This window comes from Teleopsis dalmanni, chromosome 1, assembly GCF_002237135.1.
Source record: "Teleopsis dalmanni isolate 2A chromosome 1, ASM223713v2, whole genome shotgun sequence".
Taxonomy (NCBI): Eukaryota; Metazoa; Arthropoda; class Insecta; order Diptera; family Diopsidae; genus Teleopsis; species Teleopsis dalmanni.
The window spans coordinates 206,919,563-206,991,651 of record NC_051846.1 but is presented as its reverse complement, the minus strand read 5'-3'; the positions used below and the strand labels follow the sequence as shown (position 1 = coordinate 206,991,651).

The 72,089-nt window shown below is 29.7% G+C and overlaps 2 protein-coding genes across 2 annotated transcripts; one reads left to right on the top strand and one right to left on the bottom strand.

Annotated features, from left to right (window-relative positions):
* Window positions 1–11,791: 11,791 nt before the first annotated feature.
* LOC119671555 lies at window positions 11,792–67,515 on the top strand. The gene is made up of 2 exons (XM_038082249.1): window positions 11,792–13,664; window positions 66,696–67,515. The coding sequence occupies exons 1-2, from the start codon at window positions 13,523–13,525 to the stop codon at window positions 67,502–67,504; spliced, it is 951 nt and encodes a 316-aa protein (XP_037938177.1). The 5' UTR covers window positions 11,792–13,522; the 3' UTR covers window positions 67,505–67,515.
* LOC119671556 lies at window positions 54,725–60,332 on the bottom strand. The gene is made up of 2 exons (XM_038082250.1): window positions 60,215–60,332; window positions 54,725–55,299 (listed from the first exon to the last, which is right to left on the bottom strand). The coding sequence occupies exons 1-2, from the start codon at window positions 60,232–60,234 to the stop codon at window positions 54,969–54,971; spliced, it is 351 nt and encodes a 116-aa protein (XP_037938178.1). The 5' UTR covers window positions 60,235–60,332; the 3' UTR covers window positions 54,725–54,968.
* Window positions 67,516–72,089: the final 4,574 nt, after the last annotated feature.

The window sequence follows — 72,089 nt, the reverse complement described above, 5'->3', positions numbered from 1 at the left end:
CTGAAATAATCAGGAAGGCTGCGAGCTTGCTAGAACTTATACCTAGTTTAAAAAGGAATAAAACGATAAGCTTATAGAGCTTCACCTCTATTATTTCTGTAGTAATAACGGTGTAGTATGTTATTGCATTGATATTTTAATGGTGACATGTTCTCTAACAAGTGGATTGTACAAGAGATGCCAGGATTTGAAATAGATAGAGTCTATTAATCGCTTTTTATGTCTTTGTTCGGACCTGTAGACGAAGCGACTTCAATGTCTTGTAAATCTTTTCTTTACTAGCTTCACAAAGATAACTAGTGTGAAGTATTCGGAATCCTCATCTGTACCAGAAAGACCGCGTAGTTTAACAAGGATAATATATGAAGATAACAGCGATTAATATAACCGGCCTCTCTCAGGCAGCTTGAACATATATATGTCTCCGCGTAAAAGTACTTACAGTTATATGATCACACTCCCTTTCAACTAAACCTAGCTTCCACAGATTATTGAAACCGAGAATAATTTTGATAACTTAATTTTTTTTTTTTTGTACTGTAGGTGGAATGCATCAAAAGCTACAGTGTGTGACTTGAACCCACTAAAACCACCTCATAGGAATGAATGGAGAAGATTTTCACAGCAATTTGGAAACGACATTCCAGTAATTGGAGGATAGAAATGAGAGTACACAGACTTAATACCTAACTAACTAACTAGGTGAACTAGGTTCATCTGAGTCAGAAAGCAGGGGCATGAATTAAGTAGGATGGGAGATATTGAAGGGGATAACTTATTTGAGATATTTTTTTCTAATTTGATGTAGTTCTGTCTATCTCGAATCTTATATATCTAGAACTCTAAACAAATCTTATTAATACTAAGTTAATATAACCAAATATGTAATTCCATACACAGACACTTATTTTACGATCTCAAACGCGCCGTCAAAGTTACATATTTACAAGTAATTAAAATTAATTAAATTAAATTTAAAATATATTTTCATATTATTTTCGCATAAATTTAACATTCATTTGATCTTTTTTTTCTAAATTAATATTTTGATGTTAACTGCAAATAATTCATTTAAAATGTAAATTATTAATTTGAACAAATTTAAAGCGTATTTTATGAGTGTAATTCAGAATGGCACCCTGTGTCGCCACGGCAATCGAATGAAATAAATATATTTATTGCACTAATTTACCAAAGCAATTAACAGACCATGTAAAATATTTAAAAAAAATCGTTAAATTAAACATTTCTTTAAATGCAACATAATGTAACGCAAAAACCGACGCGAAATCGAGTGCAGTATAACTGTGCCACACAGAGAAACGCGTGTTGCGTGCCTAAAATCTCATCTCGTTAATTTTGTGTCTTTCATGTTTTACGTTGTAAACGCGGCGCTGTAACCTAAAATGTAACAAATAATACAACTGTCACATCTTCCTGCTTCGCACTCGTTTTCAGACGCAGACCCAGCCACGAGATGGAGTTGCATATGCTGCGACTGCTGTTGCATCTCATTGCATCTCTCATTGCGTACGGAAAAGTTGCAAACAAACGCTTACATTTGTCAGACAAAACAGAAACTATAGTTGCAACAACCCACATGGAGACAAATGGCTAGCGGCTGACTTAGTCAAAAGGAGTCTGAGGAGTCTGAGAAAGGCTTACGGAAAAACATCAGACTAAGTCGGAGTAATTCGAAAATGAAAAGAAAAGAAAATCGGAATACGGAAGTTTTTTGGCTTACAAACTCAAAAATATTTCATAAAAAGTTTTCGTATATATATTAGTTTAGTATTTCGATCTCATTTTAAGCTGCCAGACAGGAGAAATATTCACTAAAATCGACGTTCCCATTGCATTTCCTTATACTTAAATAACAAATATTATGAATGCAAATATTTTAACTTATATAAGTATTTCATATATATTAAATAGTATATTGAAGGTATTGAATGAAGTCTCCAAATCAAAATTTAATCAGTACTATCTAACTATGTTAATGCTGATAGAACCATGAACACTTCCTGACGAAAACTACTATAGTCCTTTACGATGCCCCAAGTTACCATCAAGTCCAGTTTCGTCATCTCTGTCAGTCCAGTAATAAAGACGGTAATAAAGCGATTCTTAGCACACCGACTCGCTTAGTCAGTATCCATGGAGACATGCATAGAAAGTGGCAACTCCTGCACAACTACTGCATGGCATATGCGGCCTTTGAAGCATCAGCGCAAAAACACAGTTAGTTAGTTAGTATGGCACAAGTACCAATAATCTACTCCAACAGGCTTTTCCTTTCAAATCTATCTAATCTAGACCTTAAGAGTCTACAACTCATTTGTTACCCTGATGCTGAATTCTTTCAAGCTATTAAACAGTTCACACATTAGGACTTGTATCTAGAGATTCGGCTTGCATTTGCGAATTTTACAGGCGCAGCTGTTCGTCTTCTATACTATGCGTCTTCCTTTTATATTGCTATGTCCAGGAACCCAGCAAAGTTTGACCTTATGATGCTCGATATGTGCCAATATGAGTCTGATTGCATATTGGCTCACATCAACCCCTGTCATCACACAAAATATTCACGGGTAATAATGAGGCGTATATATTCCATAGACCACGTACATAGAATGTAGGTTGTAAAAGGTTGTAATGCAGACATAATAATCTGTTAGTGAAGTGAGTTTACTCCTGAGCCATTACTACTTGTTGACAGATGTTAACCAGTGATTGAAATATCTTCGTTGTCAGTGTAGACAACCTTGGTCGTTTTGGTTAGCAGTGCTTAAAATCATACTAACTCGCAAAGCCAAACAAAAGTTGGTTCCTGGTAGCGAGCCTCTTATATATCTTTTGCTTACAGAAGTTTTTCCGTAATACCGTACAATGATTTCTATTTACTATGATTTCATAGATTTGAAACTATGAAATCAATTTCACTTTCGCGTCTAATAGATCGCTTCCATGTTTAATTTGCTGAAAGCTTCATCCTTCTTTTTTAACTACTAACCAGTCAAATAAATAAATGATTTGGAAGAATTAGATTAGAATGTTCGGAACCGTAGGATACCTCCATGGCAATCGGTGGAAAAACTTGTTATGGGAGACCTAAAGTAGGTACCCATTCTAGTACCAGTGATGGTAAAGTATGTTAATTCTTTGCAAATCATGCTCTGAGAATGCTAAAATGCTAAGAGTGAAGATTGTTGCTTTGATAATATAATTGAAGATTTACAAAATTATGACTCTTCAAAAAGATTTCCTGACTATCTTTGCTGTTGTTTATGTTTTTCTCGGAGTAACCACTTTATTCTGGTATCCAAAGCGTTAATTTTCACATTTTAACATTTGAAAATATTTCAAATAATAATTATAGCGCAACGTTTCAGGTCTGCATGATTGATCATTCAACTATTTTGTTTTTATATTTATTTCAAGTACTTTTTTATAAAAGACTTTATTATTTATTATTATTACGAGCAGTTATTTTATACTTCTTTTTGCCTTGAAACGCAACTTTTCCTCCTTGACAATTTGGCCATTTTCCACGCCTCAGTCGCTACGATTTGCTAGCGTAAACTAACTCACTTGGTCAATATCACATCGGATGCGGTCAGTGCGTTGCATTTTGTATCTTTCAGTCTATTATCTTACCATCTTGTACTAACGTCTGCAAGATAGGCCACACAAATCTGTTAATTGCTGTGTGTAAGTGTCTGCAATGGTGTTAATTTCGATCCGCAATTGACTGTTGATCTATGCCTCAGTCATGAATATCTAAACGATCGGTATATTACGGTTAAGAGTACTTCGATGCACCCTGCCCGTTTGCATATCTGATATCTTGTCTGTGATTTGAGACTTCAGCTTTATGTGGCTTTAATTGCAATTGTTGGCTGCTAGTTGATTAAGCTTACTCTGGTTGTGTAATTTGACATTGTTTATTTGTGGTGGCTAAAATTTTCCTCTTGTCGCTGCAGAGCCAGGTTTCGTCTTGATTTACTCCAATGTTTGCAGTTACTCGCATTGCATAAGTGCGAAAACCGATCATGTAGCTTGGGAAGCTGTGTTTATTGTTGGTGCTGATTGAAATGCAGCTACTGAGCAGCTCGGCTCAGCGGTTATGGACAGGCCATCGATACTGTTTTGACAAATAGACTAGAAATTACAACTTTAACTAGATCGTGTATTTTATAGTGTAGCATATCGATTTATCGACAGTGTTTACTTGTCTGTAGACACATTTGTAACACGATCGTTAATTGTCAAATATTGTAGCAGTTTATTTTCTTTATTATTTTGCTTTGCACTAAACTACAAGCAATTTTCATTCAATTATTTTGCTTGAGTTATTGTAAAATTGCTCACTTATTGCTCACTGATTTGACAATTACTATAAAAAAAAATATCAGATGACATGATATCGAATAGAGATGAAATTCATTTTTTCCGCAATTAATTTTAATAATTTCTCTTTGAAAAGACAATGCATTTGTATACTTTAATTACTGCACATGTTTCGAAGCGAGATTAGACTTACAAACAAAATTTTTATAAACATTTTCTAAGATATTTCTTTAAGAAAGCATTTAGACCTTAAAATCCAGTGTTTCGTAGTAAATAGTAGTGAAAGTTTGTTATAGTTCACTACGGTTTTATTTATGATATTTTGTTTTTCCTTCCATTGAATTTTTGAAAACTTTTACTTTCCCAATCTAATTAAAAAAGGGTTGGGTTTCTGTACACATCCTCACATCCCTCAGGGAAACAAAACTGATGTTGCTGATAGGTTACATTATATGGTAGGTCCATATAAATAAGATAAATCTAAGAAGACAGAAGTAGATGAGAGTGATAATTATTATTTCTGTGATTCTTTAGCTTTGATCTTGACTATTAGTATAATACTTAAACGGGAACTACACTCCCCGTTTGTTATTAGAAAATCCTCAACGAAGATCATTTGGATCATTTGGAAATCATTTGGATTTGAGTTGAATATCTTCTACTTGGTTATAATTAGTTTATTGCAGAGAGGATAAGTAATAAACATTTGTACCTTCATTAGATAGGCTGATTATCTTCCATTTGGTTAGGGTCAGTCTGTAGTACAGAGAATTGATCATGATCGCAGACTTCCGTTTTAAAGGGAGCGGATAATATTGTTTAAATCTATCTTGACTTCTTTTAAGTAAAAATCATCATCTTATAAGTCTAGCTTTACTCCTTTTAATTAAAAATCATACAATTCGATTGTGATTTTTTTATTGCAAATACAATTGTTTCGATTATAAATACCCATCACAGTGGTGATTTTGGAATTTTTTCGGCCAATTTTTATTTGAAATTATTTAGACAGCAAATACCCTGCCAAATTTAGAGCTCAGAGTCAGGGTGCATTAGTCATTTGACCCAAAGCAGTACTTTACTTGTGTATTCTGCTCTATTATCTTTTAAAATATTATGTATAATGCAGTAACGAATACAGTAACTTAATAATTTCATCTCGCTCGGATAATAGATGTTGAATAGAACTCGATGGGCGTGCCGTGTGTAACCTTTACCAAATGAGAGTGTCGACCACAGTGCCGTTTTATATTCTATATATTCTCATTTAAACAATTTTTCGTGAGATCCTAAATTTCTACTTATTGAAAATTATTATAAATCTAAAAGCTTGAGCAATTCAGTGAAGAATTGATTGTTTTGTTTAATGTTTAGTTCCACAAAGACTATAAATTTTTCTCTATCTCAGTATTTCAGTGTCATATAAAATATTATTATTTTTAAGACAATAACTAATAAATAAAATGCCAATATGATTTGCAGTTGATTTGTCATAAATCAAGTTTATTGCAACAAAACGGCGAATGTTCGTTCCAATAATTAAAGTAAATGTCATGTAGTCTTTATTGCGGTATTAATTATTTCATGTAAAAAAGGGTCAAATATATAAAGTTATATACAAGTATATTCATAACTCCATATATGAGCTAAATTGAGGCAAACTTGCTATGAGAATCCAATGATCATTAATAAACACATAAAAACTACATGACAAGCGTATTAATATTATGTAAGAAACATTTGAACAACACACAAAAACAAAAACAAAAAAAACAAAAAACAATAATAAAAATAAAGATAAAAACAAAAACAAAAACAAAAAAGACTTTAAAATAAGTTATAAAAAAATAATGTATCTACTCATTTACAAAATCACAGTATTACGATTACATTATCACTGCACTACAATCATAATTACCCACTGAGCCACTTGAGCCAAAAAAGTGTACCGAAAAACAAAAAACAAAAAAAAAAGAAGAAAAAATACCAGAAAACTAACAGCAGTGACTGTGTAGAAATCTCAGGCTCCGCACGGAGTGTCCGCACGGAGGCAGAGATCTAATCTGGAAACAATTAATGAGTACGTGAAAAAATAAATACTTCGAGTTGCGGACACATATGCCGGGTTAATGTGGCACAATTGGGCATAGTCGTATGTTCATGCGATATTTATTACATACCCAAACACAGCTGGCATGAAAGTGGGGGCAGGCGTTAACGGACGTTCCACTGACATCGATTGTAATGAGGATGGAAGATATACATACTATTTAATCTTCTTCATTGTGCAAATACTAAAATAACTTTGATGTGTCTTCATACAAATTTAATCTTCATTCCTCGATGAAAATGGCAATGAATTTTATATCATCGCGGGGATATATGGAGTTATTAATAAAAACTTTTTTAATTATAAATATGAAAAAAAAAGAGAAATAAATTAAAAAACATTTTTACTAATTTAAAAAACATTTTTAATAATTTCTTTCCCATTATTTCCTTAATTTGGTGCCATTAATCTATTGGGTGCCAGTATCTATTGTTCGCTAAATTAACTTGTGACAAATCCAATTTTGAATTTCCGATTTATGTTCGATTCAAAGGTTTTCTGTGTTAACCTAATCGATAATCGATAATCGATAATTTATATAAGTCAAAAAGCAATAAATTTTGCATAATTTTAAATAAATATTTCTTATGGACTTACATGAGATACAATCTGTCATTTTCATATTTCGAACCGCATTTGCATTATTTAAATTGAACTTTTGTTTGCGATTTGTTGTTAATGATTTAGTTTCTTTTGTTGCAATTAATTAAACATTTCTGCTCACATTCGATAAATTTTTCATTTCTGAAGTTTATAGTTTGCGAATTTAGGTTAATTCGCTGAAGAAGATTAATTATAAAGATTTTATGCTCTTTACGTAATTATATTATCTTGTCCGTCGTTTGTTTTTTTTTTTGTTTTTTTTTGGATGCCAAACATTTCTTTCCCAAAAGTCTTTTAACATTTGATTTTGTACGTCGTTTCAAATCCAAATATTTGAACTTTTGAAAGTTGTTTTTAATTCAGAGGCGTAACCTGGTAATTAATCAATTTGTTACCGAGTTCGAGATACAAATTTTATGTTTTATGTTCGAAAAGTGTTTGTCAACATTTTTTGCTTAATGTCTCCATTTTTGTTAAAACCAAAATTATTGATTTATTGTATTTATTGCTCAAGCGAAGATGTCTTAATGTTAATAATTAATAACAATTAAAAGTTTTTTACTTAATATTTACTAAGTACTGGTTAAATATTAGACATAAGTTATAGTATAAAATGAAAAAAAAATGTTTAACCTACATGTCATAGTGATGAGTTTTGCAAAAAGGTGCAAATTTGATAATATATCAAATTTCATATCACATTATGATAAGTTCTACACATCAAAGTACAAATATTTTATTCAGGAACTACTGTGATATCGGGTACAATAGACCCGACGGTCGCAGTGCCACATCCCCTAACAATAATACTATGATATCTATGTGTACTTGTTATCTTTTCATAACAATAAATGTCCAATAATGATGTCTAAATAGATAGATGATGTCCTCGATGTCCTAGTTATGTACAATATCACAACCTTAAGATACACAGCCACATAATTTTTAGAACTAAAAATCTTCATTAATTAATTAAAATAATATTAAAACTAAGTTTTGTTGTTATAGTTCACTACTTTTTGAAAACCTCTTTATGAAATATACTAGTTTCTATGAAATCAAATAGTTACTTTCATTAATTAATGCATTATCTTCATTTAATAAACTATTATCCATTATTTATCTCTATGAAATTTACAAATCTCCATTATGGTAATCTCCATTATGGATTATATTAAATATGTACTCAATATTTCAATTAAGCAAAAATATTATTACTGTTCTTCATTAAAACATATTTTATAATTTTAAATAACAAATAGGTTTCTTTTAAAATAATAATATATAGGCTTACTTCCTAAATCCAAAGGGAAATCAAGAAAAAAATTTGGACGTTCTTTAACAAAAAAGTGTTAGAACTTACTTAACCCTGTGGTTCAATGTTGTATCATTCGGATGTTTTTTATATTTTCGTTTATTTTTAATAAAATAGTTTTTCATATATTTTTATTTTGACAGGTTTCTTCTTTTAAATAATATAACTTTAATATTTTTTATTAAACTCTATATTTCGACTCTCCTTGAGACTCATCATCTGGATTCCGATCTATAATAAATGGGTCGAAAAATAAATTTAAAAAAAATTTTATATTATTAATAAATTTGTTACCGAGTTTGAGTTACAAAATTTATGTCTTATGTTCAGAAAGCACTGGCATAACTCTACAAATGCCTCAAAGAAGATTTTTCCTTTTGTTTAGTCTTTAAAGCTTAACAGAACTTCAAATGCTCTATATGATTGTTGTAATTTTAAATGTGAAGGCCTCCTGTTCTTGTTCAGATAACAGCGATGACATTTTATTGACGCTACCATTTCTACTGCCATTTTACAGTGGAATAAATATTAAAGGATATAAGAACCGATAGATATATGATTTTTGTTCCAGTTAGCGAAAGATTACGCAGGTTTGGTTTCTTCTTCTCTCCATCCGCAACTTCGACTTCGACAGTACTCCTACTATTCTAGTTATTTACAAAGATTATTTTGTACGTCTGGACTTTTATTATTTATCGGTTTAAGCAGTGGTTAATATATTGGTAGTAGTTGGTATGTAATTATGTTGGAGAAAGGTGGATTTATATGTGATTCTTTACACAAACATTTAATTTGTAAAAAACTGTATATATATATTGATTAAGGTTGATTATGAAAAGGTTGTTTTCATTATTTATTTCGATCATACTTTTAAATATATGTTAGAGCACCATATATTCCCTGTAGCTACGGTAATGCTTATACATTTAAATAATTTTAATTAAACATATTTATACTACAGTCTTATACTTACATTCCATCCTACCTGTCTTGAAGAGTCTCACTACAAACTTAAATCAAAACCATAACAAAGTTATAATAAAATGTGGCTTCTTTAAGAATAATTATCTATCTTCACAGACTCGTATGAATTTCATTTATATTAGCAATTGTTATTAATATTTATTTTTTATTACTTAATCGTTGTACACTCACAGCTCCCATCGGAAACCTCGGTAATAGTTGCATAATAAATTTGCATTTAAAATGTTAGATGATAGCTTTGTGGTCTTCTTCCATTCTTTGAAATATTCATTGCTTATTGAAAAATTATTATTGTTACTATTTTTATTATTATTATCGCATTGACAGGTAATTGCAAGCAAAATTACGATAACAACAATTTGTGGGGATTTACGACAATTTACGAGAATTTTTCCTCTTCGATAGCTTTCCAGCTAAAAAGTTGAACGACGAGCAACGCGGAACTCGGTGGTGCTGTGGTACATCTTTGGATTGTTGTGGCTTTCATCGTTTGGTTCTGAAGTATGACCGTGAATATGATAGATTTATTTAATTAGTTCTGTCAGTTTTGTTACACAATCGAATAAATTATTTCGCTCTGTACCAGTGCGCCTTCAGTTCTCGTGCGCCTTACATAATGAGAACCCGATAAATGCATGAATTCTCCATTGTTTATGATAATAATTGTTTGACTTTTTAGTATTCGAAAGGTTAAATCCAACATAAATGGAAAAGTGATTTATTGCAATTGCAATGAGTGATGTCATGTTACAAAATGTTCACTACTAGTGTCTAGTGCTGGATCCATAAATGACAGCTGAAAGCTGTTAATTCGAGCTGTTAAAAAATATTAATTCGAGAAACAAGCAATTGATTCAAACTTTATAATAAATGAAAAAAATTGACTTTTATTATTATTGTAATAATATTAATAGTATTGTGAATATAAATATTTCGTCATAATATTTCTATATATAAAAAAGTGTATTTTCAGCTTTATAATATCAATATTAATAATTACTATAATATGTTTTTTAGGATCTTAATATGTATTGATCTTAATAACACTACCAACTGGAGGCAATACTCACGTAACATAAAGATGTCGATATAGATTACAATAACATTGATGATGAGAACACCACTAACCGAAGCTTATATCAAATATACATTATCAAATTTTGGACAAATACTGGAGCTCTGTGTAGATTAGAGTGGATACAGTTTATTTAGATTTAACTCAAATCTATTGTAAAAAATTCATTGAAGTAGTCATGAACTACTTTGATGTTAATAAAATATTACCAGCATCTCAATATGATATATTGGTATCATGGCTTCTTCATATGAGTCTCTCTTCTTCATATGAGAGACTCTAACATCCTTTCATTTTAATTATACTGTCTGCTTAATTTTAGGGCCATTTTAGGGTCACTGAACGCCATCACAAAATCATGACACAAGACTGGAAGTTTTTGTGAGAAAACTTCTTTGTATTATCTTTGGTCCTCTACGAGTTTCTGATTGACTATGACATGGAATGAGTCAAAAAGTTCCAGCTTTGCTTTGATTATCAATATCGAATGAGTCAAAAGGTTCCAGTTTGCTGACTTAATTATGTCGTGAGAATGGATGATAAGACTAGAACGTAAATAGTGTTTGAAGCAGCAGTTGGAAGAAGAAGTCTTAAAGGTAAGACATTGATCCAATAGACTGATCAAGTATAGGAAGCAATAACCGCACTTTATGTAAGAAACTGGAGAAGGTACACACGTGTCAGAGGTTTCTGGACAGTGCTAGGGCATTAGGTCTCGTACCCAAAATTGCCAGTTGTTCTTTATTATAGTGGTAAGTTTTGTACCCCAAAATAATTTAAAAGGACACTTAATTAATTTATATTGTTAGTACTTATATCCAAGAAACATAAACCATCATTCTTTTGTTTAGAACAAACAACATTTTCGAAAGAGTAGGTTGGTATTAAGAGTAAGATTACTATCAATCAGTTTCACTATCAATCCAAGATTTATTGCAAGAGTTACATAAATTTCATTAGTTAAATCATTTTCTAAACAGCAACTAAAGATATATAATAGCTGTATATAATTAGTAAGATATTATAAAATCTATATATACTTCTATGTGTATTTAAATATTTTTTATTTTTTGACCAAACAGTTTTTAACTAAAGTATTCTCACAGACTAATAGGTCAATTTCTTGTTTTTGTTAAAAATAAATATTAAAAAAACAACGAATTATTTTACAATTTTTATTTAATATATAAATATAATATCTATACATATATATTGCAGTATTTAATTTAAAAAAATTTGTTTATAATACAAAAATAAAAAAAAAAAATCATTTTAAAACTGCATATGAATCAATAAATATCTTAGTAAAATATTTCTCTTTTAATATCTCAAAGCGTCTCTTAAACTCATTTCAGTGCAACTACATTCCCTCTCTTCAGACTTATCTGGCCACGTGCTAAGCCAAACAATAAAAAAGCCGACTGTGCCGACTAAGACTTTCACAAAACATTAACTAAAGCCGTCAGACTAATAACAAACGCTGGAACTGTTTACTACGATTACCGGTTTGGCATCAGCTGATTGGACAGGTTTCTTGGCTCGCATAGTAAAACGTCGAATTCATTTTCATTCATAAAATCCAAATAAACAAACTCTCGACTTGAAGTTCATCCGCTCCAACAGAAAATGAACTCCAGACGTAAACAGAGACTCAAGCCGTTGAGAGCGACAAACTGAGCTTAAAACTTACTAACAAGCAGAAACCGAGCTCAGATCGTTTACAGCGTTCGGGCAGAGCGCTTATCTTGCATTTGGAGACGTTGAGTTGAGTTTTGCGGACGCCGTTGTCTTGCGCGTTTCGTTTTGAGATACTTTTGAAACCGAATTTTATACTAAATTTTTATACTAAAAAAAAAGTGATTTCATACGCACTTGACTTGGTTACGAGATACGAGATAGCAATACCAAGCTAATTTAGTAAAGGCTATTGACGGACATTGGCTTAACAACAGGCAACTTGTTTTCTTATGGGAACTGTGGGTCTATCATTAGAGATCTGCTAAGGTGATTACAAAGCGGAAGCGTGCGTGCAAATTTATTAGGATTTGTGTTTATCGTTCAATTGCTGGCGTTGGCTGTATCGGATGCCAAAAGAGTTCCGTGTATAAAGAGGAAAAAATAATTAAACTTACAGTGTTAAACAATTTTTAATTTTACAAAAAAATTTTATAACATAAATAAAGGAGAAAAACAATAAACCAGCGTGCTAACTGGATTTTGCAAAGCACTATAAAATAAATAAAAATAAAAAAGTTAAATTAAATTATAAAGCAACATTTACTATATCAGCAACAACTATTAAATATTAACAACAACAACAACAACAACAACAATAGCAACAACAACTGCTACTACTTTTCAAAACTATTGTATTTTTGCATTGAATATAAATTTTCTGCACTAATAATTCCAAAGGCAGCAAAAAATTATATACAAAAAGTGTTTCAGTTTCAATTTTGAATTTTGTGTTGTTTTTTTTAACATTTGCTGACCACATTACGAAATTATATGGATTGCAAGTGCTGAGTGAAGTGAAGTGAACCAGTGGCAGTGGCAACAACACTTGTTTTCCTACTTGAAACGTGATAAACAAAAATTAATATCAACTTTTTCTTGAAAATATTATAATAAAAAATTAAATAAATACATAAAGCATAAAGCATAAAACATAAAAAATTAATAATAAAAAAAGTAAACAAACACTGCCTAGAGTAACAGTGACCCCAGCTCAAACCTGAACGAGACGGTGCCCACTTCGCCACACTCGAAACTCGAATCATCAACAAACCAACGAAAGTCGAGCCAACGAAAGTGAAATTTCTTCGGTCTTCCACTAGTTTGTTGACTTCGCATGAAATTTTGGTGTTCTGCTGGTCTGCTGGTCTGCTGCTCTGCTGCCTTCGATGACTTAAGTCTTAATACCGCTTAAGATTGTCTACAGCTGCTGTCATTAAGCCAAATTGAAAGTGTATCTCTTTCCCAAAATCAAAAATTCGAAAGAAGCGTACAAAACTAGCTATTTGCAGTTATCTGAAGTGAAATTAACTTCAACTTACAAAAACTTTCTTTGGCTTTTAACCGTAAAATGTTGCATAAATTAAATTTTTCGACCAAACTTTTGGTGCTAGGCTTAGTGTGTCTACTCTTAGTAGACAACAACTTAGCTAAACCAAAACAGGATAAAAAGGATGCTGCTGCTGCTGAAGCAAAGGATGCTAAAAAGAATGGTAAGTTAGACTTTGAAAAATTTTTAAATAACATTTGTATTATTAGAAAATACGAAAAGAAAATTTTTTTTAATTAAACTGAAATTATGGATAACATCGTATATCATATTATGACACCATCATATATAGTACATGGGTATTTAATTTAGTTACTATCCCATACGTAAATATTCGTATTAACCTAAGAGACAGCTATTACTTTTATACTAAAAGATAATTTAGATACTTCAAATACTAGTTGAAAGTTTTGGTAACTCTTCTATTGGTCCTTCAAGAATAAAATTAGTTGACGGGATTATAATGTTTATCTAGTAGCTTTAGTCTTTGTAACTTCAGTCAAAAAATATATTATTTTTTTGTGAATTAAAGATTTTCATAGAAATATAGGAGTCCTTTCAACATCGTTTTATTTTCATAAAAATGCAGGGATCCCAATAAAACCCACTTGACTAATTTTTCTTTGATATGCAGAAATCCTTGCGAAATCCTTTTGCGGACGTTTCAGCGAAATTCTTTCATTTAATCAAAAAGTTTATGTTTGAAGATACAGGAATAATTGCAGAATTAATTTTCGATCGATGTACCAAATGTTGCAAAAAAATGAGACTTGGTTTTCATTTCGAATTTCAAAATCAGTCTTCTGAATATGAATTACAACAGCAAGCTTACGTAGCTTGCTCCATATACTCCACTATATGAGAAGAATTCAATCAACTAAGGGAAGATTTAGCAATATCCGTTTATTATATTTTAAGCAAAAAAAAATAGTTTTACAATATACAATGTAGGTTTCCAGTTTTTCTTAGTGCTGATAATTTTCGTACTTATCACATGACGTAATACTTTAATTGCATGATTTTACTGTAATAGAGATTATGATTTTTTAGAGATTGTATAATGTACTAAGCCTTGGTGATCTATTACTGTGTACTCACCCAACCATTCAAAATCATTTTGTGCCATATATAAAGCTAAAGATGTGCTTATAGGGAAGGTCTTGTAGCTTGCTAAGAACTTCTTAAAAATCGGTTTCTAGAATGTTTTATCTTTGTTGCTATCGCATAAGTTTTCATGAAGATTCGTGGGCCACTTAGACATACTGAATCAGCATTATGTTGCTGTCTAAGTCCCGAAGGTCAGAATTATTTCCTGCCTTTTTGAAAGGCTAAGATGCTCTTCATGATATTGGCCTGCAGCTAGCTTAGATCTTATAGAAAGTACATCCCTAGAAGATTTAACCTGTGTTCCTCGTACGCTAGCAAAGCTGAGCTGATGTGAAGCACTTTTCCATCTTACTCACAAATGTGGTAGAATTTGAATCTTCCAAATTGCTTTCATAACCGATACTCAGCTGTCAGCATTCTCATCATAACCCTGAGAACTGAGAACTTTAATTTAAAAAATATCGTTCAATTCAAGAAGAGGCCAAATTCCTTACAGTTGTCTGCATATCGTTACAAGAATTATAATATTTAAGCATCATCGTCATCCATAGCTATGTCCATGTACGACATAATCTTGTTTTACGACATTCTTCCATTATTTTCAAATTTCTTTTTTATCTTCCACTAGGTGACATTCATATCTCTCAGATCTTGTCGAACACTGTTATTTTATCTCTTTCTCGGTCTTTCTTTTCTTCTCGCTGTTCTAACTTCACTCTCGAAAATTCTGGGTGCTGCTCTTCCTTCAGACATTCGCACTTCCTATTCAGTTTCACAGTTGCTTTTTTATGTGCTTGACTGTTGTGTCACCTTCCATCAGTTGATGAAGTTCATCATTAAATCTTATGCGATATTCTGAATTTCTTTCTTGCACTGTTCCAAATATTTTTCTTATAATCCTGCTTTCAAATACCGCCCGTTTGCTTGCTTCGGCATCAATTAATCTAAAGGTTTCACTCCCATAAGTGACTACCGTGACTATAATGTTTAATGGTAATAAATAAATTTTATAATATTTACTAAGTTTTTGTTATTTATGGTATTGGAAATACATATTTTGATAATATTTTCGAATATTTATTCGACATTTGTAAATCAGTTCAACAATTTATTTACGATCGCAAACATTTGATCAGCTGTTAAATTTACTTCCTACCAGGCAGTGATTATGCAAATTAATGTGTGAATATTAAATTAACTGATTTATAAATAAATCGAAGTGAAAGATACTTGTCGATTGCAGTTTTTATTTTATTTTAATACTCGTAATTTTATATTGAAACAAGGCATAAACTGTAAACTTTGAAGCGCCAAAAGCGAACGATAAAAATTGATTGCCATTGAACCACTTCAACTCGTTTCGGCTTACTCAGACTTTTTTAAACCCTCAATAAATTGATAACAACAATAATAATGATAAAAATAATGATAATAATGAAAATAATTAACATGAAAATAAAAAGTAAACATAATTTTGAATTTATTTCGACAAATAAAAAATTGACGTGAACTGCTACATTCGCTCAAAATCCGGAGAAAGTATGGCCCTTGGCGATCGTTGATTACTGGAAACCTGAATTGAGCTTCACTTCAGTCAAATTTATTTATTATTGTTTTTTTACAAGAAATTTAATATTTCCCTTGACTTTTATATTTATGAAGTGTCAAATCACATAAATTGATTTAAATGAACCCGACAGAAATAAATTTAAAAAGATTTTTTTCTGATCGGATAATTAGCATCATTAAAGCGTCAATCAAGCGGCAAACGACTTGAAATGTGGCTAACACTTGCAGTTGAGGAATTTAGCGCTTTTATTAGCCGTTCACATCACTTTGTATCTTTTCCGAATGACTAGCCTTACAAGGGTTTAATGAGCAGTGATAGTATCATTAAGTAATTTAATTTTTTTAACAGTGAATGTATCTCACTCAGCTCACAGATAATTGAAATTTGTTGTTGCATTTCAATGCATTTAATGCAACTTCGGAAGACCTGCCTTTCAGTCTAGTTTGCATGTTGGTGGCATTTTGTCAACAGTTGAATGACGTTATCCGCCCAACTGCAGATACTTTGCTCACTTTGCATATTGCATAATTTATGAGTATTTCTACACTCTTTCTTTAGCAGCTTCATTTAGGAATAAATTACCTAACATCTTCAACAATTTCAATGGATACTTATGCTCTGTGAATTAAAAATTGTTTATATAAAACTCTTTTCTGTTGTGCTTTAAGAAAGTAAAGTCAATAAACTTTTAAATCTTGTTTGCTCATGTTAAACTACCAGCACATTTTTTGGTATGTATCTTCACGTAATCATGTTGTAGGTACTGCGCTCATCATGGTACCTCTGTGTTATTATGTCATGCGGTCTTAGGTATATCTACTTTTGTTTCAGTTAAGTTTTACACGGTTTGACTTAGTGAACTCTGCTGTTTATGGCTTGGTTACTGTGAAACTTCATTAAGTTTTATTTCTTCTATGTTAGATTTTGCAGAAAATTTTTGCCAACAATGAGAAAATTTGTTTAATATCTGAACTTACTTATTGTATTTTGAAATATGTAATTTGAAACTGAAAAGTTTTCAGTAATAGAGAGACCTAAAAATACATAAAAATCAAGTAATATGAAATAAACTTAAATAAATATTAATTTGAAAGTACAAATGAAGCTCTTAACTTCAATATTGCCATCTCAAAAATACTAAATATTAAATAGCACATAATGGTATTAAATACAGTGTACAGATAAGGAAAACACTATTAGTAGCAATTAGAAAAGCTATTCTAAGTAGTATATAGATACTTATTATTCATTGTGCTAGTTGCAGTACTCTTCTTTATTGTATTTAGTGCTTTTGTGCTCATTTCTTAAAAGGAATATATTTATGTTAATTTGTTAATTTGGCTTAGTGCACCAAAAATGCAGTAAAAAAAAAATAAAATTATTTAAAGATTTTTATATACCATAACCAATGCGTTTCATTTTTCCTTGTATGATGTGATGTCCTTACAACCCCTTGCAATGTTCCTACAATGAACACAATGTTACATCAGCTGAGGTTTGGGCTCGTATAACTATAGTCATACAAACCAATTTCTTCGATTATCTGATATAAGTACATCATAGACCTCGTCTATTTTATTGGATTGATTCTACCATTTGAAACCTGATTAAGTAATTGGTTTATTTTATAGGTTACGTAGTTTGATAACCATAGTGTAGCATTTATAGCATCATTTCAAATTGCGCATAAAAATGATAAAAGCCATAAAATATCTATAGAGACATTAAATATTAACAGTAGTTAAAGTCACAATAAATAAAAATTTATAATAGTTTTCTTTTGCATGACTGTATAAAAGTTATACAACTTAGTTAAAGCTGTATAAGTATAATTCTTATTGTCTAATATCTATTCAGAAATTTCATTCATGATACAGCATGAATTCTTATGGTCAAGAAATCAATAACAACATGCTAATATAAGACAAGACTTATGATAGCAGTTACTAAATATTTCAGATATTATGAAATTATCAATTCACACCTACAATTTAAGATTGAGAACCTTAAATATAAGGCAGCTTACTAAATATTTAATATTTTCACGTAAATTAAATTCTAGCACGCGAACAAACAAGACAACATCGCTGTTATTGTAAATTTATTATATTTTTTTTACAAGTTTTGCATTTACCTTATTGCTTCTTGTTCCTTTATGCTTTTGAACTCAACAACAGGTATGGCAATGCCCTCGCAACAATAATTGTCAAATAAATACATATAAGTGGCGTTCTTGAATATTTTTGTAGGAAACCTTTGTTAGTTAAAATCCATAAAATCATTAATAAAAAAATCATGGAATAAGCTTAATTATCAATGGATTTCTTTTTAATATACATTATACAACATTATTGAGTTTTCTCAATTTACTTAAGAAAGCGCCCCAATCAAAGCTTCTTCGAACCCTTCAAGTAATATTATTTTGATATTGTATTGTTTCAGTCAAAAATATGCTCTGGCTTCTGCATGACCCCATCGACAAAGGGCAGATATAATTATAGGTTGAAGCGTTTAACCCAAATTTAAGCAGAAATCACTTCTTCGATGGCCAAACTGTTATAATAAATAACTGAATTCAATATCAGACCCAGCGGCAATATTTGTTTGAACAAAAGTTCAAAAAGTTAATTGCAGTCAAGCGCCTTTGTGTAAAAAACTTTGTTCGCCTTTTGTTAATAACTTAAAGCAGAAAAAAGTATAAAAAAAACTGTTTAAATAATTTTTCTCAAAATTTAAGAAAAACCGTTTTACAGTAAAATTAATATAAAAACTGACAGACGACCATGCAAATTCTGCTCTTTAAAAGCATTTTTTTTTTATTAAATAAAAAAAGAAAAAACAAAAAAAGACAATAAAAAATTATAATTTCATTGTTTTTGCGCAGACAAGTGAAGCAATTGTTCTTCACTGCATTTGAACTTTTTTTTTTGCGGCTTTTTTAATTTCAACTACAAATTTGGTGGCGTAAAGGAGCTGTCAGATGTTAAATACCACAAAAAAAAAACACAAAAAAAATTAAACTAAATGAAAAACCGTAATAAATGTAATAACAAAGAAAAAAGTATACGCCTGCGCAACTTTCACACGCCCTACGGCACTCCGGCGGCGTTGGCTTTGTGCAAAAATTTTCATTAATATTTTTAACTTTTTTCTAATTTTGTTTTGTCTTCTTTCAATTGTTTTACGCCTTTGGTTTTATGTTATATTATTTTATTTGCAGATTTGTTTTTTATATCATAAGCATTGTTTTTTTTTAATATTGCTTATATTGTATAAACCAGAAAAAAATAAAAAAACAACTAAAAATTGGGGGCGTTATACATAATTACAACAAATGCGCATTACACGCAACCCAAATGTTCACTGAGCTTAATTATGCTGTGAAGCAGCAACAAAACATGATAAAAACAAAAACAACAAGTACTACTGCGCACAGTAGGCTACTATGTAACAGCCACACACAAGCACACACAAGCACACACAATTCGTTTGAAGTTCGATTGCGTTAACAGGTCGAGCATGTCTCATGCACTCAATTGGCTTCATTAAGGTGTTTATTGTCAATTGGAAATTATGTGAAAATAATGCTGAGCTGCTTGAGATGAGACTCTCAAGCTTTTCGTGAGATGTTGCAATATTTCTTTTTGTTGTTGTTTTTTTAGTTACAAATGAGTGTCATATTTGCGAATCACATCATATTTACATTATTTACATAAGTATTTGTATGAAGGTTTCATATTTTACAATTTATTGCTTTTATTTACTTATTTAGCTAATTAGTCTACTTTGGTACACTGCAACAAATAATAGTTGATTTCTTTTGTAGTGGTGTAGTTTTACGTGTGAGTAATGGAGACGTACCTATATTGCTAAAGCATTCTTTTTGTCGTGGGAATCAATAATATATACAGTTACTGTATGTTTTATTATCACTTTTATCTGATAAATAATATTTTAATGACACATACCATACTCAAGAAATAGTGGAGATTAAATTTAGTTTTTATAACAGTTCTCGCACACTTTACTGCATTTAGTTGGTTGAAATATTACTCATGCTTTGATACAGTTTCTGTTTGTTTTATGTCACTTTTACCTGATAAATAATATTTTTATATCCCATGCCACACTTGAATAATAGTGATGATTAAATTTAGTTTTTATAACAGTTTTCGCTAAGTTTTCTGCATTTAGTGCATTGAAATTTTACTCATGCTTTGATACAATTTCTGTATGTTTTATGTCACTTTTATCTGCCACATTCGAATAATAGTGAAGATTAAATTTAGTTTTTATAACACTTTTCGACAAGTTTACTGCATTTAGTGGATTGAAATTTTACTCATGCTTTGATGCTGTTGAATAGGTGATGAAATCAATACATACATAATTTATTATTTCCACTATTTTTTTATAACTTTTATTTATTATACATATATTTAAGAATTTTAATTATTCTAAATACTCAAACGAAAGAGTGAACAGTAAAAAAAAATAAAATTATTTAAAATTTGTGAATACCAACATAAATGTTAAATTACGTCCCTTAATGTTAATGTTAAAATAAATCTTAATTTAACAACCTATTTGAAAGGCATATGTCTTGCTAAAAATTACTAGCTTCGATAGGTTCACCAAGTTCTCTTTGTATTTTACTTGCTTCGTTTGTTGCTGCTCAAATTTACTAAATTTCTAAACGTTAATTTGGTTGTTCATCAATTCATCACTTTCATACTCCCTTATATTTCATATCAGGAGCTTTAAATTAATTCGTCTATTTTATACTCCCTTATGTCTATCTATAAGTATATCGCTATTAATGGCATTTTTATTTTATTTATTTAACCACATTAATTGCGGTTTATATACGCAGATAGTTGTGTGTTAGTATTGAAATCAGATTCCTATTTCTCCAAATTTAACCATCCCTCTCCACCCTAGCTCATGTTCCTCTTTCATACAGCCTATAAAAGTTTTATCGAAATCAGTATGATACTTCCCGATTGTATAATATTTATATAAATATACAAATCTATATATAAATATTTTATTCATATATTATTTTTGTTGAAAATGAAATTTCCTAAAGAAAAAGTAAAAATTAATAAAATCCCGATTGAAGATTTAAGTATTTTGTTTTCAATTAAACTTTTTACAATAAAAAAAATTACACAGTTACATATTTATTAAATACTATGTTATATTCCGTGGCAATTGGTAATGGAAATTAATGATTTAGTATTGTATATTGAAATAATTCAATTACCTCTTGATTAAAGCTTCAACTTATATAAAATTCATCACGAATTGCATAAAAAAATGAAAATCTGTGATTTCAAAAGCACCTAAAATGATTTAGAAATCATAGGGCCTCTCTCCTTCATTGCCTCATGACAAATGTGATTTGCTGTGATTTGCTGTGATGTGTTGCCAATCACTTCGAAACGTTTGATGTATGGACTGGCTGTGCGCTATTGACTTTAACGTGGTAATTGTTGCGGCTGTCAATCACATTAGCATACAAAAACAGAAAAGTTTATGCCTATTTATTTGTGTATAAATTTATTTGTTTTTAAAATATGTGCCTTTTTATCTACGCAATGATTACAAAACGCCACAGTCATGAAATATGCAAAATACCCTGTGGTGCAGCGTGTAACGCAATGGACCACTCGAAAGCGGTCAAGAAATGCACTCACGGCATGAAATTCGTTCATAATTAATCGAAAGCAGTGAAACTATTAATTAAATTTTATATTCACCAAAACAAAAAATATATTCACAAATTAATGATTTAAGTTTTGGAAATTTTTACATAACAAATATAATTCACTCCGAAAAAATTCCATAAACTTGCAACGCCTGCCACTGCCGGTAGCTGAACAGTAGCCGAAGTCGCTTTTAAAATTTCAATGAAAATTTAAAATTTTTAATTAATAATTTAATTTTAAATAAGGAAACTCAATACTACATAACCTAATTTGTGTGTGCGTATTTAATTTAATGGGGAAATTTAAAAAACTGATCTCCAGCCAACGCTTTTGTATTTAAATTTTTAGCAATATTTTGGTTTAAAAAACAGAAAGAGAAAGAAAAAATTCAATAAAATCTGAAATCACAAATCAACAAACATTTCTTTTTATTCATTTATTTTATTTATTATTATTAAGTTTTAATTAATCTGGTTTTTATAGCGGTCTCAAGACCTACGATTTTGAATTTATGCAATGCTGCACTCATTTGTCACTGATACATATTCATAAATTTTATTTCTGATTAAAATAAAAGATATCAGGAATATCAAATTACTGTTTCTGCATATATGAATTCATTAGGTGATTAGAGTTTTTATAGAAATTATTAATTTTTATTAGCTTATTAAAATTCATGTAGTTTTAATTATTCCAATCAGTAATAGCTCACTTTAAACTAAATTATTATTATTGATCTTAATCAAATGTAGTGAGTAAATAAAGTTAATTGATTTTTTTTATATATAAATATGGATAGGTTTTTAATTAGTTAATAATTAATATAAAAAAAATCACCATAAAATGGTTTCCTATACCATTTAGAATTAATATATTTCAGAATTAAAATAAATGCTCAAATATGCTAAAATTGATCTTTAAAGTTAAAAAATTATTTATCTTAACGCTCTCATAAAGACACAGATTCGGCATTTCTAAGAATCACTCTCCAATACTTACTACTTCATATAGGTAGACAATGGAATAAAGAGGGTGACATAGATATAGTTTCAATAATATTAATTTATGTTAGATCGCGATACTTATGATGTATCACTCGGTACTGATGATGACCGAGTCGAAATATAGAATAGATATAATAAAAAATATTAAACAAACATTGAATTATTTAACAAAAAGTCACCTATAGTCGGATTAAAAAAAATATAAAAACCATTATAAAATAATAGATCGATAAATAAATTCAAAATTTTATATTTTGAGTAATTTTTTCTACTACGCTACGTCTTTTTCTAATGTAGCTTACCGAGGTTTCTAACTTTAGGGACCGATATTTATATCTACATATATTCAGGACATACTGAAATCTAGAGACCAGCATATCCAGAATTGTGTTTGCCACTATTGTAGAATGCAAACAAAGAAAGATCGGTGTGAACCTCTTCAAGAAAATGATCGGGAAAGACTAGTGTTAAAAATAGAAATAGATGAGTTAAAAGAAGCGGGATATTAGCAGTACTAATCATCGGACTGCACAACTTATAGATACAACATCAAATAATGTATTGATCACAGAGATGGCGTGCCATCAGAACGTAAAGTACCTCCACACAAAGGTAAATAGGTACACATCGATATCAATTATTTTAAAGATGTTTATTATTGCGTCTACGCCTCTACCTAATACAATCTCCTTGAATGCCCAAATTTTTTATCTGTTAATGGACAAAACATAGAAAAAACGAAACAAGTAAGTTGATTATCTCAAAATCGTTCAGCTTTTTTGTTAGGCTAACTATATCCACAAATTCCGTTCTTAATTTTAATATGTCGCTATGTGATGTTTTGCACAGAATGTGATATTCAATATAGAAATGAAGTTGGGTTTAGCGGAAAATAATGAAAGTTATGAAAAACAATAACGCGTTTAGAGCCATTTTAACGGCTCTATACAGCTTCTTAACAGCACTAAAATAATTTTTTTTCTTATATTAATATAAAAAGAAATTATTGAGAAATTGCTATTGCAGACATAGTAAATATAAAATTATACTTATTTGATTGAATTTAATATATTTGCAACGCCTATAAGTTCAAAGTTTGGTGAAATAAGCCACATTAGAGAGCTTGTACATTAAGACTGAAAAGTTTTCGGAAATTCTCATTTAAAATTCGCGCGCTGTATATTTTTCGATATTTTAAGTTTATGTAGTTTGGCAGCACTGTCCTTAATTACTATGCCAAAAATGAGCGCGATCTGTCAGACAGTTCGTTTACGGCAGCTGTTGAAACCAGTTCCCCTCAGTAGTGCGTTGCGAAATGTCTTCGACGGTCGTACGACCGTCCTGAAAGGCTTTGTACCACTCATAAACTTGAGTTTTCGATAAAACTGATTCCCCATAAGCCTTTTGTAGCATTCGCAACGATTCTGCACACGAAATTTCGTTCGAAACACAAAATTTGATGCAAACTCTTTGTCCAATATTTTTTTCCATTGTTTTTTTCGCAACGCACTACTGAGGTGAACTGGTTTCAACAGCTGCCGTAAACGAACTGTCTGACAGATCGCGCTCATTTTTGGCATATTAATTGTCCTTAATTGCTGCCAAACTACATAAACTTAAAATATCGAAAAATATACAGCGCGCGAATTTTAAATGAGAATTTCCGAAAACTTTTCGGTCTTAATGTATGTCTGCCTTACAGATACTTTGAGAGATATATTTAGTAAATTTCGAATTATGTTTAAATATATAAAATTCTTTTTAAGTAGAATGTCATGAAGAATTTCTAATTCTTCAAAATTTAGTTAGTTGTTAATAATTTTACTTTAAAAAAAATTTGATTTTAAGCCTTTTCTCGTAGCAGAAGTGTTTTGAAAATATTGTTGAGTGTAGCTTGCTTCCGCCTGATAACTGTAAGGGGTAGTAGTAGTATCCAATGGGTAGCAGTTGTTTAATCTAAGTGTGAAAGTATAACCATACGAAACCTAACCTAACCTTATTGCACCAGAAATTTCTTATACATGAAGTTTTCCATCCTGCTATTGCAAATGGATCTTAAGTTTGTCACAACTGAACGTTGTTTGTCAAGTTATGGGAACGATCGTATTTATACAAATACACCTGAAAATATCGTTGTTTCATTATTAAACATCCAGCTATATGGCAATAATTTTACGTAAAAGACCTTAAAATAATTCAGTTTTGTAAAATATCCCATGAAGTACTCGTGTATTTAAATGGCGTTGCATTTCCTACCTTATGGTAAAAATTTGATCAAAATCTCAATTACAATGATTTTTTCTTTAAATAGACTTTTGGAACCACAAAGTAGATGAACCATTTTTATATTGCATTTTATGTTTCTAGTATATGTCTAGTATATATTCTATATTTTTATTATATTGAAGCTATTTGAGTTTGTGTACTTGTGCACTTTTACTCTTTCTGAACTCGAGGTATTTTTAAAACCCCTCTTTACGCCTTGACTGGATTATTGTTTATCACTTCATCAGACTAAGCAATAATTGACCTCAGATCTGCATACCTACCCGAGAAGCCTGTAACCATTCTGAGATTTGATGACGCGGTGTTGGTAAATTTGTCAGTTTTCGTGAAAAATATCAGAGCTCTATCCTTTATGTATTTTTTGATCAGATCAATCTTTAGGTCCCTGAGGATTTCAATTATTCTAATGTACCATGTCCCTTTGAAAAGTCTTCTCATATCCTGACTATCTGCAATTTCTAGCTAGCGAATAGTAGTGTTTGAAGCTTTGCTTTGGACGCTACGTGTCCATACAGAAGTGACGGACTTATTATTTGGTTATATATCAGTTTCCTGTACTTAGCATTGTTTTTGCTGTCTAAATTTTCTTGACACGTTTTTCCTCAAATTTTTGCTTTTGACCGTTAAAACTACTTTTCAATTCATATTCCAAAAACTATATTCAATTTGCTCTTTTTTTCTTTGTAATTACCACTCAGTTTTACATTCATCCATCAAGTAGATTAAAATTTATGTTTATATAACAAGAGCAAATACGTGTTTCCTGTCTTAAATAGATACTATTATAGTTAACCGTCTTGATTAGCCTCTAAACGATAACAGACGATATGAAACTCGGTCATTATCGATCAAATTATAGTTTTAATTAACTGAAAGTTGAGCCTATGATCCAAAAGTCTGAACTGGCTCATAGTTTCCGCCAACTTAAAATGAAATCGCAGCTCTTGATTTTGATTTTGATTTTGATTAATTTTTAATGATTTAATAAAATTGCAAATTATGATTTTTATTAACTAACTTTTTTTTTATTTAATATTTTATTTGCTGTAGTTTTTATGTAATTTATGCATTTGCTGTGTAGCGATTGTTGCCAAATTAGCGAAAACACAAAAAAGGATTGGTACATTTTTAATGAAGTAATGTATTCAAATTATTTTCTAGATTTGTAAAGGTGCCTTTCACGGTTTCGTGAATGCCAAAAAGCCAAACAAAACCAAACCAAAACCAAAACAAAACAATCTGCACATACTCGTATATTGTTCATATAATTATTTATTTAGTTTATTATTTTATAACTCCAACTCTATTGCTTTACTTATTTTCCAATGAATTTTATTTGCTCCAACTTTTTTTTTGTGTAGTTTTTGGCAAATGCGCGTACGTTAAACTTCACCTTTAAACTAAATTAAGACAATTTTTTGGTAGATTTATCGCATTTCAAAGACTGTGTAATTATCTTTTGAAATCGAAACCGATTGTAAGCCAAGCTCAATTTGGCGAACACATTGCACCTATGGAATAATTGCAAATTTAATACCCACAAAAATCATAGGAGCAACACCTATGAGCATCCGCCACTGCGACTTTCAAAAAGTTGAGTCTTTTGAAAGTACACAAATAACAGCTGAGCTCTGAAATACGAGTAATAAAAGAAGATCTATTAACTACTTAAAAAGTAAAAAAATTGTAAAAAACACGTAATGAAATTGTAAAAAACAAAAAACAAAAACCTAAAACTGTAAAAAAATCATTAATCACAAATTTTTGCTATAATTTTTACTTTACGAAATGTGCCCAAAGGCATTTTAGGTCTCTGGTAAAAAACCTATTGTAAAAACGAAGATTTAATATTTGAATTGAAATTTTTTTAATTTTTTGCATGATTTTCAAAATTATTTATTAATATTTTATTTTAACAGTTTTTAAGCATAAATTATGATATCATTTGTAAGGCATAAAATGTGTTAAAACTCTTAATTTGAGTTCGAGCGGAGTGCGTGCCTCGCCATTAGTTGCTTTAAATATGCGATATTCGTTTTAAATTAAAATATCTTTAAGATTGATTCGCAAAAAATCCACAAAAAACTCAAATGAAATTCAAATAAAATCAATTCGAATAAGACTTCAATGATTGATTGGTCACGCGTAAGACCAATTTACAGGTTTATTTGTTTGATATTAAAATGATTTCTTGTGAATATTTGCAACTTGAACTCTGAAGGATTTCTTATTGTTTTCTTCTTCTTAGTAAGAAGAGTTTGTCTTCTTGATTCAATAGCTCACAAGGTTTATGCAAATTTTTCAAAAATTTAAGTAAAATTTTAATTTACCATTTTCTTAGATAATGTATAATGGCAGTTCATGTTGCAAAAAGAAGCAACTGACTTATGCACTGAAAGCTCGTAATGAGACTTCAATTCTTCCAAAGAATTGTGAGAAAGATTTACGATTTCAACCCGAAAAAAAGGTGATCATCCCATCTTTAGTTTCGCTAAGACTATAGTTTAAACAAAGGAAGTTTCAGAGTAAAAGTGATAAATATATTTTTAATTTTAAATGAAGAATTACGGAGAATAACGCACCAAACAAACTTAAACAGCGAAATAAGAAAATAGAATTATGGTTGGATTGGGCACATATATACTTTGTTAGCCTTTTAAAGATATCGCGCATGCTGCACTTCCTAGGAACCCACAGGGAACTAGGAGCAGAGGCAGATCAGCAATGATCTGGAGAAGCACAATTCAGCTGAGCTGATTGCAATAACACAAAATAGAAACCAGTTGAAAATTTTTGTAGATTTTTTAAGCTCCTAATGAAGTATGGAAATAATAATAATAATAATACAACATTTTCTCCGTGTCGATCACATTACGGACACCTAGAGCAAGAGGCAACGGTGCTTACTATTACCAACGCCATTAAATCACAATGTATAAATCACTTACTGTATGAAACAAAGATTTAAGGCAGTTGGACTAGGAATACAATTTCGCAAATAAAGTGGCAATCAATTGGATCAAAGTTACGTGAAAAGAAAAAAGTGAGGTGAAATTTACATTGTATTGGAAATATTATTGTATTGGAAACACCTTCATGAGCATTTTTATTGTTGTGTTACATTAAAACCTATACCCATATGTCAACTACATCCAAGTTACCTAGTTCTCAACTAGAATGAATTCCGGCAGAAGATTCGAAGAAGCAGTGAAAAAAAGTAAAAACTATTTTCTTTTTCTACACATCTGTTAGGACTACAGACGAAGCGGTTTCAATGTCTTGCATATCGTTTCTTCACTGGCCTGGCATCAATTATAAAGATAGATTTTCCACATCTTTTTAGCTTCTTGTGAAATAACAAAACATTTAACAGGGATATCGCATGTCGTTATTATAGAAACAATGGTTAGTTTAACTTGTCTCCCTTAAGCAAGGTTGAGGGAATAGAGACATTCGCAAGAAAGTGATACTTTCTACAACTTTACACTCCCTCTCCAACCTAACTTAACTGAAATTTTTCTTTAATATCATTGGTAGAAAAAAGGAAAGGATGCCTTGTTTTTATTGTGCTTATGTTTTGTATTCTACAAGAATTTGTACAGAGTAAAGTTCTATTAAGAACTTTCTCTAAGTACTATGTCTTTCTCAACTAAGTAACGAAATTTATTGTACAGAATTTCAAGAATCGAATTTTCATATATGATAGTATGTTTGTGTTTATCTGAATCCGATATATTCATCCAATTACTCTTCTTATTTCTTAAATCCATTATTATAATTATTATTATATTTCGGTAAAATTGCTTAGCGACGATTAAGGTAAAGAACAATGAGCTGAAAACCGGATTAAAACTTGACCTATGCAAGTGTTTTAAAGTTGAGCATATGGCAAATCATAATAAGCTTAAGTGAACTAAAACAATTTTTGATGACTAATTGTTAAATTTATAAATTAAGACTCATATATTAAGATAATCGAGTGTGATGTATCTAAGCTACCAATAATAGATATTCCAACTATAACTAAAAAAACAACTAAAATTACGTGTTCTGCTAAGAGTTTATAACTTTCATATCACCGTGCCCTCTGACGATTTGCCCTGCATGCTGACTGAAAATCGATATAGCATCGAAGTGAATTGGATTTATATAATAATTCTAGATTAGAGTGTGCCAGCAGAGATATTGTGGATCGCAACGGTTTCCATTCTGTTGCTTGCTATGCAGGCATAGATAACCATGTAAAGTTATTAACTAATCTTACAATGTTAAAGAAATAATTAAATCTTCAACAATTCGCTGATTTGTTTTGCTATATTAATTAAATCTAAGAAATATTAACAATTTCTGAGAAAAAAAATATAAGTTAAAATCAATTTAATTTTATATCGTAGACAACTTGGCGTATCTGTAAGCAAGCGCACGAAGTCTAAGTACATTTTGCAATATTCGTATTAACAACTGAACCTTAGTTACGGTTGCTTGCATATGTAACTTTGAAATACTTTTAGTTTTACTGTACATTTTATTAATATATAGATATATTATATCTTAATGAGCACGAACAATAATGTAGCGCTAAGGAATTTTCTTATTTGTAGTTTAAAAATTTAAGTATTATTAGTTAAAATTTTTTCCGTCTTCAAAGTTATTGACCCAGTTAGCAAAAAAAAAATATATATATATAATACATAAGAAACTTTTATGACATTTAAAGCACAAAACATATTTACAATTTTTTAAACGAAATGTAAAGATCTTTTGGGTTTATCTCACGATAAGCCAGCCCAACAGGATGTCAACTGCTTGACATTACATCACTCCAATGATAATATGTATAGGTATGTGAAACAATTAAAGTTCAAAAAATATATTTATGTAAAACGAGTACCTAAATAAAAACGAAATTGACTTTTATGTGTGATTTTTTGGGAACATGACGACATTAATCAACAACTCAAAGTACAAATAAAAGATTATCTCATACAAAATTGATTAATGTTTCAATGACTGACACGTAAAAGAAATCATAAAACTTTTGTGTGTCAGAAAAGTGAGATACAAAAATTAAATGTGCCAAAAAGGCTTTCTGTAAAGCTATATAATACATTAAAAAGGGTACAAATCACACGTCTTAATTATAAAAATTACGTGACCAGTGAATCTCTTCATAAATGCACATAAGTCAGCCGCTTAAATGCTGGAAGATGCAACTGTGACCGCAAGAGAAAATATTTTTTTTTTAATTATTCCTAAACAATAATCCAATAGTCCATATGCAGAAATATCCCACAAGCAAAAATGACTCATTTCGGCACGTATTTCAGCCATAAAATGATTCGCAAAAACCTGGTCTGTACTTAGCATGCACGTCTGTACAATTATTTAACAAGGTTAAGGTTAAAAAGTTAGTTCACACGTACGAAAATACTTCATATCCGAAGCAAAAATATTCAAAATTTAAAACTGAAAACTGAAAACAAAACAAATGAAATTTTGGCTACAAATCTGAGCCCACAGTAGTCGCCGCTCTGAGTTTGATTTGCATACAGAAAGAAGTCTATAATTTATGCAGCTCACATATCAGCTAAGTAAGTAAATTAAGTGCCAACCGCAAGAATTAAAAATATAAATTCAAATAATATTTATAACGCTCTCAATCGATTCTGCTGAACCGATTTAGTTGGCTTGGCTTATTAAATCACCACTTCTGCCACTTCAGATCTCTTCAGCCGTAGCTCTTAATGAATCTGTTTGGCTTGGTTTGGTTTGGTTTGTATTATTTAACAAATTTTTTGCTTTCAATAGCGAAACAGTTCACTTCGCATGCGGCAACGTAATCAATTTAATGAGAACTGTTATTGTCAGAAATGGTGGGCAACTCAGCGCGGTATTTGCTACACACCCTGCTCTATGCACATGCAGTTATGGATTATGCAACCCTAGCAAGAAATTCTTTGTGGCATGATTACATAAAATACAAGTAATTCTTAATCGCCCAGAACTGCAGTAGTAAGCACCAGGCACACGTATGATGTGATAAGTTCCACTGAGACATTTGCTGCCCATTTGGTTAAGTAAGCTCAATTCAATGCAGTCTTTTGATATATTACCAGCGAACTGATCTCATTGTCAACAGGAAAGTTTTACATGATTTACACACAAATTGCATGTGTGGTCGATTTTCAACAAATATTTGACGTTTGAGATACTTTGTTTGTATTCATTAATTATAGTACCAATAATGGCTTGAGATTTGTTTAGTGTCTAATTAAATTCAACTAAAAATACAGTTAAGCTAAGTATATGATATTTACCATTATTAAATTTAAATAACAATTTTATTATTTAACAAAGATTTAACACAAGCATTTTGTATTCAAAATTGAATATAATTTGATTTTTTTTTTCGGTGAAGACAAACCGACCATTGTCGGAATGGTGTGAACGACTCCCTATTTTACTTATACATACTATACGAACTATAACACTGCCTCTTCGAAGAGAAATAGTTTCACTCAGAACAGCTTTCACATTAGATCCGGAAGTATCCCTTTTATGTTGGCATCTCTTACTTTATGACCAGCTTCCAAACTTATTTTTAGATAAGTTTTTATGATCTTATAATTATATATGAAACCATAGATTGTACGCTACAAACCGACTAGGAGCATCAATACATAGGTACATTACTATTGTTAATTATAATTATAAAGATACTAAATGGCAAGGTATTAATTGGCAAAAAACTGATTGGTTTGAAGACTTTTAGCGTTCCAAGACAATGCATTGGTTCTGATGTTCTCTTTAGTGTTTGTGTTAGAAATTAGTCTCGTTAAGTTCAGCTCGATAATGATTTTTAATTATATTCCAAAATCAGATTTTTTTACGTTATACGGTGCGTTTATTGGACCTTGCACGTCAACAATATAGAAGGGAAAACAGTTTCAGCCATCGGTACGGTTTTCAAGATATTGTCCTATACCAAAAGTTCAGAAATTGTTATGCTTGTAACCAGAACAAGAAAAATTCCTTCCATGTGGCTACTATTCTCAAATACATTATTACTAATACTATAGTTATATGTGGTCAAATATTAGTTGTCCACAATACTGTATCCATTTTAGAACTACAGAATCATGCCATTTCTATAGTATAGTATAAAGATTTCTTACACTTCAGCTATATCCATAAAAGTCTTATTATTTTGTAGATCGGCGTGCGACTATTCTGTTTCTGTTAATCCTATGATGTGAAAAATTGTGTTCCTTCCTACATAGCTCACAAGCATCGGTTTCTAACAATTTCAACGGTATTGTTTACAGGTCTATGAAAATTTATCATTCTAGGTTTTTGCTTTCCTTCTCAGAATCGTTCGGAAAGAAAAGTTTGGTGCAACAGGATCTTCTTCCATAAGATCACGTATGGTCGTCTTTACTACTGAAGTCCAGTTTAGCTAGGTTTTTAAAGTGATTTTAATAGCACCCAAAGTCAATTCTATTCCATGGATTGCATTGAGATTGAGCTGATTCATCCATCTCTTTATTATCATGAAAACTACTGTAAGCAGTCAGTTTTAATTTCTTTATTTTAAGAATATTAACTTTTATTTCGAGCGTTATTTTTTTGTATATTTGACTTCATTTGTCTTCATCAAGTGAATTCCTAATATATACTGTATGTAGGTATGCAAGGCACATTATTTCGTTTCTAGCAGCAAAGTACTGCAAGATACCGACTGTATCCGAAATCAGTGAAGAGTTGGTCGAGATCAAACCTGAAGCTTTAATAGTCTATATATACTCTACCTTTACTTTTATTGTTAAAGAGAAATTGTTAGTATAGTCAAATTTTTTAATTAATCATATCTTTATATTTATTTTAATGAATTCATTATTTTTTTATTTATCACATTATTTCAAAGTATTTCAAAGAAGATGTAGTGTTTTTAAAGGTGTGGATACTATGTTCAATCATTATTCGAAAGAATTATTATTATTGATCACTTAGGTTATGTATGTAATGAATATTTAAGAAATTGCTAACACTATAATGTGTGATTTTATAAAAAAATTCACACCTTTTATTATATAATATTAAGATATCAATATTTAAAAGTAAATGTTAATAAGCAACATTTTTATTAAGGCACACTTTTCTTATATCTCTAATTATAATATTTTTAAATAAATTTATACACATTAAAGACTATGTTATTGAATTATGTTATCACATGTAAATTATTTTATTCAATTCAAATTGAATTTTTAAATAAATCAGTCAATAATTTATATGCTAATAGGATTAAAACATATGGAAATAAAATTGGTAATAAATCATTTAACGTCATTTAAAATTAATTACTGGAAACTAATGAAATTACATATATGTCGGTCTGTCTTAGTTATGAAAATAAATTTTGTTGTATTTTTCTAATTAAGTCAAAACTGACTCCTTTTTATGAAACGAAAGAATGTATGTTTATTTTTATATTATACCTAAGTAGTTATTAACTAACATAAAGCTCACATTTATTACAATCTATTACCAATAGATATTCACCGCCCACATACTAAATTTCCTCTACTCGTAAATTAGAATATATTTATTAGTTAATTATAGGCAGAGTTAATGGGTCATATGGTCGGTAATGGATATTATGTGGTATGGTAAGTGGAGTATGCAGAGGTTGTTTCAAAATATATAGAAGGAAAAATATAGTTACTTTGAATAATTAAGCTGTTTGAATTTAACTGTTTAATTTGATTTTTAATTTATTGAAAATTCATGAATCTTGTATTTGATAAGTATAATTAGTCTTTTACATATTTGAAAAACTTAATAAAAATTTAAAGAGCCCCATAATTAAATTACGTAACTTATGTGTGTATATTAAGTATGCCTGCAATCCTAGGTGAAGTACACAGCCTCTGTAGTCAGTTTAAATTTATTCCATATGTAAACTGCATCTCTTAACTTGCATTCCATTATTCTCTTCCATTGACTGGCGTTCCAGTATACATGAAACAGTTGCGGCTCCCCTCCCCTCCATGCCTCCAAAGAATATTATTATTTAGTCTTGTCCTATTCCTATTCAGTCCTATATGAGTTTCCGCATTTCTCTGATACTGCAATGTGAATAGTGTGTGACTACAGATTAGTTTTGTACATTATTTAATTAAAAAATTATTATTGTTATAAAGAAAATTAAATTATACTTCAGTAGGAGACTTAATTTTTTTTTTGTTTTTTGAATACACTTTTTTCTTTTTGCCTTGCTTTAAAAACTAATGCCTATTTTTCTTTAAGTAATACAAATACAATTTCTTGTAATCAAAAATAATAGTAGTAGTTCATTTTTAAACAGATATATACAAGAAGTTCTCGTCAAATTGGGCTGATCCTAAGTAGCGAGTATTGCATCCACTTCTTCCTGTTGATTAATGCAACAACTAAATCCATGCTCATCTTCTGGATACCAAAATATTTACAACACCTTAATGTTGGCAACACCTTAAATTTTAACGTCGATTACTTTTTTACTTAGATGACGTAGTCTAGATTTTGATATTATTGCTCTGAATGTATGCATTTCTGAAGATCATAATAGTTGTTTTGATCGTAGTTTCTACTCGACTTGCTGATCCATATATCTTAGCTTAAATTTGGTTTACAAGATGCGTGTTGATCCAAACATCACAACTTATCCTTGTAGATAAATATGACCCATTATGATACATTTGAAGTTGCCAGAACTAGACAAGCTATTATAATCATTGTTTCCACAATAGATTCACGGGTTATTCTTGTTAAACTATTTGTTTATCCATTTGAAGTTAAGAAAATCCAATAAACCTACCTTCTGTGACTCTACTATTGTAGCGAAGAAATGTACCTTCGATATTGAAGCCGCTACCCTCTATAATCTCAGGCAGAATTTAAGTAAGTAATTAATAGATCTTAGTTCACTATTATCTTATGTGCACTTGTTTTATTCTGGGTTAATTTTGTTGTTTCTTCAACTAAGATACTGCAAGTTTTCTGTAATTCGCGTCTTTTTTCTATCTCTCATGCATCACTGCCAATTGAATTAATATTCTTTCATGTTTAAATTGCACTAATGGGTGTTTTATGATTTTATTAGTTTTCCACTTTTATATTTTAGGTATTTACTTTTTGATTTTTAAATAATGTGATATTACTCCCAATTTAACTCTCCCAGTACTACATCCATTTTATATTTCTAAGCAGTTATGACGGAACAGCATCAGAATAGCATCATCTGCACAGCGTCTTATTGTTATGTTTATTTGTTTTTTTTTAATATTATATATTGTTTATAATAATTTGGTTTGTAGTTGAATAATACAGTCTTTAAAAAATTGTTTTTGTTTTTTTTTTAAATTTTACTTAAACCGATATTTCGACTATATTCTATGTATAGTCATCCTCAGGGTACTGATATCTTTTATATTAAATTAATTTGATGATAGCTATAAAAACGGATGTAAATAATTACAAGAAAAAAAGAATTAACACTATGTCTGTCATCTGTCATTTTAAAGACAACATTTTATATAAAAATTTTTAATTTATTCATTAATAATTAAATACTCGCACAATTGTTTATGTTAAAGCATCATTATAATTAGAGTGCAGAATCATTTATCATCACAGTTTAATTTGTTTATATTTTGCAACATAATTATAGTTAAATTGTTTTACTCGTAAATTCATTTCAAAGTGCAAAGTCAAACAAATGCGAATTCATGCTTATCATTTCAATTAATTTATTTAAATAATTAAATTGTATATTTAACATTTAATGAAAAGGTCGATCCAAGCTTAAGCGTTTATGCCGCATCTGCTACCTTGACAGCAATTGTCATTTTTTTGTTTGCAGTATTTGCTCTACTCGATATCATAAAAAGTAGTTTTTATAACAGAAATAAATAAATTGACATTTTAACTTTGAACAAATTTTAACTTATATTAAAATTAATTTAATTAAATTTATAAAAATCATTTTGACACTCTTTAGAGAACAAGGACATAAACGCATTTATGCTGATTTATGTAAGGTTCATCTAACTTCGTAATTAATATTAAGTATCTTAACCGAAATATTTGTAGTATTTCAACCTTCCACTAAACGACTTTCGGCTGTTTTTGGCTTGACACAAAAATTAAAAATGCTACCGTTCTCAGCTAATTAGTTGTAAGCATAACATAACTGCAAAATATTATCAGCTACAACAAAAACTAAGCTAAGATATATAATTCCAAATCTGAGATATAGATAAATTAGCAAATTTTATTTAAAATGAAATCAAATGCGAAATATAACAAAAACAATTACACGTTTAGTAGTCATGCATGTTAACCTTTTACTAATAGACTTTAACGGCAAAACTAATCGCTGTTAACGTTTTTAATTTGCATACAAATTTCGGTAAAATTATTGTATTTTTATAAATATTTTTATTAACAACTTAACATATTTTAAAATATTTGCTGATTTTAACAAATGCCAAAATAGTGACGAAGACACACCTCAGTGACACTTGGCAAGTTGTTAGTTGTTTATTACGTTACAATAACACCAACTACGAGCAGATACCGACACCTTCGCACTTTTTCAAAGACATTCATCACATGAAGAATTTCATTTATAATTACTTTAATACTCAAAAGATACATCTACACAACTTCCAATAAAATATGTAACGTACTCGTATAAAATAAATCCTCATTGTCAATAAAATTTTATCTCTACATATATATATGCATATATGTACAAATATATATTATTGTATTAATTAGATTTTTTTATGCACACGGCACTGTTGATGTACAAAAAAAAAATACTTTAAGTTAACAATTTTAAAGAAAACAACATTAAATTTTATACACTCACACATTTTGTCAAAAAATTTAAATTCCAATCGCTGACAAACATAACAATTAGCGTCATTCTTGAACTCCATTTGCTGGCTGATGTCAATTTGTCCTTGTTTCTTACAAGCAAGTATGTGTCTTAAGTCTTTTGTGTTCTTTTGTCAATATGCTATTTTCATGCACTGCCCGTCGTTCGAAGATTGAGTACAAAATGTTGCCAACAATAAAGACATTCTTTGTTCAATTTGCACGCATTTTGCATATTAAAATTCGAAACTTTCCGATTCTTCTCGGCATTTGTATTCCAATCATTCTATCGCTGCATCATAAATTATTCAAAAACACTATAGCCTTCTTAACATAAATTTTAAATAAATCAAAGTAACGTAACTATAATATTTAATCATAAAAAAATTAAGAAAATTGTTATAATTATATATCTCAATTTATTATGATTTTATCTTTGTGACCTATACATATTCCTAAAAAAAGATAATAAGTAAAAGGGCTTATATCGATGAACGCAAATCGCTTTTATGTACCCACTTTTATGGTGTGTTTTTGGTCGACAGAGATTGTCAATTATTTATGTGGGTTAAGGTAAATTTTTGCCTTCAGTTGAAAAGAATATTGCATAGCCTTGGAACTCCGCTAAAAATCAATTTTTCGCCCCTTTTATATTTGGACTTCAAGCTATTAAATTATGCAGTTTATTAATCTTAACACTGCCACATAAAATCTAAATGCATGTTTTAAAGAAAAAATGTATTTGTGTTTTATACACAAAAATAATGCTCAACCACTTTGAACTTTAGATAAATTTAAGACGCCCGATAAAATAAATTTTTAAGAGATACGTTATCTATTTTTTTTTTGTGTTCTTAAGCTAATAGAGAATTTTTATGAAGCAATTATAACTTCAAGAAAAGCATAACTTTAAAACAGTAAAAAAAAATGAAAGTTAAATAAAAATTAAATGAAGCAAAGATGCTGCATAATATCGCGAGATTTATGCCGCTGTATAATACATGTTATGACTAAGTTTATAGTCAGTTATAGATAGTGATTGCCATCAAGCAAACTGTATAAACACTGGATATCATTAGTTTGACTTCTTGTTTTGGCTTTGAAGATTTGATTTTATGCTCCGGAGTAAACTCAACTCAAAATTTGAGACTTAAGTTGAAGATTATAGAAGAAAGTGTTCATAAATTCAACGTGTTTGTGATATTTATCATCATATCTCACACAGGCGATTTAAAATGTCGTTTTTATATAAAACTAGATTATATTTATATCAAATTTAAACTCAACTCAAATAAAATTTGAGACATAAGTTGAAGATTATGGAAGAAAGTGTTCATAAACTCACCGTGGTTGTGATATCTATCATCATATCTCACACAAACCATTTAAAATATCGTTTCTATATAAAACGAGATTAGATTTATATCACATTTAAACTCAACTCAAATAAAATTTGAGACATAAGTTGAAGATTATAGAAAAAGTGTTAATAAGATCACCTTGTTTATGATATCTATCATCACGCCTCACACAGGCAATTTAAAATATCGTTTCTATATAAAACGAGATCAGATTTTTATAAAATTCTTTTAAAATATCAGACTGTATTCTACGACTGGAGCGGGTTTACTTAATCGGGGACTGATATCATTATCTCGCATTAGAAACCTTTCAATGACAATCTTTCTGACCTTTATTGTCCGGCTTTGCTCCACGATTCAGGCAAGAAAACTAAGCCTGGAGCTGGTATCTCATATCTCATATTAGAAATGTTTTAATGGCACTCTTTCAAACCTTATTTGAAAGACTAAATATCTTATTGTCGATGCGAGTTAGTTATTTATAAGACCATGAAGAGTTCTGATGTACGAAGAGCTGCGAATCGTACCATATTCTATACGCTCCCATTTCACTACTTGTTATTGTATTAATTTATGTTAAATTTAGTCACATAATAGTTGATATTATTATACTTTGTATTATATTTTGTATAATTCTGAACTAGTTTGTGACATACTCATATTAAACAATATCTTTTACAATTTTATTGGTGGTGTCTTTTAGTTTGAAAGAATAAATACATAATTTTTTTTTGTACAGCAAATGTCTTTGATAAAAAGTCTGCAAGTAGATAAAACTGTCAATATATTCATTGTTAATTCTTGCTTCAAATCGCTGTAGTTAAAGGCAAATAACAACAATAGAAAACCTTGAAAATGCATAGTTAATTTCAGAGTTAATTTGAAAAGTTCTTAAATATACAAAAAAAAATCGTATTTCATTTAATTTTGAAGCCATACATGACAACAGTTTAAATAATTTATACAGCTGCAAGCGCATAATTACTCAAGCAAAGCAGCAAGCAAGCAAATGAGATGTGCAAACTACTAAATATCTTATGAGTAGATACCCACTACATGATTATAAATTACAAAATAGACTGCTAAAGATACATTCATCAACGAAATACAACTCCCGCGCTCATTAATGATAATTATAGATAATCATGAGAAGAAAAAACTGCTGCCTTAAGAACAACGATTTTCTGCGATTTTTGCATTGTTCATCTCTGACGAGTATTTTAGGAAAAACAAAATGAAAAAAAAATTCACATAAATCCATAAGTGAACTTAAGAATTTACGATTTATCATCCGCAGAGTACGGAGATACGAAAAGTTCCTATTCACATTACGCCGAAGTCGTGTTCATGTTCATGACTTTAAACAGCCTGGGGGTCGTATGCGTGGACACTTGTTGGCGCTGCTGACATTAGCTGACTTTACACTTGAAAACCGCAGTTAAAATGTAAAAGATTTTATCAAAAAAGAGTTCTGCTTGTATCTAAATGTATCTCCACCGTTCTTTTTTTTAACAACAGCAGGTAACAAAACGTGTACAAGATTTTATGATTCTATTTTTAAAGATACCCGGGCTTTTTTTGTGCTTCTACATTTTACGCTAACATGAATGAATCGAATGAATGTTTTTTTTTACTCGGTGAGTTGCTGGTTTTAGTCATATTAGCGCCAAATTTAATTCAAAATGTACAGATGAGAGTAACAACATATGTTCTACTGCCTGTTTTTATATAGTTTTTTTTCACATATATTTCCCATCGATGGAAACGTGCTGTTCTAGAATTCGTGGCGCATGTTTTAAATAACAGATGTTTAAAAAGCTATTGTTTTCTATGTTCTATGTGTATAGTAATATTTCAGTAACCTATAACCACTTATGTCACGAACCATTAAGAGCCAAGAGCCTTAGGAGTTATTAAATATCAACGATAGAACAACGATAGATGGAACGATGGAACGCTAGAACTGTAGTGGAGAAGACAACATTGGCATACTCAGAGCTGTCAGGCGCTCAAATAGCACGTATTTATTTTATTATAATTTTGACTTAATCATGAAATCTTCTTCTCCATTTTTTATTATTCTAGTATAATAGTAGTCAAATTACTGCTAAATTATAGCGAGCAACCACAGCCACAGAAAAAAGCATAGACAGAACGTATTTTATATTTTAGATATTTTATTTAAGATTTAAGATTTTTCTATTTGCTTTGCGAAAGGTCTTCAAGTGCTTTTGGCAAATAGAATATTTTACGTTATGCTAAAATGCGCACAACTCCCAAGTAAGGCTTTGCCCGAGCGCTGGTGTCATTTTGACATTGAGGTAGGTTATTATGCTATACCCAACCTATTACGAGTTGAGTGTAGTCAGAGCTATTGAATCAAGATGCAACATTCGTGCCATCAGATACATTGTTTCGCAAGCAGCAAATGCTTAGAGCAAAACATATTGTCTCCCATGTTATATAAACTTCATTGGCTTCTTTTCAGCTTTTTTTTTCACATTAATTATTTTTTATTTATTTAATGTTTAGCAAAGCATAATTCTATGTTTTGTTCTATTGCCAATGATTTTACCTGTATTAAAAATAATTTTATTGTAATTTGGCTTTTGATAAATGAAGATTGCTTTTCGTGCTCTTTTCATTCTAAAAAAGATTTTATGCTTTTTTAAGGTCACAGCTAAGGTTTGGCTTTTCGCGTCTGTATTATTATTATTAAATTAAATTATATTTTGATATGTTACAATAGTAAAATATATTCATAACCAAAGTTCACAGTGTCGTTTTAATGAAAATGTCATGCGCAAGTTCTCAACTAGCGACGAAAATCATCTTTCGTCCGAAATGACAGTGGGACGAACTTACACTTAGCATTTTATAATTTTATAATATAATTAGGAGATTTCTTAAAAATGTTTCACTTTATTCAAAAAACTAATTTATTAATAATGGGTTACAGTGATTTCTTTTTAAGGCCCTTAACACCGATTGCGTCTGTCCTGATCAATTGGTTGATTAGATTTTAAAAGTAATTTACAAATTAGACTACAAAGATGTGATATTTTTTAAAATATCGTATATTAATAAAGGTCTTCATACATATAAACCAATTTTTTCAGTTATTCTTTATGATTTCAGTAAAAATCTAAAGTATAGTTATCAGGAGTATTCACAAACTCAAGCAACGAAACATATTAACTCAAAAATTATTTTGTTCTAACCACTTTGCAGTGTAGCTATATTAGTCGATTACTGAGATTATAAGTGCCATTATTGTATAACATTTATATATATACATTTATATACTAGACTACAGGGGTCACGCCTCAAACAACGCCAAACTATCATTCCACAAGTATTCTTTAGTCACATTTCGATTAGTAAACTGTCTTAGCAGGCTCATACTGTCATCAGATCAAAATGACTACTGAGTGCGTAAGCACAACTTTTCTGGTCAACAGTTCTTAGTGCTATTATTCCTGTCAGGTTATAAAAAGTTATTTACTCCCTGAAAAGTGCTTAGTGTCTTTAATTGTCCACTACCTTCTTAATGTTAGAAACATTGCTGTCTGTATGTTGATTATATTGACCACAAGTTTTACACAATACATAAAACTTATTCTGAGTGAACTCATGGCAATCTGGTAAAATTATTCTGAACATTGTATGAGACTTGTTGCCTACCAAGTCATCATCAACTCAATGGTGTCACGAGACAGTCTTCTTCCTACTTGCCAGTACTGGACATTGGCACAATATATGCACCGCTGTCTTCTTTTCTTCTAAACATAGTCTACAAGTGTTCCACAGCACGCGTTATCTTTTTGAGGTGATACTTGAAGTTTCCGTGTACACAAATTAGTAAGGTCAGCCAGCTTAGGGTGCTTTTGTCGCTTTCCTGACCAACGGTTTTGGCATCATGAGTTTAGTCTCTCTACAAGTGCTCATCTTTCTCCATCTATTAAGATGAAGTAAAGTTATCCACTTATCGACATAGGCTGCAGTCATGTTGTATTCTAAGCTCTGGGCCGCAGGTCCTTGCTTTACAAGTTCAACTGCCTTTTCGAGTAGATCCTTAATATCTACAGAGATATAATTTCAAGACCTCTTCAAGATTCGTTTTTTTTAATAGCATCGGATTTTCTACACAAAATATAAATTTTTGATGTGTACGTAACTCAAAACAATCATAATACTATATAGATATATATAAGCAGTATTATATATGGACAATGTCTATATAAAAGTTAAAATATTTTACAACCTCAAGGCTACCACCAACTGCATGACATAAAATTATTAAATATTATTACGAATTTTTTAGAGAATTTTAGTACTTCGGTGGGCACATAATTTTCATTTAATTGACGTATAACATTTTGTATTTAAATATTTATTTTATGCAGTAGTTTTTATAGTTTCTTTTACGATTCTGATGTAGTTTTCCTTGTTTTATTGCCACAATTTTAATGTCTTCAATGACGTGTATTACGTCTAACTGCCACTAATTAAATTAAACTGAAAATAAAAGATAATTACCGGTGCTGCTGTGAGGCGGCAATAAATGTTTGTGAATTGTTTAAGTGGATTTTCATGAGTTCGAGTGCAAAACGCAGTTTGATATAGTTTTTCTTGCAACAATTAGACCTGTAAAATAAAAGCCTTTGGCTTCGGTTAAGTTACAACTAACACACATTACAGTTTTATTACAAGCACTAAATGAGGTTTCAAAAGTCGGCCCGGAAGACACAATTAAACTATTCAAGGTGCATTCACACAGCGCCACTCGGGGGGAATATTTTGTTACATTGGCTTGATAAAGTATTTACAAAACTACAATTACAAAATAACTGAATTAAATATATGTAACGAAATATTTTATTGAGTCAAACGAACCAATGCTTTTCTTTGAATGTTGCATGCGATAATTACTTGTAATGCTGTAATAACTTGGAGGACATGCCACAAGATTAATGGCTGTCCTAAAGCTTATATTAGATCGGTGCAACTTAAATCATTTAAAAATAATTAAAATTTTAAATTATTATGTTAATAAATTATTATTTTAGTAAAGCTTTCTCACAACCAACTCTAAGCCAGCTGAGTTCACTTGGCACCACAGTCAAGGTCTGAATTATAGTAGATACTTTAATGGTTCAAATTGTTCGGTCTATTCGGTCTATTCGATCTATTTGGTTGCAGAAATCATGCATGCTACTCTCATATTATCATTTTGTATATATGATTGTCTGTGGACGGCAGTGCATGAGCAACGTAGGCACGATTAATTAAAATGAAAAATAACTTAGACTAATTTTTAAAACGTTTATGACTGTTGGCAGATCATCAAGCAGCGCCAATCAGCGCCAAGCAGCAACTAAGTAGCTGCAGGTTATGCACTGAAAACTGCAAACGTAGACAAAGCTCTTAAGATCTATTAATGCGTTTATTTGGGCTAATTGAGATAGGTTTCGAAAAGAAGTAATTAAAAACAAAATTATTTTTTTTTTTTGAAAGGAAGAATTAAAACTAAAACGAAAGTCAAGGTAAATGAAGTTCGAACAAGAAAAACTCATGAAATTTATTATTTAAAAATAGTTTTAGATTGCAAAATTAACGAAGTTTAATTTGAGCGCTTAAGGCTTAAATTATCTCAAACTGCGAAAACGTTAAGATTGTTTTGGAAGCGATACGTTTTTAATTGATCCGTTATTGAAAAAGAATATTATTTATTTATAAAGTTAATTGAAAATATTTGAAAGCATTTTAAAGTTAACTTATCTAATTTTACATGTAAAAGTAAATAAGATATTTGTGTCAATCTAAGATATAATTAAAAATAAACATGTTGATTTCAATCATATTCATCTTTGTGGTACCACCCATATATCTACCACTGGGTTTTTCAGGAATTAACCGAATTTTGCTTTATAAAATGAATATACTTTCGTAGTATTTTAAAAATGCTTTATAACACAAACGAATACTTCTTTTGTCAATACATAGGTTGGGTAAAATTAAGACAGACGCTATGGAAGTCTCAAAAGTAATGAGTTTCAAAATCTGCCCAAATGTTACTTTCACAAATACAGCCTCATTTATGAACCACGCAAATTGGCTTAATCTGAACTCATATTTTCAAAATTTTATGTTTGGATGTATAGTAATAAAGCAGTACTTATATGCTATTGGATAGAAGGGGTAGTTTTGTCGACACTAATATCAATTAACCATCCAACCGAAAGAAATACTTCCGTGTTCAGAGTACCTATCGCAACGTAAGAATATAAAAGAAGTGAGTTCACCTAAATATAACCTATGGAATCAAAACTAAAATAGAGAAAAATTAATTGCTTAAACAACTTCGTATTTCAAGGTACAAATACAAAGACAAATAATAGAAATGTGATGTAAACAAATTAAACTGAGTACATGAAAAATATCAGGATTTAGCATCAGAATATTAATATTACCCAATGGAACATCAGTGGATTTCTTGGCTACTCAACGCGGTCAAGGACGAGTCACATCTGTAATGGCCAACTCAGTAAATAATTGAAGGAATTTCAGTAACAAAAAAGAAATATATACATATAATTCATATTATTTAAATATAATATATAAGAAAAACATATATATATATATATTACTATGTTCTAATATCCAATTAAATAGTGCATTTACTTAAGATGCAGTCCTAAATAAACAGGTATGAAAGACATGTTTCTTTATGTGAATTGCTCATCTTTAAAGTTACTTTTATGAAGAGGTAACACTTTTAGATCAAATAGCATGACTGCTACAGCTGAATAGACGTGTTTCCTCCTTTTGTGCTCATATTTAAAGCCCCTTTTTATGAGATTAAGCAATATAGCCGGTATAGCTAAGATGCGAGTATATACTAACTAAATTATTGTTTTATAAGTTATTAAAATATTTTTTTCAGCAATGCTGATTTAGATTATATTACGGCTGTTGACTATCATCAATACACTTACTACTTACGAACATCGTTACATCTTCCCTATTTTAAAAACTTTCTATTTTGCTTAATAGATTATTTACTAATACTAATACAATAGAACTTGCTCTTTGCTATTTTAAAAACCAATTTGATCAAAATTTTAAAATATAATTAGAATAATAGCGCTAGTAAGTTAGGAAACTACTACTTACCACTGTATTGTACTTCAACAATACTAGATTGATTTGATTTGTACTTTGTCTATTTCAGATATTCGTGTTTAGTTGAGAACTTTCATCATAACTTCATTATTTTTGCAGTGTACTTTAAATGAAATGAAATTTCATATCCGTTTCACTTGATTCAATACTGACAATTGACAAGATTTATGAAAGCATTTAACGATTGCATGCTAAAGTTATTAAAGCAGTAATGAACTAAATTGCTGGCCAAGCTTTGAGGTTACAAAATGAAGAATTAATCATTTCTAATTGAATTCTTTACTAGACTATAAACTAATTAAATCAGTTTAAACGATCATGACTTAAAGCGTACTTAATAACCTCGCTTAAATTAATGTTTCCAGCTGCAATATATGTAAAAATGTCATTTGGATCAATAGCTGCTTGCATTTATGATGCCAATATACCATACACCCTCAACACTTTAAACTCATAAGTGGAACCATGACAATACGTATATGATTGCAACCATTACCGCATATTTCAGTTCAAAATGATGCTGTCCAAGTCCAAGGCTTGAAATATACATATCTATATATCGTGAAATATTGACGATAAAAATGATAATTAAAAATTGTAACAAGCAAATAATATTTTCAATTAGAGCAAAAAATAGAATTATTTGAAGTATCTGAAGTAAAGCATAAATATTCCAATGCACTGCATCCATTGTCATTGTTGCATCTCGAACACAAGATTGCATTGCGAGCTGCATTTATGCAAGCTGCGCATTTTAATTCTATTTTAATTTATTTTTTATGCAATTTTTTATAATATTTTTTAAGCAAATACTATATTAATGAAAAAATAAATACTGTGAATTAAATACAAAATCAGCATAGAACTGGTTAATCTTGAGATAATTTATATTGTATTTGCCGCATTGAATTGACATTGACCACATGACACCACACATCACATCAGCAGATATAGCTTTTTAGTGCCTTTGTTAGTCATATCGAAGTGTACATACAATGTGCATGCATCGAAGCTTTATTTGAAGTCTCCAACTCCATTCCATATTCCATTTAAATCTGACATGTAAGCATATTGAACAATGGAATCTTGTTACGTAAATATCATCGTCAACAATTAATTAATTACAAAAAATGCTGCTTTTGCTACTTACTAACTTACTTGCTTACTTACTTACGAGTACTTACCGCTTACCGACTACAATTGAGCAGATACTTTGCTTTTGCGATGAGTTCTCATATACTATTGTGTAATCAAGTTTTGTAATACCCAAAATTAATCATTAATATTTTTATTATTAAATATGCATTTTTTATTATAATTTACTTGCCAGTAATTCTTTTAATTATTTTTTAACAATTTACTATTCAGCTGCTGTACTTCTGTGACTAATGCATTCATTTACACTCCTCTTTTTTCACACCGATGTTCGATTGAATAAGAGATTCAATTCATTGAAGCGGAGATTTATGAAATTTTTAATTGAACCAAGGAGTATGAAGATGTTATCTTACATTGTCATGCATTACGTCTGACATTAATTTAAAGGGCCATTAAATTTGCATATATACATACTTAGTTGATTTTTAAGAGATTCTAGTTAAATTAAATTATTTATATTTATTTGACTAGGGTTGGGTAGATAATTACTATGATTTTTATTAAATTTACTATTTTTAATTATATTAAAATTCATATATGATTTAGTTTATGTGCACTTATAAAAATCAATTTTAAATTATAATTTATGTTAGTGGAAAATAAATAATTAATTGATATTTACAACAGATTAGGTTTGCTAGCAGTCGATATTTTTAATCAATTTACTTAGACCCATTGTGATACTTAGGAACCATTTTCTGACTTCTATCAAGCAGGTTTGCTGGTAGAATATTATTTTCGAAACCATTTCTTGACCCGTATGAAGCATATTTGCTGGCAGTCGATATATTTAATCAACTTACTTAAACCCCATTGTGATACTGCTGCTCAACACGGGACTTTAATAATATTATTTTCGAAACCATTTTCTGACTCTTATGAAGCACATTTGCTGGCAGTCGATATCTTTAATCAACTTACTTAGACCCCATTGTGATACTTCTGCCCAACACGGTACTTTAAAAATATTATTTTCGAAACCATTTTATGTCTCTTATGAAGCATATTTGCTGGCAGTCGATATTTTTAATCAACTAAACTTAGACCCCATTGTGATACTGCTGCTCAACACGGGACTTAAAATATATTATTTTCGGAACCATTTCCTGACTCTTATTAAGCACGTAATGCTTTTAATTTTAGCATTCAACACCGCTATGAGAGAACTAAAGACATGTTTACCTAACAAGTTCGATTTCCCCTTGGTATTCACATTATCAAAAACTTCACCAATATATTATATTTTTTTTTTTTAACTTTCATATTGAATAATTTTTGACTACCACACATCTTTAATCTGGGTTAAAGAGGTTAACTGGGTTTTTGATGCTTATAATCTAAGAACAAATTTGAAATAACTGAACGATTTGGAGTAGTGTTAATATCATGTACGCAATTGTTAAAGTCTTCACTTATTGAGATCAATACAATACAATATTCTTATATTTACTTAACAATATGCATACAGCCTCTTAAAATATATAGTAAATTAAAATAATCCGTAAATATATAAGTCTTACAATGGGCTTGCAGGTGGGTCACAGTCCTGTGCAATAACAAGAAATATCAAATCTTTCTATCAATTTATCTCATCACATATGTGAGGAGAACGGGGTTGACACCTGCTTTGTCACCGCGCAATGCAAGTGCAATGATAGTTAAATATGATGAAGAGTCTAAGTCAGCTACAAGACCTCTCCTATGCAAGCATCTTAAGCTATAATTATAGTTTTAGCAGGTTTTAAGATTTTCGGGTTTATACGGTAACACAATACCTCAAAAGATGTATGTGTGTCTTTACGACTATGTTTACAACTTAAGCTAGATTAAAAGTGAAGTTAAAGTGAGGTTATTTTCGCCACTTATGCAACTTCTTGCAACTTATATACTTATCAGTTAGGATTAAGAGTAGTTTTTGTGATTTTGCCAAAAAAAATTTCTAATTATAAAGCTCTTACCTTAGTTATACAAAATTTTAATGAAGTGAAGCATTCAAATATCATACATGCTTTTATGGGGCAAATCTGTCATCTCTTTCCTTACTGTCGAATCCCGGACTTCCATTGTTCAGTCCATCTTAAAAAATATTAATTGGCTAAGATGTAATATTTTTAAAGAATGTTACATCTTCAAGATCAACTTTAAAGGCGATAAATAGACATCAATACAATAATAAAAATAGTTCTCTTTATTTAATATAATTAATTCAGTGGTTTGCACTCATAAAATTTCATGAGACAAAAATTATTTTCTAGAAAATCAATTATTTGTGAATTAATAAAAAAAAATAAAATGATCAAAATAAAAAATAAAAATAATTTTAAAAAGAATATTAAATACAGTTTCTTTGACATTTAACATGTTTTAGAGCAAAATTGTATACAATTACATTGAGTTTATGTTAAAGAATCAATAAAAAAATCGATCACAAGAAACTATTAAAATTAAATACAAATTAATTGATTTAATTTATGAGTACATAAAAAGTGTATTAAATTAATTGAATTTTTTTTATTCGTTTTATAAAAATGTTTCGTAAATGTTAGAATTATTTTCCGCATTTTTCCTTGTTATTGCACACGAAAAACATTAAAAGAGTTTTATGTTAACATTTTATGTTATGTTATAAGTCAGTGTTATGTTTAACATAGCCAAGTACAGTTTTCTGTTTATGTCTGGTGTCGCGACTCATATTACATATTGTGTTACCAACGTTAACTCAATTTTGTACTACGTTTTTCTTGTTAAAAATTATATAATTGTAAGTAATAAATTTCTTAAATTTTTGTTTAATACTTTAGTTCTCAATGATCTTGACATTCATTAATATTTCTATATAGAGACATAATTAAAACTGAACTAACAAGGCTGAAAGAGAATATCTGCTTGCCTTTGAAACTGTCTGTAATGTGTAACTCTTCCTGTGGACTAACTTTCTTAAGTCCATTTTAATATTATATTAAATATTATCATTCCAGAACCCATCGCTATAAAATAAATATAACTTCGTTAAGACTTTAATTTAAAAAAAAAATATGTATTGCTTTTTTTTCCACAGTATCAGTATTTTACGTCCTGTTAAAGCTATCCGAAAGAATATTTGTTAATATTGTGGGTCATCAAGTACGTCCATTCTTCCTCCAATAAATAACAAGCTTATCATCAGTATGTAGAAGAGAATAAAGTTGAATTTCTTTCAGTAGATGGCAGACATTAAGATCAACTGAGCTATACTGTAACTTACTAAAACCATCTCTAGGTATAAATAATGAAGGAATGAAGCTGTTCGATTCTGAAGATGAATGTGCTGAAATCCTTATCTCAGTAATCGAAAGTAAAAGTAGAATTAAATTATCTTAATGTGTTGATAAACCATCCATTTGAACTATTTTTAATTGAGAAGCTTATTTTTGAGTTCCACATGCTTGAAGATAGCTTTTCTAATGGCATATATAACTTAAATGGAATTACTTTTTATTTGATTTAGACGTGCAGATGCGCATTATTATATTTTGTGAAACGGTCAGTAATTATTAATATCATTATAATAATTATTATTAAATATTAGATTATAGGAATAATTTTTATGGTTAAGGACATATATATAATGTCCTTTAGCTTCATTTGATGTATTAGAAGTATCAATGTTAATTCCTTTATTTCAAAAACAACAACAATTGTAAAATAATACATATTATTTTATAAAACTCAAAACAATCTTGTATATAATTCAGTTCAATCTTATGTAGGCCGTGTGCGAGTTCGAGTAAATTGAGGTAAAGTAAATTGAAATTTCCAAAGGATTTTTTGCACTGCACTTATGTAAATATTTATCTATCTTATACAATTTTCACAATGGTAGCACCTAATTTACCAAATTTTTATCTAATTTACCCTACTCGAAATTCTGGTAAATGCCAACATTCGCTGCCACAACGACATAATTCACTATTTCCCTCAATTTACCATCAATTTACTCGAACTCGCACACGGCCGTTATAATAAAAATATTTATAGAAGTTAATTATTTAATTGAAATTGCGAAAAAGTTTTTAATTTAATAACAAAGTTATGAAAAGAATCATAAATATCATATTTATGTCTACAAATTCATGCATTAGTAATACTTAATTGCAATTATATGACATTAGGCACAGAAAGTACAATGGATTTGAGTGCACAAACCGTTTAATCTGATTTGAGATTAAAGTTAGAGATTGGAAACCAGTTTGGTGTGAAATACCTGCCAGTAAATCGCATGTAACCTGAGCCAATCTTGATCATAGACCGGCGGTCAATTTCACAGCTTTGTGTCTTTAAGTAATGTTTAATGTGGTTTAACCCTCAATATTCGTACTGTGGTGTTAATACCAGCAAAGTTCAATGCAATTAATTTAACTACAATGTAAAATGTATCTCGCCGTGTTGGTGATTGTCTTGTGGTAAAAGCGGTCAGGTTTTGTTTAGCATAAACATGATATCAAATAAAAATGTTGAAAATTGTTGTAATAAATAATATCTGGTAAATGAAAAATGTTTAGTTAATTATTGAAAATTAATTATTTTGGCAAGATGATTATGTTTCAATGACCCCACACTTCAGTTTCGATATTTTTTATTGGTAAAATAATACCTTTAACATTCAAAGAAGTCAACATTTACAATTAAGAATCAATACTGCAGGAGTTGCAAGTCTTAAGATTGTTTGCATAATGCAACATTTAAATTTTATATAACCTTTAGAATAAAACAAAAATATATATCTTTTTTAAATTAATATAACAGAAATTTCACAGTTTCGCTGTGATTCGCTGTGATTCGCGGTTGTTCTCTGTTTGGAAGCAAATCCATCCTTGTTTGGTATTTGTACGCTTTCAATGTCGACTATTGTTTATTGCCATGAAAATATGTATCCACAAATAACTGAAATAAAACTGAAATAAAACAGATTGACTTGATTTTGTTGATTTGCCATTGCTGTGTAGCTTCGTAACGCTGCCAAATTGTGGAAACAATCTTGGTACATTTGGATGCTGGCAATTTGCTTTGCAGAAATAATTTGAACTTTTTAAAATGCCTTTTAGTCAAATTGTGTGCAATTTATCTCGAGCTAAGCATTAACAGAAATATAAGTTCGTATTAAAAAGATTTCAATTTCAGTCAAATCAATTCAATGCGCTGAGATCTCAAATTTTTAGTTAAAGGTGTGTCACGCTACATTCCGTCCACATGCATCTGCCGTGCTGATATTTAGTTTAATTGGGCCAAAGCGAGGGTGTGTGTTTTCAATTTCTGAAATTATTCAGACACGAAAATCATGTTTTCCTTCAATTCATACAATTTTTTATTAATTTCGAACAAATTTTTTATATTCAATTTCATATCTGAACTAACATTTGTGTATCTTTTTCTATTGTTTCAGGTATGTTTGAAGCGATTAAGCGATTACAAAGTAAATCTTCTTTATTTTATTGTTCGAATTTTACAAGACGAATGCATTGCGAAATCAAAGTAAGTTTTCATGTTATAATTTCATTATTGAATGAATATGATTGATTTGCTATTTAAATTATTAATTAAAAGAAATTAATCATTTCATATTGCATTCTTCGTACACCTGTGCATTTATCTCAACCCAAACGATTTGCCATTTTGTTATATAAAGCGAGATAGATTTGCATTTACATAAAATATTCAATTTTTAAAGGTGTTACATCTCCCACTTAGCAGTGCTTTCATTGAAATATCTTTTCATTTATTTTAATTAATTTTTATTTCAGTTTCAGTTTTAAACACAAACAATTAAATTAATTAACATAATCATGTTTTCCTCTTTCGTGACTGCAAACTCTTGTTTGTTTTTGAAAAATTATTGATTTGACAGATACTTTCTGTGAAATCTAAACAAAACCTCGTTTGTGTGAACTCCAATAAAACTAAGCAGGTTCCATAAAAAGGTCTGACTGTCTATTTGTGGTATTATATAAAACAGTTTTAATGATGCGCTATTAATCGTTGAATAATTATTATACTTTAATGCTATTAGTTACTTATTGCTGCAGCCTATTTTTCACATTTCTCAAAAATAAGATATCGCGTTTTTATGGCATTGCAACATTTATCTCAGTTAACGCAGAAGCCACTTAACCCGAGCAAACCACAACGAGTAGCCGCCGCCGCCTCCAATTTGGATTTCGTAAAAGAGACATATTTTATTTTTAATCCGTTACGAAAATATTTCAAATTCCAAAGACCTTTTAATTAATTGAAATAATTTAAAATCCCTTTCAGTGTCTAATGTGAATTTCATAAGATTTGAATTAATATAACTACTTAAATAATTTTAAATAAGATACTTTTAAGAAATATTTGTGGAATACCTACCATATTACATAGAATCCGTGTATTATAATTTATTCCTTTCAAATTGTAATTTGGTCAAGCAATACTTTCTATTTAATGTAAATTTTGTAGTACAGGATGTCAAGAGCTTTACTGAAGTTGACAACATCACATTTTCAAAAAATAACGAATTTTTACTTAAGTTTACTTAAGTTCACTGAACGAATCATTTCAAAAGCTAAAATAGTGTTTAATAATAGTTTGTAGTTCAAAAAATTTAGCTTATAAGATCAGAGTATATCCTATATGTCCCAGCCATATTCTCACAGACTTATCTCGATATAAATATTAAGACCTTAAAACTGTGTTCCTGTCTTTGAATTTTTAATGTTCTAAACAGTGTTAACATTGATAATCTGCCCAAGTCTTCCTTGGTACCCTGAAACCCAGATAAATGATTGTGTGGAGTGGTTACTCACTGATTTCAGTTGAACTGTGCATTATCTTACCAGATTTGTGCTATGGTACGCCATCGCGAGTACAGAAGCTCCGGTAATGAGAAGATTGCAATGTGTTAATTTTAAGGATATTATTTTGAAAGCAGTTGATCTGTCTCTGATGGATTTCTACTTAAGATATTAGATAAGCTCCCAAAGTAAAAACATGTTCTTTCATCTATTTCAACGGTCAATGAAATTATGATAAGCCAAATTGACTGTGTTAATCTTTTTTCCATTTTTTTTCCAATGGAGAGCTTGTATGATACTGATTTTTGAAATTATTATTGGGGTCAAAGTCAATTCGTGTTGGTAGATTATGTGATGTAGTAGGCAGAACGTAATTAAAGGCCTTCAGTCTGACTTTCAAGCATCCACGCTCTTGCAATTAAAGTGCTAACATTCAAACACTGATTTTTATGTCTTATTTTATCACATCATAAATGCAGGAGTGGAAACCAATACTTGGTCAAAACTTTCCTTACCCGTTTTTCAATATTTGATTTTCATATTCAGCTTAGAATCTGTATAATATTTAGCTATATCCATTTTAAAGTTAGCTTTAGCAGGTAACACTTCACCTTGGCCACTCGAAAGATGGTAAAAAACAAAGCTCAGCTTTGTCTGTGTTTATTATCAGGCCAATATATCTGGTTTAGTGGCCACTTTCATAATATCACTCAGCACGTATAAAACTATATACCTGACTATTAATACTATATCATGAGCGTCTACCTTGATTCTGAAAACCGTTTTTTAAGATATATATGGTAGTATATAGCGTTTGAATCTTTGATGTTCCATAATGCAAGCCGACAGTAACTCCAGCTATATAAAGTTAATTCTATATTTTTACCTACCTGGTATTACTAAATATTTTAAGAACTCATCGAATACATCATTAATTGTTCAATAATGTGTAACATCTTAATAGTGATCTTATCAGACTTTACATTAAAGTATATAATGGTCATATGCTCATATGTTGTTAGTATATACCTACTCATAAAATATGCTGTTAGCAATCAAAATAAAAAATTAAAAAATTATAAATATTGATTACATTGTTTATTTCAATATATTTTAACAATTAATTTAGTTACCATTTACTAGAACATAATACATTTGTAAAAATATTTACGATATCTTTTACACAAATATTATATTCTAGCACAAAATTTTATATCCAAAATATTCACAATCCTTATAACAACCTTTGGGAAGATAGCATAACTAATTAAATTTTACAGCTGCATTTCGAATCGATGAAAGTGCCCAGAAATCAATTCCAACTGAAGATCCAAGTACCTTTGTTAGGACTTCAATGCTGAAGTCTATAGTTTTTTACCGACAGAGGAGGAGTTCGTAGTACAAACGCCATTACATTATTTTTGATGTCTTCGTTGGCGTCAAAAACTTCACTGATTTTAGTTAAGTGAAACTTTCTAACCTGCAAAAGGATTGTTAGAAGATAGCTTAACTTCTTATTTATGTGATTGTCATTTCGTTTAGACAGGCACTCGACTAAATAAACCATTCTGTTAATACGTTTTTCCAACAGACGCGCCAATTCCACTATCTTGACAAGCTGATAGAACAACTCTGTTCTCTTAGAGTTATTCGCTTCCCAGGAAGGTGAAACACCAAAGTAACTAAAATGAAGAAATTAAATTGAAATTAATCTATTATAAAATCAGCAGTATAGATCTGTAGATGTAATATTAATTCATTAGTAAAATCATATTTATATAAAAAAATTGTCTGTTTGGTAAACTCATATTTCGATTTGGTAATAGCTTGTTGTATGTGTTCAGAACATAATGTATCTAATGATTATTCCAGTATCACAAAAAAGGCTAGTCACTATAGAACGCTTAAAATAGTTACTTCAATTGAATTCAAGAGCTACAAATTACACAGTTATAGTATTGTATATATCTATATCACATTGTTAATTAACATTAAATTATATGTATAGATACCATGAAAGATTTGTGCAAATTTTATTAATTATCATATGCAAATAATCATAGATACGACGGAGTACAGTGAAAATAATAAATTTGCTGTAAAAAGCCTTTCGGCAATAAAACGACTTTAGCACGTGTTCCACTTAAAAAAAAATACCCACAACTAAAGATTGCTTTACCAGTACGGATAAAGCCAAGCCAATCACATTGTTGTGATCATACGTGCACTTGTATGCCGTTGCACCCTACACACGAACCACAAAAAATATTGCCTTTTAAAACAGAAAGTGCAGCGACTTGTACGATTTGCTCTAAAACTGAGCCAAAATACCAATTTAAAACGCATTCATCAAATAATTGCAGCTCAGGCTAACTCGATTCAACAATTTTTCACAGCGATCCAAAACGATCGAAACCATGAAGTCGTTCACTGAATGAAGTCCACAGACATTTACATTGCGCCTTGTGTATCTAACAAGGCAAGTCCAGTCTGCGTTTTTGGTCTACAAAAGTTGAAGGAAAATCTCAAACCAAAAAAAAAAAAAAAAATAAAAACCAAATGAAACAAATAGATCTGACATTGTAACCAAAACATTCGCACTCTTAGTAGGTTACTACATTATAGACGTCGCACATAGACGTCGAAGAGGCGAAAAGCCTTCTGCAATGTATTAAACCGCCTAGTTTGCAGTAGCAACGAACGTGGCAGTTTGTTGGAAACTTACTTCCATTGTATCTGTAAGGCAATAAAAAAAATTTTGCACTATTTTTGACTTTTACTAAATTATTTATCTTTTTTATTTTGGCTTGCAAAAAGTTTCGTGCTTTGTTGGTCTGTTGCAGCTCAGTTTCTAGGGGGCAAGGTATCAGTTATCATTCAACGTTTTGCTCGACATATTGTGGCGCGTGGTCATATGCTGCCACTTCATAAAGTATCTTTAGTAGAAAATCACTGCAATTGTTGCACATTTTTTCGATTTTATTTTTCAATTTTGTTGTTGTAACAATTTTATCTCTCAGCCGCCCAAGCAAATTGCATGGGTGCATTATTTTCTTTACCAAAGATTTTTCATTTTTTAGTTTATACATATTTTTATTAATATTACTTTTTTCTTGAGATCTGTGTCAGTAATTCAGTTTTTGATATATGGGCGCCTTATGGGATTTGTTTCTTTTTATACATTTAATTTGTATCCTTTGATATATGCCTTTTGTAATTTTGATTTGTGAAAAGTTAATTAGATCGTTTGCTGCAATTGCTCGACTTGTGAAATATTTGATATATGGCCCGTCAGTTAAGTTGGCTTAAGTGTGGCTGCAGACAATAACTAAAACTTATCTGATTGTAATTATTTTCAACAAAAAGTTGCCTTAAAAGTTGCTCAATGTAAGTACAACAGATGAAAAACTAAAGCAAATTAAGAAATTTTTGCACGCTTCAAGATTTCAATATATTTCACTTAAGATTAGTAAATGAGAAGTAAAATTGAATACTCATACTCATATTGAATAACTTATAATTATTTAAGTCTTAAGTAAATTATTAATAAAGTTGATAAAAACTTTAAAAGACCATTAAAGAGTATTAAATTTAAATTTCTATATCGAATAGAAGAAAAAGTCAAAAGATACAAGGCACCCCTATAAATATTCAATTTATCATTTATAGATGTTCTACACCTTAAGTGAAATTTTTTATTAATTTTTTTGTATTTCATTTTGAATTTATTTCTCAAAATAATGGTTTTTATATATTTTTACTCTGGCCATAGGTCACTTTTTGTTTAAATTAAAATTAAACGTTTGTTTAATATCTTTTAATATAACATATTCTCTATTATGACTCTCCTTGAGATTCATCATCAGGATCACGATTTAACATAAATTAATTAAATTAAAATCTGTATCTAAATATCATGCTCTTGATTCCGTTATCTATATAGCACTGTGCAATAACATCAGAATCAGGATCTAACATAAATTAATATTAATAAAATCTATACACAAACTTCGTGCTCTCGATTCCGTTGTCGATATTGCACTGTGCAATATCATCAGGATCAGGATCTACATTAATATTAAAAAAATCTGTATTTAAACATCATGCTCTCAATTCCGTTGTCTATATTGCACTGTCTAATATAGACTACGGAATCGAGACCACCATCATGACATTTCCCATATTTCTTTTTTTGGAAATATCTGTAAAAAATTATATATTGGTTTGGTTGGTTGCAGTGGCAGACCATTAGATAACATTCTTTGCAAGAACTTTAGTATAGGATAGTGGAAACTAATTTATCCCGCCGAATTTAGGTAAATTAATGGGTTTTTCGTCTTCACTGATGAACAGTGTGCTAAATTATCAAAGAAGTGTCTTTCTAAGAATCTATATCTTCTGGACGCCAAAGCTGGTAATTTACAGAGAAAATGTATTGTGGTTTCTTTCTCCTGCGAGCTTGCACAACTTCTGCAGTGAAGATTATACGCAGTTTTTCTGCATGAGTTTCTACACACCAATAGCCAGTAAGAACTGTAGTAAGTCTTGCAATGTTCACGCGGTTTCTTTTGATGAGTTAAGATGATCTATTTTTATTATAGGTGGGTCAAGTTAACTTGGAATATAGAAGTGCTTTCTAACTGTTATTGGCAAGTTTCAGCAAGTATTAATAGTCAACAATTATCAAGGCATAATTTATTGCAGTATTATAGCAAACTTTGGCCAAATAATGGTATTCTTCTTTAAAAATTGAACATACTTAAACAAAATCACTGAAAAAAGGAAACACCTATTTTTGTTTTATTGATTTATGTAAATCACATCATAATTGATTTTTAAGGTGGATTTAATATATTTTATAGACCTGCTCAATTAACTGTAAATGATTTAAATATATTTTGAAATTTTTATTAAATAACAGAAATATCTCCACTCTACTCTTCTTGCGGTATCTTCACATTTCATGTCCCGCCCTTTTATATTTTACCGCAACAAAAAAAATTTTATTTTATTTAATAGCAGTTGAGTGTTATTATCAAACCTCATTAAATAAATATCTAAAACCAAATCAATTTTTTATAAAAAAAAGGAGTTATTTTGTGACAAATAACTAATGTTAAGCGTGAAATTAAGAAAACATTTGCATAGAAACTACCAATTTACACTCATTCGAATACATTTGCATTTGAAAACAAAATAATATGCAAATATTTAATGAAAAACAGATAAAATCGGAGGAGCTGCATTTTAAACTGAGCTCATTTATAAAAATGCGATTGCGTTCCGATTAAGAGTCGTCAAAGTTGAATCCATAAAGCACGCCTTTTATGCAACAAAATACGACAGATCTGACTGCTGGGGAGCATTGTGGCGCCATCAAAATAATCATAGATTGGATTCGATTGGATTGAAATGGATCAAACATGCATTCAAATATATCTTATAGCATTAATGACAATCAACGCATTTGGCATGGATGCTGCATATGAAAATGTTTTCCGGCATTTCTTCTGCGCATATCTGCGTGTAATAATATTGGCGCGCCCCCGGAAAATATTCAAATTTTCACAAATTAAACGATACAAAAAAAACAAAAAGAAAAATACATATGTTTATTTGGAAACGCTTAATACAACTTTCACCAAAGCAAATACTTTTTAATATAAAATATTTTGTAATAATTGCAAATATTATTTTATAGTGATGTGGTAAAAATGGTAATAAAAATGTTTAATAGGATAATTCACCATAAATTTATTTATTTATTAAAAATAACAGATATTTTTTCTTTAAAAATGAGATATGAATTATAACCATATTATATTGAAAGTAATTGAAAGCAAATTCAAAACGTTTATATAGTATACTTCAAGATATTAATAGTTATAATAAATATGTAGATATATGGAGGACATACCCCTTTATCCGCTACAAAATGAGACCTATTATAATAACACAGACAAGCTTTATAGTATACTGGCTGATTATAGAAATACTATATGCAGACATACTTGTTCTAGAATAAAAACCGCTGCGCCGATTTGAAAAGTCGAGATATAAACGAGATATAGATATAGACTTCTTTATTCACTATAAAGTGGGCCTATTATCATAACACACACTGGCTGACGGTAGAAATAATATATGCAAATGTCCTTGTTCTAGAATGAAAACCGCTACCACGATTCGTTAAATCGAGATATAAACGTCTGACATGTTTGTCACTCCAATATTTAAATAAGTTTTTATTTGAAATTTATATAGAAAAGAAATAAAATAAAGGAGAGGTCTTTAAAATATATAACTCCCATTCATATAAATATTACTAAATATCTCTGAATTAATGTGTTTTAAAATGTTATATTATAAAAAAAAATTATATTATTTAACGTTACAGGCAAACATGGCTAATAGCTGCGAGTGCATTTCGATTTAATACAATACAATAATTATCCATCATTATTTATATCATGTATATGTATTCAAAACTTGAAGAATGCAAGTAATGAGTTAAGTTGTAAAACAATAAGAAAGCCTTAACATATTTCCATAAGATCTAACAGATAAATACATATCTATATAAGACTCTTTACTTACTCAAGGACTGATTTTTGCATTCTCCAAAATTTTATCTCACAAGAATTTTTAGCGAAATAGATAAGATCCAAAATATCTTCTAGATTCACAAGATTAACAAAATAAATTTAAACGATAAAAAAAATTAAAAATAATTTTAAACCAACTGTTTAAGTAATAAAGAAAATAAAATTTATTATAACCCAGCTTACTAGATAGAAAATCTGTGCTTTAATGCAGCTCACGTGTTTTAAAATTAATGGACTAGAAATTTTTAGTTCATTAAATAAAAATACATTTTTATTTACGAAACCCTTACTTTTATTGTAGCTCCAGTTATTTTATTATCCTTAGAGAATCTTACTTTTTCTTTGAAGACTGATACTTTAATAAAAATGTTTGATTGTTTATGTTCGATTATAGTAGATGAATGTATATCTAACTATCCATATTTTTTTAAGGCACGTACTAAAAACATACATACTTTAATTTTTCTCCTTCTCATTATGTATTATATATTAGTTGTATAGTTTCCTACATTTATTATTTACAAACACACATCTACAAGGAGTTTTTGTTTTTATGTCATACCTTAAAGATTCTTTTATTCTATTCCGGGATATATGTTATCACAGAACTTTTTCAAGGCAGTTTATCCTTTAACTTAATCATTGATATCCACTTGATTTATTTTCCTTACTACGTATTAATTTTATAAGTACTGGAACATCAAAGTTTTCCAGAAAGGAGTTGCCAGAGTTCACCTTATTTACCAGTCATATTTTCATGTCATACTAATTCTATACAATTATTGTGAAAATGGACTTTGATACGTTTTACATAGATATTTCACCAAGTGAATTACTATGGGACTATATCTTGGTTGTCTCCCATTGAACTTCAAATAGATTATATGTATAAGAAAATTTGAACAAGTGAATCACTTTTCTCTTAGTCATTGAAGACAGAACACTTTCTTACTCACAATCGCTCGAGTCGAAAATGTGTAAATATAACTGATCTTATGTTACCCTCCCTCGATAAATAAAATATTTTTCGTATGGCAACAAGTAATATTAATAATGTTGATATTGATAGAATTGTAAAAGAAAAATTAATGGTGAATTAATAGAACTGAATTTATCATTATCGCCATATTTTTATTTTTCTCCAGAAAAATTGTGAACGTATTTATTTATTTCTGCGAAGATCCAATCTATTATGTGATTTGTCCTGATTTATAGTAAAAGTTACCATATTTATACAAGTCTTATAATATGTTATACGAAGTTTTTTTTACGGCTCTAAAATATTATTATCAACGGTTATAAAATTTTTGTATAATCATTTCTGGACTGAGATGAAAAGGAATTGAAAGGAATTGACATCACGACTTTTGAAATCCTTTATACCATCTCTAATAAATACCATATCTTAAGAGCTAACCCGTTAAAGTAGGGATATTGAGTAGAGAGAGATTAGAAACATTAGACTTAGGTTAGTGTGAAGAAAATCGGACTGACGTTCAACATAATAATAATCTTTGCTTCAAAAGACTGGACCTTGTTTATTGAAATTAATGCATTATGGAAGTATTAACACCAATTCCTAACAATTGCAGTATATGAATAGATGAACTGTGTATAGATTATTCTGTATTTTACAGAATCTCCACATATCAGTCTTCTCTCAGGTCACTTTTGCTAGGTGATAAATAACAAAAACACATTCTACAGCCAAAGCAATGCCTAGTTAAGGAACCAGTGACCAATCTGAGTTCCGATCTATTGAAAGTAATATGCCTGTTAGCATAAGTACCCATATAGGATTGACCCGAATAATTTGTTTACATTGCGTTAAAATGTTAAGATAGGGAGTTAAGTTGTGCCAGTATGACTTTAGGTCTTTAGCTCTCATAGACTTATAATATAATTGTTATATTATATTATTAAAAGTAATGGATATATTATGTGTAATAAAATTTATTAAGCAACATATGCATTGCAAACATCGAAATTAGTGTGCAGTGAATTAAGCAATTTTATTTTACAGAGTCGTGATTTATAACAAATGTCATTTTAATTGCATCTTAAAGACTCGTAAATAAAAAAATAACTTCATAGTTAAATTAATTTTTTATGATTAACTTTAATAAAAAAAAGACCAAACTAAGATTATACATAACAATGTTAGTAAAATTAATTATTTTACTTTTCAGCTGATAATTATTTTACTCGTCTGCTTCTCTTTAATTTTTTAGTAAGATTAATCGTACTTAAAACTTTCGTTAGGTAAAATGTATATGATTATGAGTCTCTCTGAAGTTGAAATTTACATTAATTTCAAGCTTTTATTTTCTTCACTACTTAGAGTATCTGAAAGATACTTTTGCAGATGTAAAAAGAAAACTTAATAATCTTTTGCATATACCTTAAAAATAACACAAATAAGCACAAAACACAAAATTCAAGCACAAATGCCGAAACGCCCATTTTTCAAGCCCACACGACAAACAGACAGACAAACAGACAGACATACAGACAGAAACTATGCGCTTCATTGTATATTTAAATTATAATTTTATGACAAAACAAAAAGATTTTAATGTTGAAAAGTGTCGCTCTTATGCTATAATTAAAATATATGTGCAGATATAAAAATATCTTCGCAATTACCGCAAAGGTACGAGTATCTATGTTGCGGTATGTGTGGGTTTGTGGGCTTGTGCACGCCTGATATAAGGCCAGCCTGCGTACTGCATCTGAATTTGTTTTATTGTATTTTATTTGCGAAAAGTAATAAAGTAATTATTTATGAGTAGTTGCGCTATAAATACAGGGTCATTATGCCAAAAGTGTGCTGCGCTGCAAACTCACTGTTTTTCATTTCATTGTTGGTACTTCATTCAGTTCGGTTCGGTCCGCTTCGGTTCGGTTCGGTTAGTTATATTATCTATCAAATTGTTTTGTTCAGCTCAACACTTTTATTATCTTGTTTTTCTGCGTATCTAACAAAAGACTTGTTAACTTGGCCTACTGGAATTGTTCGAAAGCCTTTAGATATATTTTTATTATGATATGGTTTTTGTTTTTTCATTTTTGTTATGAAATATTCAAACACTCATCATTTTTAATATTTTTACTACAATTTTTTTCAATTTTTTTTTGGTAATTTAACGTTAACGAGTTGATTGCCATGTTAATTCACATGTGTTTAAGATAAGTGACTGATGGCTTGCTGCTCTATGATTCTTTTTTCCTCGGAAGCTACTAGATATTGTAAATGATAATTATAGTTTCACACTTAAGTGACGAGATTTTGGGTATTATTGTTAATTTTTTCTCACTTTAATTATAATTACTTGATTATGTTAAAGTTTTTTGTTAATGAGGTAATAAAAATTTGAAAATATTCTCTTCCTCTTGGGTTAATATTTTCGGATCCAAAAGAATTTTTCATAGGTGAGCAATTACTTCCAAACAAAAAATTGTCTTAAGAAACTAAAAACACTACATTAATATTATCATGTTTATTATATTCATTAATTTATTATGTTTATACATTATTGTTTATCTTTACATCAGACTAAGCAATCATTGACCTCAAATTTGCATACCTCACCGAGGAGCCTGTAACCATTCTGAGATTCGATAACGTGGTGTTGGTTAGCCTATCAGTTCTCGTATATAAACATAAATATAGTATGGAATTGACATAAATCAAATACGACTTTGGGTCAGTTGGCTAATGAACGCTGACTCTGAGCTTCAAATTTGACAGGGCACAAATTCCAACTCTGGTACTTGCAGTTTCGAAAAATTATTTACGACTAATTAAATATAAGAAATAATTTCAAGACAGACAACTTAATAGTTATTATCTTAAATAAACTTTAGTTCTTATGTTACACATTATTAAAATGTAAAATAAGTTATGTTAAATGTTAAAATAGCTGTCAATATTTAATAATTTAATAATCGTAAAAGAACTACAAATGATGGGTATTTGGCAATACTCGAGACAGCTGTATGATTAGCCAAAAATTCAATTAATTAAAATAATATAAAAAGAATTTTTGTTGTTGTAATTCACTACTGTTCGAAACCTCTACATACATAATCTGCAATAATAAGCAATAAATCATATTTACTATTAGTCCAGATATTTCGTTGTAAAAATTGAAATGAGCATAAAATATATTAAATTATGCATTTAAGCTACCTATTTTAGAGCTGGCATTTCTTTTGTTGATTTTCTGGTTTACACGGTCCTATACAATATGGCATCTTTAATAGTTTATTTCCCAAGTCTAGCTGACCTATCTGCTACTCCCTTTATCTCTTTTATCTGAAAAATCAAAACTCACAACATGGTCTTCACGTGTGTCACCGTGGATAGAATTATTTCAGCTTCAGTCCAATCTGAGCGAATTCGCCACAACCTTTTGTATAAAAGGTTGTCTTCGGTTCAACATCTTCCCTCCACTAAGCCGCAACGCCGGCTATGGTTGTGCCATTACCTGACAATATTGTCAGCTATGTTCTACGGAGAAGCGAGACTTTAGCGATCTTGTTTTCTAGTCTTAAAATCATACAGAGTATCACACCAGAGAATTAGATGCGATGCACTTATTATGTTATACATCATTCTTACTATACATTATCATTTCGGCCCACGTAGCTCACTGGACGATAAAGTCATTGCGAGATTGTTCGCAGATTTATTGCTATTGATTCTAGTGCGACCAGCAAAGCACTATTCTGTTTTGCAGGCCAGTTGCTGCAGTATATCACTTCAAAAAAAAAAAAACATTTAAGAGAGCAGTGCCTTGATTGCTGCTGGACTGTCTTTGTAAATACAAATGTATTAGGGTTGACTTAAGCGCGAACCATAATGATGTGCATCTCAGAATAAACACCCTAGTCATGCATTTATCAAGAACGATACCATTACTTTTCATTACTTATATATATTTGACAATTCTAATTAGTTAAATAATAAATAAATCAATTTATTTTATCGACTTATAAAAAAAATAGATAACTTATAGAATGGCTGTACTAAGTGCTTAAAATCCATTTTTAATAACATGTTAAACGAAATTTCACGTAATATATATATATAGCAAAAAGTAAGAGCAATATCGTAGATGAAAATCGATTGAGTAGAAATATTAAACATAAAAGATTTACACAAAGCAATTTCATTTGATAATCTGAACTGGAACTCATATAATTAATCGACTAATGCTTGAGATACCCAATGCTGATCGTGGTATATTTTAAATAAGTACTTTAATATTAACATATTTATATAATAGTGTTATTTTAAGTTAAAAAATAATATAGTATATATATTTATATATCAAATAAGTATGTTAAGTACAAAGTAATTATACATACATAATTATTGAAAACAAACAGCAACTACATTTTACACTGGAAATTTAACTCAGGTACTACAGATAACCATTATTTACACATTAATGTGCAACTGTGATAATATTTAGCTTATATAAAAAAAAAAAGTTGTTTCGGTTAACATCTCTTGATTGCATCACAAATTGTAGGTTAAGGTGCACTTGCAGCCAAAAATTGCACTTTCTTCTGAACAGGCTGCAGGCAAGCCTTGAGACTATTCAAAAACATCACCAATATTGTGCACTGAAGTAGCTCTTTTTATTTAATAAAATATTATGTATCAAAAGAAATCATTGATTTAGTTTGGTTGTGTTAACTTGTTTGCTAAAAACTTATTTTTACCTCATCTTCGAAATCACTTTTAGCCAACAGCAACGAACACAATCGTTTCCAGTGAAAGTTTATATTGAACGCTTCTTCAACACATTTTTCCGGATCTGTTTGAACGTTCGTGCATTTTTATTTTCCTTTTGGCCGTACAACTTATTGAACCAAACTTGAATAAGTGGCAACACACTTGAAGTTCATGTACGATATTTATAATAATTTGTAAATTCATTTCAGTTCGCGACTTAAGTTACCTCCTGTGGTATACACGTATCGGCGCAACATACGGGTAACGTATCTGTAGAAACAACTTCATACCAATGAAACATTAAATAAACTTGAAAATAGTTTGCGGAAATCTACAGATACAAATTTTACAACTTGAGAAGTTCGTGCACTTTAAGTTTAGAGCATTTCATGCCTTTTTATTTGCTTACTCGTTTTAATAACTTTGGATTTATCGTTTCATTAGTTTTTATGTTGAGCATTAAATACACAACAACTACAGTTTTAAAGTCCGCAATTATGACTTGCAAAAAACGTGTAAATTTTTCCTTTTAAATACTTTGTATCAACTTTAAATGAAGTATACTTTCCGCTTTAGCCGCGAGTCAACTGACTACCGACCGGCTACTTCATTTTTTCCTTTAACATAAAATTTTATTTATTTTGGTTAAATCTTAAGTTATCTCTTTTAACAAGAAACACATATAATAACATTTATAAAATTAATGTATTTTTTTCACAATTTTCAGATGAATTCCCTGAAGAGGATTCAGATATGCTGATGGAGCCAAATGATTACACGCCCATCACAGTGCTACGCTCACATGAACATTCTTATCATGTGCCACCAACACATGAATTTCGTCCCATTATAAATACACAAATTTCACCACGTTCCGATGCTGCTCCAATTGACTCACACACACAAGCAGCTCAAAACTACTATCCACCATTTTTCCGTGAAATACCACCGCTAGGTCACTCAAGACCATACTTCCCTCTACCCGATGTCCCAGTTGTACCTAAATATGCTGCTCCTCATCCAGAATCTCTAACATCAGCACCACAACGTAGTTTCGATACTGCCCTTTTAGGTTCGGGCGATTTTGGTGTTCTGCGTGGTGGCACATTCTATCCAGAAGAAGAAATGCCCTATCATCCAGATGACAACAGTGATTTCAATCAATTTTATGGTGATTCTAATAACGGCCATGGCCGTCCATCAACTGAAGGCTTCATTGAAAAGTACACTTATCCTGAAGAACAATTTGCCAACTTCCGCGACTTCGCTGACATCAATACACCCGCCGACTCTGCCTTCTCACAGTTTGTTGTTGTGTATGCAGCCAAAAACTCCACAAATCCCAGCACACATAAGCGACCCAAAAATATATTTGAGCAACTGGAACAATTGGATCGTGAAAAAGAATTGGAAGAAAAGAAAAATCGCACAAGTAAATCCAAATCAAAATTGGCCAAAACAAAAGTTCAGAAAAAATACAAAAAGAAAGCGGCTCCGAAAGATTTAGATTATGAGCCATTGTTGGCTCTGAGTTAAATGTAAAAAATTGTTTGTTTAAGTTTTATTTAGTTTATGTTTCCATTAAGTTAAGTTAAATATTCATTAAATTAAATAAAATTCACTTCATTGGACATCGCATCCAGTAAACCGATACAAACAATAGTTAGATATGCACAGATTTCCTGGTACCTGAGTATGTAGTTTTCATCGTTGAATCACACAGTTCCTTTTGAGTAAATATTGTATTTCATAATATGAATAATGTATAATAATCGATTCTCTTACTATGGAGGTCTTGAGTAGTGTATTTACAAAAGGGTATTCCTTTGCAAAATTCTACATATATTATATATAAATAGTTCCAATTAAACAGATTAATTAGAATTTTTTAATGCTTTCATCTGAATATATTATATCCATGACCTTAACCAAATTACTATTGTTTAATTAACATAAGTCTTTATCATTCTTATTTCAAGTATCTCATATACAATATACACGTTGTTTTTGTATGTTGTATCACTTTTATTTCACTAAATATTATCGATGTTCTATCGCTTTACATTCGTAACATTGCAATTACAGCCAGCGAGTTTTCATTAAAGTTCTAAATAAACTCCTTCAAAGGTAGTACGTTATATATCTATATCTTACATATTCATCTAAATGATTTAAATCAACCTAGATAGTACATAAAAAAACTCACACATATACAGTAAGACAGCAGATACTGAATATTAAAGGTATTTATATTTATGAAGCTGTTTTAGAATAATAAAGATATATTTAATCTCGTATTAAAATACAGTTCTAAACCTCTATAGGATATCCTAGACAATTGAGTAACAATGGTAAGTTTCGTTGTTTAGTTCAATTAAATTAAAAAGTCAGATTAAAAAGTACCGGATTTAGTACTGCTTCAATGTCTTTATTTTACTTACATCATTTCTATCTTTAAAATTATCACTTAGTCTCTATGTGACTAACCACTAGAAACAATAGCAGTTACTTAAAATATATTTTAATTCTTCTTCTTTTAAAGCGTCATAACACTCTATGATTTGAACCTTCCTTCATAGTTTCCGTAAAGATACAACAAATCAGAATTTTAACTTTTGGTTTTTCTAGTTCACTTTCAATAATCTTTTTCTTCCAACAAATCAAAAGCACTAACTTCTATCTTAATTTTATATATACCAATATATTTATTGATCTAATTTTTTTATTTAAAAATTGAAATTGTTAGGAGACATCCTATTGCATTTTCGTTACAATTGATCATTTTTTAAAGTAATTATATTGGGGTTGTCAGAATATATCTTTCTTAAACTAGCTGTGCTCATATACTGATATTCAGCGTCTTCTCTTTATGTTCATCCAATTTGAAATGAATTAGTATTTATAAATTTCACATTCCACTTACCTTGTACTCTTTTACTGAATTTAATGTTCTAAAATATCACTCAAAAATATTTTCATTACTTTTAATCATATATGATTTATTTCAAATGTTTAATTTAGTCAAAATTCCACAAAGTCAAAGTCCATCTTCATTATCACGTCACATTTAACTCTTTTATTAATCACAATATTGGACTGTCAACATCCTATAGGACATTTATAGGCACCCAACCTTTTTTCATTATAGCTACTAAGGTTTGTTATATGAACACAATGATTGAAAGAAGGTTGATTAATTTTGGGATTATGTAGTATAACAACGGACCAATTTCACCTAAGTGTATCGAGAGTCGTCTCTGAATGTCGACGACCTGATTTAATTAAGCTGACATAATCTTATTAAAGCTATGTGATAACTACTTTTTCGTATACTTATGCAAATTAAGTCTTACTATATTTGTAGCAAAACGTAACCTTTACCTTTAAGATGATAAATATTCTAATAATTTGCATTCACTCATAATATTTTTGTCTTAAACTTTTCTTCAAAACTATTATATATATTGTATACACCGTATTGTTTTTCATTATGCACTTGCTTATTCAGCATTCATTCAATTGCGAGCTTCGATCTTCTTTGAAAGATGAAAACTTTGTAATTCTATCTACTAAAATGTTTGACTTTTAGTTAGTTTTAATATACACTACTTCTTCATCTTTACAACTTCCTAACAAGACTTCTTTAGGAAATCTTTATGCTAATACACTGTACTTATTTTATAACTCTATTTCATACTTCACACTACTTTACACAAAAATACATCCCAACATTGCCTTCCAATATTCAAATAGTAAACCTTACATCTGTATCTACTGCACAATTAAAGTATAGAGTGTAGTAATATTGTTTATTTCTAGAAACTTCATGACAAACCCCTCAAATTCATTACCTTACATTAACACAGCAGTTTCTTCACATGAAATATACTCAGGTACCACATTGGAATACATAGAATGAAGTATATTACGTTCCATATTAGAAGAAGAAATTTTTAACTTCCTTTGAATAAAATAGATTGGTTCTTAAAGTTAAAGTTGTGTGCTTATGCAAGTAACAAAGGTTGTTTTATATACAATATAAAAAAACCCATTTCTGAAATATAACAACTTTATCCATTTACAATAACAAAAATTAAAATAATCTAATCCTTGAGGCTTTTAATCCCTAAGCCAAAAGCCTTTCTGTTTACAAAGTCCCTGATCATTGTCTATAGCCAGATTGTATAGAAATCAAATTTCTGTTTCTAAAGAAAATATACTCAATTACATATATGAACTCATATCCATTTTAACATTTACATGACAAATTTTCATAAAAAAGTTCAATAAATCTCAAAATTTAATAATAAAAATAATTAAATAAATTTAGTGAAAATTCATTTTGTAAATTATGAGAACAAACAAATAAAAATGCATTTTGTACTAAAATTTGTTTATAAGAAATTTATTGAAAATTACACAAAATTCGTTTATTTAGAGATTAAGTAAGTTTTTCAAAAAGAAAGTAATTATTTTTATTTTTTATATATTACTTTTTTTGTTTAAAAAAAATATATTCCACAACTCTTAAGCTCTTGGCATTTGTATCTTATTTAGATTTTAATCTTGTGTATAATTTTTCTTTTACATTTTACAAAATTCGTTACTCATTTATATATTAAATAGTTTTACTGAATAAAAGAAATTTATGTAATTGTTTTGTATATTATTTAAATTTTTTATTTTCAATATAATAAAAATAAAATAAAAAAAATTAAAAAAAAAATTGTTGTTTTCTTCTTAAATTGACATATACGCTCACCTGAAGGGAGTGACATGTTAGAAAATAATAACCTTCCATTAAAATTATTATTTGCAACATTTTTTATAAAAAAAAAGAAACATATATATATATGTAAATATATATATATAAATATAAGTTTAGTATAAAAAATTATTACGTTGACACAGCACGCCCAGCATTTTTTTTAACGAGAAACTCGTGTGCAGAACGTCAAGCTGGAACTCAACGTCAAACACCTCCAACCGGCAGAAAGCCATAAATTGAGCTGAGCTTGAGCTCAGTCCATACACCACGCTTAGCTAGCGTCAATACTTCTCTACTACGACTCAAAATCAAATGTCAATTTTTATGTTTGTGGATGCAAATTCAGCGTATCAAACGACCGTTATCTCGTCATGACTGCACTGTCAATGGTAATCAAAACGAAGCAGAAACAGTTAAGTTGATTTATGCCTCCATTTTCCTTGCCTGCTCTATTTTGCATGTCGGCGAGTACTCATACAAATCTCGCAGCGATAAAACCGATCAGATCTCGATGCAGTTATTTGTACCTAATAGAGTTCAACAACGAGATTGACACACCCAGTTCGATGCAATTTGTTAATTGCAGTTAAATATGCTATGAAAAGGGGCAATATTTCGGATTTTATCGGCCACATAAGTAAGCCGTGTAATTATGCATATTAATGTGAAAATCATTTAACGAAATTAATTAAATTATTTAAAACGCAATTATATTTTATTTGATTAATTATATGTTTTTATATGAAATTTGAAATATTAGGTGTGAAATAAATAAGAAATTTAAAACGACTAATAAGTATACTTTTGATATGAGGCAGAACAGGGTTTATGAAAAAATTAACATATAAATTGATTTAATAGATCCTCTCAATATATTTGGCAAGCAGGTGTTCTTATCGTATTTACTGAAGTATTAAAATACAAGTTTATAAACATATTCTATACATTTTCTATACTATACTACTATGAAATACAATTCAATGATATTTAATTGATAGACAGCCGAAAGAACTTGCAGTTACCATCTCACTAAACCTCTACATAGTATAACAAAGACTTCGAAGTGCTTAAAAATGATTATATTATCTTCTGGTACTATAATTGATATGTCATAAGTGTTAATTTAATAGTACGGAAAATTTAAAGAAATGAAATCAAGCATTAATTTTGCACTGTTTTACTATCTTTGACTTTATATAATAAGACAACTTCGCCTTCGGTGTGTACTAAGTTTGTGAAGATAATGATTATCAGAATAACAAGAAAAACCGATTAAGCAATACTGTATAATATTATCTGTTTTTCTGCCCATTCATCAATGGATGCAGCATATGTCTATAAGTGGATTACTTC

Excerpts from the sequence above, each read along its gene's own strand:
- LOC119671555 (XM_038082249.1), top strand. The coding sequence starts at position 13,523 with ATGTTGCATAAATTAAATTTTTCGACCAAACTTTTGGTGCTAGGCTTA. Across the intron at positions 13,665-66,695 it reads AAAGGATGCTAAAAAGAATG|ATGAATTCCCTGAAGAGGAT; the intron begins GTAAGTTAGACT and ends CACAATTTTCAG.
- LOC119671556 (XM_038082250.1), bottom strand. The coding sequence starts at position 60,234 with ATGCAAAAATCAGTCCTTGA. Across the intron at positions 55,300-60,214 it reads ATGCAAAAATCAGTCCTTGA|TTACTTTGGTGTTTCACCTT; the intron begins GTAAGTAAAGAG and ends TCTTCATTTTAG.